The 71,865-nt window shown below is 47.9% G+C and overlaps 2 protein-coding genes across 2 annotated transcripts; one reads left to right on the top strand and one right to left on the bottom strand.

Annotated features, from left to right (window-relative positions):
- Nucleotides 1–13,782: 13,782 nt before the first annotated feature.
- On the top strand, nucleotides 13,783–20,385 carry LOC146789087 (cis-aconitate decarboxylase-like). Its single transcript, XM_085631026.1, has 6 exons — nucleotides 13,783–13,812; nucleotides 16,296–16,350; nucleotides 16,946–17,133; nucleotides 18,532–18,624; nucleotides 18,916–19,121; nucleotides 19,614–20,385. Exons 1-6 carry the CDS (start codon nucleotides 13,783–13,785, stop codon nucleotides 20,383–20,385), a joined length of 1,344 nt encoding a protein of 447 aa, XP_085487152.1.
- A 15,684-nt stretch (nucleotides 20,386–36,069) lies between these two features.
- On the bottom strand, nucleotides 36,070–45,156 carry LOC146789086 (uncharacterized). The gene is made up of 10 exons (XM_085629989.1): nucleotides 45,009–45,156; nucleotides 43,405–44,865; nucleotides 42,555–42,647; nucleotides 42,205–42,309; nucleotides 41,493–41,602; nucleotides 41,117–41,311; nucleotides 39,716–39,878; nucleotides 38,132–38,297; nucleotides 37,547–37,641; nucleotides 36,070–36,155 (listed from the first exon to the last, which is right to left on the bottom strand). Exons 1-10 carry the CDS (start codon nucleotides 45,154–45,156, stop codon nucleotides 36,070–36,072), a joined length of 2,622 nt encoding a protein of 873 aa, XP_085486115.1.
- Between the last annotated feature and the right edge of the window lie 26,709 nt (nucleotides 45,157–71,865).

The raw sequence follows: 71,865 nt of genomic DNA, 5'->3' as shown, positions 1-71,865 counted from the left end.
AACAGAACATGGAGTGTGCCCTGTACAACTTCGTGAAAGAATACCGACTGACACCTCACTCGACCACCATGGCCAGCCCTGGGTCTTTGTGTAACCAACGGGTGCTGAATGATGTGTTTCCTCAGGTGACACCATCCTCGCCTGCGTATCGTCAAGTATCCAAACGCCTCCGACAGAGGCGGGCCAAGAATGACCGAATGTCCCAGAGGCGCCATGCCCGAAGCAGCGCGTTGGTGGCCGGTGATTTGGTGCTGGTGAAGAATCGACATCCCCGAGGGAAGTTCTCCCTTCCTTTTGAACCCGAGCCTTGGGTGATCCAGACAGTAAAGGGCACGATGGTCACTGCCCAGAGGGGTCGCGAGACAGTTACCAGGAACGTCTCCCAGTTCAAAAAGTACCAGTGCCCGGCACAACCAAGTGAGGTGGGGCCAGAATCTGAGGATGGCGAAACAATGGGTGACGTCGTCAACGAGGAGAATGCCTCACCTGGGTCAGCCCCCCCAATGCCCGAGGCAGCGGTGGAACATTCGCCGGGGGCAGCTGGAGCTGAAGGCAGTAGAGCTGGGAGCGAAGGTCGAGGTGGTCACAGATATCATCTCCGAGCCAACCCGGCGGTGTCGTCTCGACTGAAAGGTTTTGTGATGGACTGAGGAAAAGAAATGCAGTGGGTTTTTTCTTTTCTCTTCCCTCGTTCTTCTTCTTTTTCTCTCTCTCTCTCTCTCTCTCTCTCTCTCTCTCTCTCTCTCTCTTTTTCCCTCTCTCTCTCTCTCCCTCCATCTCTCTTGTCTTCCATACTGGAAGGGTTTTCTCTATCCGGTGTTGGTGTTTGTTTTTGTTTGCCATGATAAAGGAGGAATGTTATGTTTAAGGGGAACACCCCCCTGCCCAGGGAGAGGGTGGTCTAGCCTGTGACCCGGAAGAGGTCAGGTAAATAAATGGGGGCTGAACCGGATGATCCGGGTCAGTGCACCGAAGCACAATCCCTGCGTAGGTGTGTGTTATTTTCGTCTCCCCGAGTCTGGAGATCTTGCTGCCTGCCTACCTTGGTTGCTGTACTCGCCGGGCCCCCTAGCACACAACAGGGAGCTCTGTTTTCCGTCACGGGCCGCGCCTCCGTTGTCTTTGAGGGACCCTTGGGTGAGGGTCGTCTAGCTTCCTGTATCCGAGGGACTCTCCTTGTGGATATGGTCTGGAAAGACGCCCTGTGACGACCGGTCCTATTTCTGAGGTGTACTCTGAGAGGGTAGGACTTGCCTCTTGGGGTGACCTATGAGGGCCGGTCCTGCCTCCGAGAAGGTGTCTTTGAGGGTTGATGGGTCTCTTCTGTTTTTGAGGGATGTTCTCGGAGGGCCGGTGTGCGTCTCCTGTATCTTAAGAGTCCTGTGAGGGCTGATCTTCTACTCTGTGAGGGACAGTCTTGTCCCTGAAGACTCGTTGTGAGGGTCGTTCTTGTTTGGGGGTGCTGTGAGGGTCGCTCTTGTTTGGGGGTGCTCTGTGAGGTCCTGACCCCTCAGACAGCAGCTGCTCCTTTTCTGCCTGTTCTCCGCTCACGCAGGTTTTATACAGTCTGAGGTGGGAGGGGCTGGTGGATGTGGGGGGGGGGGGGGGGGGTGAGCCCTGGAAGGTGTGTGGAATTTCCCCCTCGTCTCTCTCCATCCTCCCCGTCACCTCACCCTGTCCCTCCTCCGAGCTCCTCCCACTCCAGGAGGCTCGAGAACGACCCGAAACTTTTATTTATCTTGAGACAAAGTTTAAAATACAGAGATTTCTCTTCCTAGGACAAAGGTCCCCGAAGACAGAGTGGAATATAATAAAATAAAACTAGGGGTACATAAGGTAGAGCTCGAGAGATTAATTACTATTTAGTTTGAGAAATGTATATTTAGAAGTTATTTTTGTAATAAAGATGATGGTGGTTATTAATATTATTATATCCAAGGCAGGGCTGGGCGACGAGACGCAGTTCCCACAAGTACAAAGTCTGCGCGTGGATTCTCCCCCGCACGCGCTGCCGCGAGCAGGGGTTTCCTCGTGAATACTCGTGGCAGCGCCGTAAGGAAGTGAGTCTGATTGTGAGAGAGGGAGTGAAAGAGAAGCTGGCTCATCCTTTCACAAGAAGCTCCCAGTGGTGACTTCACGGCTCAAGCAGAGCACCCACGCCCAGAATCAGACTTGTGCAGTATCATGGTGGTGGCACCAGGGCTGGGTGTTGTGCTGAGACCCTCGCCCTGATCACTCATTCACAAGGGGGTAATTGTGGTGACTTAAGGGTGCAGGGAGTGAACCCTCCTCAGGAGGACACCTTGTGCAATCAGATCAGAGTGGCTGTACCAGGAGGGCAGGAAGTGGTACCGGGTCTGGTGCCTGGGTCACACATTCAGAAGGAGCTCACTGTGGTGGCTTAGGAGGTGGACCCCCCCTCCCCCCCCCCCCCCAGGAACAAACTTGTACAATGAGATCAGAGAGGTTACACCAGGAGGGCAGGGAGTGGTACAGGGACCAGTGCTTTTTTTTTTTACAGAGTTTTATTTAGCGCGAACTTGACGAGCACCAGTTGCGTTACATTTTTGTTAGGCGGGGAGATTAAGTGATTTGCCCAGAATCACAAGAGTTCATCGTCCCTGCCAAGACTCGATTAGAGGTCGACAGTCCTTGCTGTTGGGCCAACTCCTCTCCTGCTTGGGTCACACATTCACAGGAGCTTCACTGGTGCCCTCAGGTGTGTGGGAAGTGGTGCCCAGGTATGTCTTTCACGAGAAGCTCAGTGTGGTGACATCACGAGTGGGGGAAGTAGTGCCCAGGTATGTTGTTAACGAAATGCAATAGATTTTTACTGTAAAAAAATTCACCCCTTTCTTAGGGTTCATGTGAAGTGAGATCTCCGAAGCCGAGGGGCGCAGAAGGGAAGATGGGGCTCACTCCGGGAATTCCCCATAACTTTCAGCTCCCTTTGGGAAGTTTCATCTCTTCTGGGGGCGGAGGGGTGTTGAAGTAGCACGGGACTGACATCTCGGCTCCGCAGGGGACCTCTACACAAGGCCTTTGTTTCGGGACAGAAAAGACTCCGTCAATTAACATAAGACCTCTTCATTTAATTATTTGAAAAGAGGGGGCACGTCATTGCCGACGACAGTGCGCTTAAATATCTGGTAGCGTATAATAATTACAAGCAAGATAGACTGCCGAAAGATAAGAAAAGACAAAGCGATATTTGACAGTAGCTCCTTCCGAGAGTTATTGTTATAGCGGGGCAGCCCCTCTCTCCACCCCCCTTAGACACAGCTCATACCCTTCTGACCCCCTCTCCTCCTACCACCGGACTGCAGAATACAACAGGTTCAGAGGGGGCTTTCAGTCAAAACTGGCAGCACGTCTGTCAGAGACAGTCTTAAGGATAGAAGAGACTTTTTATTTATTTTTTGCTGTCTAATGTGGCGCGAGCTTGGCCCAAGGATATTATTCCGCTTTACATAAGCATCAGATTACATTATATACGGTCAGTTTCGTTTTATTCTTTTGTTTTTCTGGGAACGGGAAGATCAAGTGATTTGCCTAGAATCACAGGATGGTGAACAGACGCTGAGATCCAAACCTGGTTCCCCAGGCTCATAGTCGACGGCTGTGTTCGGCCACATCTTCTCGGAACTCCAGCAGCTGTAGGACACACGGCTAACTCTAGCATGGGTTACAGCGGGGAAGTGTTTCACATTTTACACAGACTGCCCTGCTGAGCCCGGTGTCATGTGTGCCCCGTATATATTGACATGTGTGTAGTTTGTCGTGCTCACAGTCAGAGCCAGGGCTGCGATGGTCACAATGAAAAATAGCTAATGTCTTAGATCTGCACTTTCTTCTGATAGTGACTTGGGCCCTGCCGCATGTTTGGAGAAAGAGGAAAACACCTGAGTCCTGTCCATCTTCGAACCCCTGACGTCACTCTCCGTGTCTGAAGCCTGTAGCGGAAGCAGGCCCGGCTCCAGGAATTTTTATTTGGGTGGGCCAAGGGTGCATTTGGGTGGGCCACTGTGGGCTCGATTTATCGCATATATGTCTAGGCAGACCTGCTTCAGGGCCTTCCTTTATCTCTTCTTAGTCTTACAAGGCCCAGTAAAACGCACTCTTTTCCAAATCTCTTTCTAAATATTATCACTCTCAAAAAGTGTTTTTTCCATGTAATGTCCCTTTGATGGGAAGAGGAGGTTTCTGAGGTGGGAGTATCAGGCAAGTGACACTTCTCGGGCTCCCTCTGTGCCAGCCTTCAGGGAGAATCCCTCTTCATTACAACCTCCACCTGACCCTGAAATCTGCAACGCACTCCCTTGCAGGCTCCCTCTGTGCAGGCCTTCAGGGAGAATCCCTCTTCATTACCACCTCCACCTGACCCCGGACTCTGCAACGCACTCCCTTACAGGCTCCCTCTGTGCGGGTCTTCATGGAGAATCCCTCTTCATTACTACCTCCACCTGACCCCGGACTCTGCAACGCACTCCCTTACAGGCTCCCTCTGTGCGAGCCTTCAGGGAGAATCCCTCTTCATTACTACCTCCACCTGACCCCGGACTCCCTTGGAATGTGTCAAATGCCACGGGTGTTACGTGGGAACACCCACCGTAATACCCATGGCACGCCTCCCCATCACAGTGTGAGGTAACGCAGCAACTTTTTATTTATTTTGTGAGTTTTATATAGCGCGACCTAGACCTGTAGGTATCAGGGTGCATTACATGAGCATCAATTGTGTTACAAACGAACACATTAATTTTTGTTAGGCACGGTGAGATTAAGTGATTTGCCCAGAATCACAGGAAGTTGAGTGTCCCTGCCGAGACTCACTACATTTACTTTTACATACCCACTGTCTCTGCAACATGTTTAATTCATAATGCAGATCACATACCTTTCCCCATTACACTGATTCCTAGTGAGACTGCATGTCATCAGACAGGTTCCAGGTGGTTTGACACTCTATGGGGCTGTGGTAGGTCTGTGCTTCCAACTACGCCCAGGGTGCTCGCTCACCTTCCTCAGTGAGCAGACTTGAAGTCATCGAGGGAATGACTGGTGAGCTGGTGGGAGGGCTCACCCTCCATAGGCTCTTACGATCCACCAAGATTTGGGAAAGGCTGAACTCCCTGTGTAAGGGCTAGGGCATGTTCCTACTTGTGAACAAGTTCTTGGATGTACTGTCTCTGTATAATGAAGGGGGGCGTACCTATAGCAAGGGTGTTTAAGACAAGAGTTACTCCACTTTTCACTTTTTTGCTTCTTCCACTTGGGACATCTGTGTATTATTTCAGCTTCTTGTCAACAGCGCTTTGTGTTACATCATCTGTAGCTGGCACATGTTTTGGCGCTCCTACATATTCCAATAGAAGCCCATGTTGACACCAGAACATGGGCTTCTATGGGAATTCTCAAGGGCATATTATCAAGCCCATTATCGCCGCTTTAGCGGATGTTTTCTGCCGCTAAAGCGGCGATAATTTTAACGCTGTGCTTGATAATATGCCCCCACATTCTTTTGACGAGTGGAGGGGTTTTGTCGTCCGACTTCATGAGTAAGACATGCTATCCTCTGATGCCCTGTCCTCATGGACTTTACACCGACCTACTCACCCCCTTAATTTCAAGAAATGATCATAGGAGCAAGCTGGAATCTGGACTATGATTTGTATTATTACTGCAATAAGGATTCAGCCTTATGATTCCAATTATGGGCACCTTGCACGCTGCTTTGTTCTGGTAATGTAGATATGCATATACATCGTGATGTCTGTCTTAAGGCTCACATCTATTTATTGATCATATCTGTTTATTAATTTGCTCTTTGGATTTGACACACAAAAGCTCACCTAGTGTTTTCCTTCTTTAATTTGTATGTTATGTTTACATTCCTTCTGTCTATATATTTCTCCTTTTTATGAGGAGTTCCTAATTTTGAAGCATTGTTGTTCATACTTTTCTCTTTGTAAAGGAACTCTGGAATTATACATTTGTTGAAACTGGTATTTTCTTCTTGTAGCTGAGACGTTTCATCCTTTCCACTCGTTATCTTTTAGCAACAAAGCTTGGAAAACACCGCGCATTTCAAGCCTTGCTTTCATTTGATTCTAGAAAGCGCATTCTAATCATGCGCTCGTACTTGCGATTGACAGTGACGGCAGTCATCGTTCAATAATCAATTAGGGTGTGAATGCGTGCCACTATATGCCCTGCACTATATCTACGATCCCCAGATTTCAGGGGCTTTCAGGTAACTGCTGGTATTGCTTCTCTTAATTACCACACCACGGAAGCAACTTTTTCTATCCTATACACATTCTTTCGGTATTTCTGGATGTCCCTTTATCTTCTTAGTCCTGATGAGACCCTAGTATCCTAATCAAAAGGTCGAAACGTTGCCAACACGGTTAGGTAGAAAATAAACATGGAACCTTTCTCATTGCAACACAGAGGGGCCAATTCCGATCCGGGTCGGAAGGGCACCGAACGCGATCCGGCCGGAAAAACTACGTGCCGTACACGTGTTTTCCGGCCGACTCGTACAGCTGTACGAGCGAGCAAGTACGATGCGAGCTACATGAAATTCACCGACCGACTCGTTTCCGGGTCCGATCCGCTCCGTACATCTCGGTCGGAAGCTAACCATGGCGTGCAATGGATGCGATTCCCGACCAAGCCAGTACGATGCACGCGTCGGACAGCCTGTGCAAGCCGGAATGTCTGGCTCGCAAATCGTCTGGGTGGTTGCCTTTGAGGGTCCGCGTCGGACCCCCTGTCACCCGTAGCCCTACAACTTGTACACAGGGGGAGACCCATGGGTCTCCCCATCACAGGCATGTACGGTGCGGATGGCACCGATGCGTACTCACTGTAGGGGGGGCACTTGTCCGCGACGTACCCATTCAGTCAATGGGAGCCCATGTACACGTCGTACAACCGGCTCCCATTGACTTCTATGGGAGTCCGACAAACCGAGTCCGGCAGCATACGACCATATCGTACTCACTAGGTTGGACTGCAGGACTCCGGCTCGGTCGGAAAACACTCCGGATCCGGCTCGGTCGGAGTGCTTTCCGACCCGGATCGGAATCGGCCCCAGAATGTTTTCAATCATTTTTGGTTATTTGTTACTTATACATTAGTCTTTGTTCACCTTTTGATTGATTGTTATATTTGTTTACGCTTTGGCTTTGGCACTGAGGGCACATTGCACTGTGTTCTAACTTGTTACTGTGTTGTTTTTTATATCCGGTTTAGATCTTATACATAAATTGCTTTTCTTTTTTAATCAAGGTGGCTTATTGTGGATTACATTCTGTATGCCCTTAATTGCATAAGGCTATTTAGTCTGTCCATTGAAAATACTTGCTGTATAAATAATACCAATCTGACCTAATATTGCTCTAAAAATCCATTTTTTTTCAGTCACAGTCTGTCCGTCCTCAGTGTCGTCTTTATCTACAGGGCTGGGGCACTTCTCGGGGTCTGCATTTTGAACAAAAACTATATTCCCATGGGACCCGCTTTTTTCAATGTATAGTTATGAGTATATGTACAGCTCACCTCCTATCTTTGTTGGGGGAGCTATGGTGTAGTTTGTAACCTACCATCACCCCCAGTGGATGGAAACTGATTAATACAGCTCACCGGGGACTTCTCAGTCCTAGGGTGGTCACATTATACTGACGTTAAGCAGAAGCACATGAGAATCCTCGAGAAGGTGTCAGACTGCTATAAAGTGTGATCTTTCAAGATCATAGGCAACAGTGCCTTCTTTCAAAGTGACTGAGTCACACACTGAAAAAGTATAATGTGGTACCAGCCTATCAGCTATTTAAGATTATTTGTATTATATCAGATGCTATTGTTTTTAAGAAAACTTAGTTCTACGATTCTGAGACAGACAATACCGGGGTATAATATTAATCTTGGAAGTAAATATGGCAACATTACAATTTTAAATGATTTCTTAAAGTGACATCCAAATATGAATTTAAACATTTAAAAAAAAAATTAATTTGCACATCTAAATACTTTATGAAACGTTTTTGTTTATGAAAGGAATGGCACAATTTTTTTTAAATCATCAGTCAATTAAATTATGTCCTGAAAGACGCGCAATGTCTCACCAAAAATCACAGATTTTGAATCGTACAACATGAATGAGAGACAACACATTCACAATTGAATTTGTAAAGTAAGAAACAGTATTTCCATTAAAATGAACAAATTAGTCCATAATTTCCAGATTTGCTTGAATCTTCTTTTTTTAATTGTTTTGTTGCTTTCCCTCTTTTTTTTCCTTTTCCACACTTGGAGGTGTTAATACATACAGATGCAACCAACGCGTTTGGTCCAAGACAAGGGCTTCCTCAGTGCATTATCACTTTTAAGCAAATGGTGATTGACGTAAAAGCTGGTTTGAAATGAAACACGGCGGGCCGGATGGCGTTGCTGAAATAAGTACTCTTCTTCTTAGTGGGAATACGAATTTCCATATACGTGGATTTCGGTAATGAAAGGATACATGACTTGGCAGGACAGATCGATATTCATTAATTTTCAAGTGAATGACTGCAGATATTAGAGGACTCTCTATAGAAGGCAACAAAGAATTTGGAATCCAGGCAAGACTCTAGTTACTTTTACGTCAATCACCATACTGTTTCTTACTGTACGAATTCAGATGTGAATGTGTTGCCTCTCAATCATGTTATGAGATTGTCTTTCATATATAAGCATGTGGTAGCTGGTCATTTGAGGTGGGCATCATTAATGGGAAAGGTTATAATTTGTTTGTGACACTTTTGGGTGGTGCTGTGATTATCCACCTAGCTGCCACTATTTCCACATTTTTTATTGTGTTTGAAAAAGGTAAGACAACATGCCACCAAACATTGACATAATTTTTTGCCTACTCCAAATTTGGAATTTTTCCTTGTTGAAGTTGTGGAAATTGTCATAATATTGTCATAGGAAGTGTGGTTTTCATCTTTTCACATAGGAAAATTATTTATACGAAGCATTTCACAACGTGTGAAACAGAGAATATAATCCAATTTTTATGATTGGTCACTGGTAGTAACTGACTCTGACTGTCCCTGGGCTCTGCCTATCCAGGGCCAGGGCCAGCGTTATACTGAGAATACAGTGTAAACACCTACATACAGTAGGGTACACTATGGGATAGGGTACCCCTATGATTGGCATGACCTCCCTGATAAGGACCTAGTATATTATAGGGCAGTGAAATTACAATGACCTTTAAGTCCCTATTATATAATAGGGCAGCACAGTTTAGAGGCCAGCAGCCTTTCTGCACTTGCATGTGTGCACTGCTGAAGCCTGAGGTCAGTTTAAAAGCAGCCCGGTGTTGCAGTACTGCTTTTAGAATGCAAATTGTGCCCGAACACAACTTTGGTGTTTTGGGGCACTTACAAATGAATAATCTACAATGTTTAGGTATATTAAGAACCCCTAGGGTCTCCCCTAGGTGTCCCAGGGGTGGAGGGCTAGGTACTTATAAGGATTACCCTTATAAAAAGATTTTTATGTGCCCTGGGGTTCGTGAAATTGCACATTTCACTCCCCATATAGTAGTAAAGTACTTCCCAAAATCGATGTTTGTGCTAGGAGCACTGTGAAGTGAGGATCTGCAATATTTCGACATATTCAGAACCCCTAAAGTCTTCCCTAGGTGTTCCAGGGGTCCTTATAAAATTGGTGTTGGAGAAATTGCCCAGTTCATTTTTTCCATGGCAGAGCTCTATAGGTTAACATGGCAAGAAGTTATTAGGTAATAACTGAAGACAGGGGTGCCATAAAATATCATTCAGGGACTCAGTAGAATGGTATTGATAAATCCAACAATATGCTATTGTTGAATTTATCCTAAAATGCACAGGCAAGAAGTTATAAGACGTTCTTGTCTGTATGCCAAAATTCAGCCTTCTAGTGCTCTGACCTGATTGGCCAGAGTTAAGTGGATTAGCCAGGCTGCTTTGATGAGGTGATAAGTAGCCCATGGGTGTCAGAGAGCCATACTGTGAGGAGAAGGGTTCTGCTACAGAGGAATGCTATGGCAAGGGGAGGGGTCGTAAAACATACTCTTCAAAGGGAGGAGGGGACAGATAATGTAAGTCAGGTCCAGTTACAGTCCTACCCTTTGAATCCAGCCAGATGGCATGCTTAAGAAAGGAACTTGCAGATGCAAAGGCGAGGGAGACTATGGCGATGAGCCATCCTGTGCACTGGTTTAGTTAGATCTTCTCACTCTGCTGGAAAATCAGCCATATTGAATTTTGGGGAAATGGTGCTCTCTGGGAGAATATAGTGCCACACTCTGGAGGATGTGATCATACCCTGGGATGTTGTTGCCCTGCACCACATTGGACAGGAGTGCTCTCCTGCTTGTCTCAAAGGATTTGGAATAAGTATCTGAGAGGGGCCGAGCCTCTTACCTCTGCTGCTTGAAACTGAGAGAAGAAGGATTGCCAAGCTGGAAACTTGATCAGGCCCTGCACTCTGAAAAGACTGCGCCTTATACATTATCTGGAACTACAGCACTTTGAGTGTACTTCGTTTCAAGAGGAATAAAGAGGGGACGCCAAAGTGAAAACTTGATTTGCACCATCAGGCCCTGCTTTCTGACAGACTGCGCCTGCTGCATTATCTGAAACTACAGCCCTTTGGATGTACCTTGTTTAAGGAGGAATAAAGAGTGGGCTCCCTGCAATCTACAGGTTAACAGAGCTCACCTGCATCAACTCCACCAAGAGTCCCTTGCCTGAAGTGCATCCAGTGGACGTTTAAGGGTGTTGTCCAGGTGCATTGTGGGAATTGTGGTCTCAACTTTTCAAGGACCCTCTTGGAGATTCCAGACTCTTGGATTGTGTTTTGGACAATTTGAACACTCAAGAGGAACTTCAGGAAGAAGTTCCAGAAGTATGGTGAACTTTTGTGAAAAAGCTCCAGAGGGTGCACGGACTCTCACAGAAAGGCAATCCCATGAACCTTAATTGAATCCGGCCTGCTGGAGGAGGCTGCACGAGGTTTGATGAGAAATCCTCACGAAAAGTTTTGAAGTGTGAATGAAAAATCTTGACCGGGTCCTCCTGCTTAGTGTATCCGACCAGGGCTCCATCGCCGTCGGCCTCAAGCTTATACTTTGTCCCTTTTAGAGGCAACCAAATGTCCAGAAGTGGCACTATTGGTTTCAAAGCACTGGGAAGTGTTCAATCTTTAAAAATTCATACCTCTGGTTTCCTATAGCGGATTTTTAGCGTTTTGGTGTAATTTTAAAGCTAAAAATTATTTCCATTTTTATAAATTGATGTTGGATTTTTAATGCGTGTTGTGTCTTAATTATTTACTGAATTGGTGTTTTTAAATGCTTTACATACCTATCTATGAAGCTACGTCTGCCTGCTTGCAGCCAAGCTACCAAGGGTTGAGCATGGTAATACTTTTCTGAGACCTATTCTGAGCCTTAGTTTGTGTTAGTTGCCTTGTGGGCAGAGGTAGATTTACCCCTACTAATAAGCCACTTTCAAACAAAGACAAACTAAAATGGATCCACATACACCTGCTATATGTAATAATAATGTTAAATTGTTAAATCCAAAGTGTCTGCTCTGTAGTTCTTTTTAGTAAACGCCTACAGATGGTGCCCCGCACATCACTCTGATGCCAATAAAGAGAACCCAGAGTGTTTGCAAATAAGAACTCAGGCCACCGGTCCGAATGAGAGTGAGTGGGCAGAACCAATCCAACGACAGCTGAGCTAAAGCGCCATGGTACGATTCAGTGAGCTACGTGTTTGACATGAATCCTCAGGGGTGGTTGTGATCTGTCATGTGATGAACCAGAATCAAATTGGGGTCAACCACTCCAGACTGCTCTAACTATAGTGCCTCGTAGATGAAGTGCTATGAAGAGCCGTAGGATCTTTTAAGGATGTAAAATGGCCTTATTTAGCTTGTGAACTGGATACAAGATTGAACTGATGGACTGATTTAAAAAAATGGTGAACGACATAGGTTCAAACCTGAGTTTATTCATATACAAAATACCAAAAATAAAAAAATACATTGATAAATACACATATTTTGAAAACCTGCTAATAACATGATGCACACATTGAAACAATCTCAACAATGTGATATGGAACATATTAAAGAGTTTTAGTACAGGTGTGCACTATCAAACACTAGTGATGCAGTGAACCCTCGCGAGGCAGGCGAGGTCCCGGCCATCTATGACTTTGCAGTGATCTATGACTTTGGAATTATCGCCGAAGATGGTAAAGGTTTTTTGCATTTTTATTAATGGCACCAGACTTTTCGGGTGCCACTACATTCCACGATGAGTGTTTATTTAACCTGTTGTAGGGTTGGCGTTCCTTTCTCCTTGCTTCGACTAGTGTCACTGGCACCCTTGCTGTGCCACTAGGAGGCAGTCTCACCACACAAGTCCATCACAACTTCTCATCCTCCATGCTGAATCCTCCATTGACGTACGACAGCTGGGAAGGGTCCTCGGAGCTAATGGAGAGCGTGTCATCTGTGATGGAATTGGACAAGTATGGAGGCTCCAAGGGGACCTCGGTGAAGGTGCTGGACACATAACCGAAGCTGTGCTTCATCTGGACCTGCTTGAACAGCTGCAGCACCTGCAAAGAAAGACACTGGCGCCATTACTGAAGGAGCAATGTCATGGCTTCTCATCAGGGGGTCTGGACAAAGTATGACTGACTGTATGCCTCCCCCTCAGAGAGAGCTAGAATGGAGTCTTCCACTCTCCCGACAGTGCATTCAGGCTGTAGTCAGAAGCTGTGCCAGAACGTGAGGGCTGCAGTAATTCAGTGTCTGTTCTTCTAAGCTAACTAATGCATATCTGCCAAGGTTTCAGATTGCTATGTGTGACATTTTCATAATTTCAGAGTAATTATGAGTGACATTTTAACAACTATGAGTAACACTTTCTTGAGAGCTCACCTCAGTCGTCTACTCACTAGTCCCTTCTCTGAACTCACTACCTTCCCTGATATGCTCAACTAGCCCTTACTTCAAACACCTACTCTTGGCATCACAGGAACACAGGATGCACTCCTGCTGACATGTTTATGCCCCACAGTTTCTTCTCCCTAGAGCTCCTGCATTTTACTTTATCGTCAGCATTGTATGTGGCTTCAAAGTAAAGTGAGAAATGTCCTTAAATGTGGCCCCTGAGAACTCCAATCTTCAGGTTTGCTTCCTACCTAGATAATCAAACCTCCTCCTTGTGATGGCACTCCTCCAACTCCACATGCAACCCCCTAGCCCTGGACATCCAACATCCTAGGCTCCACACTCTCCTCTCTCTCTCTTTCTCCTCCACATGTTCAGATGACATTGAGTGCTCTCCTACCCACTCTCGCCTTTCAATTTCCAAGATCACGTGATCAGTTGCCTTCCTTGTATTTGCCACTGGATGACACTACACACACACATGTAAACAAAGGGACAATCAAACAGACAACCACACACAGAGACACACAAATGCACCAGCACGCACACACACACTCTACTTACGTGGGATTTGGGCACCATTCCTATCCTGAAGAACCCGATGGTCCCACTGTCGATCTTGGTACAGTTGACGATGGTGGAGGCGATGTTCTCTGGAGAAGGCCCATTGCAGAGGACTCTGTCCACCTGAGGAGCAAAGCCACACGTGAGATCACCGCCCCCAGATTCCCATAACACAAGCAGCTGTGGGGCTTCCATGGACACTAAAACAATGGCATCATTATCTTCATTTCAGGGTCTGGTTGGACCTCCTTATCACCAAAGACATGGTGGCCACCTCAACAGGGAGCTCTCTGCGCTACTGAACAATTCTGTTGTATCATCATCCAGTCATTACTCTCCGGAGTGTTTAATAATAACTGAACCCTCTTATTAAATGTAAGGTTCCATCTCCCCTATCAATCAGGATTCCTCCAGTAGAGAAGCTTCACTTTCACTGCGGTATGACTGACCTCACATAACACCTTCACTTATATCCACCATCTTTATGTCCTACAAATACTAGTCACAACCGCCTGGAGGCTTTGCATGGACAACAATCCATTCTGATCCTCTCTGGAAACAGCCTACATTTTCACCATCCAACTCTAGGATCAGAACTGATGTTCCAGTACTTTAAATAAGCATTGGTCAATCTTGGAGCCCCCAGGATACAGCATGCTTATTCAGCATCCTGCTGTGGGGATCACTTACAGGTACAGTACACCCCTCAGCCATTTCCACTAGGGCTCCCCGCCGCACATACAAGATATCTTCACCATCCTAATCACAGGACTACCCTCAGATACTGTGTGCATCTCCTCACCCTGTTGTGGGTATCCCCCACACATACTGTGCACACCTTCAACATCCTACTCTGGGATCTTCCCTAGATATAGAAAAGGTGACCATCACACCATTTTGAAATGCTTTGCAGTCTGTAAACTAAGTTGTCAAAGGTCACCTAGTCCCATTTAGCAGTTTTATTCTTTTAAACCAAATCACATTTGTAAACTTTATCCAGACTTTATCCAGTGAATATTTGGCAAAACAACCTACTTAATATTAGCCACTGAATCAGAACTATCTAGAAAAACCTTCTTTCATCAGGATAATCGACAGTGCAAATGGGCTATCCCTGGTAAATGTTGTCTGTTCAATGCAGGCCACGCAGAAGACTCCTTGGTCTATTAGGACTCTAGGTTCTGAACACAGTGTTCTCAGATACACCTCTTGTGTTACCTTTTCTCCCAACTTGGCGTACACTTGGTTGTGGTGAGTGGTGTTGGCTTCTCCACTCGGATTTACTGAGGAGACCACAATGGGCTCAACCTGGTCAGAAACAGAGAAACAGAGTGGGTTATTCCTTATTTCACAGTCCTTACACACACACATGCCCACAGACACACACACGCACACATATACACACACGGTCACATATACACACATGCAACCAACATTACACATTTTGTCTGAATTATACTTTATTCAACTAGAAAATATAATTATCTGTTGAGAAATAAAATAATGTGATATCCTTGAATACAGGTGTATGATAGTAAATGTCAATTTTAGCGCACATACATCTAATGACCCTCAGCAATGGAGGCTTGTCAGACATGAGTTGCTATGGCACCGAGATCTGTTTAAAAGGAAGTGATGGATGGAGTGCCTGAGTTGATGAATTATTGTCAGACACCAGTGATTACTCTAGGTCTGTATTCCAATAGGAACCTCCAGTGCACAACCACAGCAGATCACTGTGCCCAGCTGTTTACTGCACAAAAAAAATAACTTGGCCCATCGTTAGGGTTGCCACCTTTTCCCCCAACCTGTACTTAACTGTAAATGCCAGGTAAACACTGGTGCTACACTTTACTATAAGGAACATTGTCCATTTCACGCCCATGACAGGAGCAAGATGAACAGTTTCATACTGTGCAAACTGATATCATGAGCACACTGTTCCCGTGCCAACCTCTCACCAGAGTGCCTGAACCAGAACGGAGACCACCGCTAGTGCGGACAAGATGTGCCAAGGTGCTGGCAACATCTCCCAGCGCGCTGGCGTCATAGGCCTGAAGACGAGCATCTTTTGTCAGAGTGCTGCGACCAGATGTATACCAACTTAAGGTCCTAGCATAACATCCCAGTATGGTACCTATAGTGCCGGGTACTTTCATTGTATACCAGTGTGCTGACTTCATTTGTCAAGGTGCTGGCATAATTTATCAGAGTGCTGACATCACATGTGTGTCCAGATGTTAGCATCATATTCCAGAGTGGTGCCTATAAATTCCTGGTGCTGTTCAAAGCGCTAGCGGCGCTGTTTACATAGACCAGGTTTGATCCTTGAGACAGAGTGGCTACGGTGCCAGTCTGTAGCTAATTTGCAAGTCAAGGGTTGTTTATAAACCAGGCGTTAACTACTGATATGCCAGGCAGTGATGTCTTATGTGCCATGCTGGGAGAGAGCAGGTGCCCTCCTAGGATTGCTTATATGCAAATCTGGGACTGCCCATGTGACAGGCTGAAGTTTCTCATCTGCCAGTCTTGGACTGCAGCTTGACAGACTGGAGCCTCTAACAGGAGCCACCCTCAAATCTCTCCTATGTTATTTCTCCTTCTCTGTCCTCTTTCCCTTCTCAGCCTCGTTGCCCTCTGCTCTTCTATCCCTTTACTCTCCTTTCCATGTTCTGATGCACTGCAACAACTCAGCTAATGTTACTCTCTTTCTTCTTCCAGAAGCCACAGGCCATCCTCAGGGTGTCTAGGCAGGTGCACACAGCGGCAGTGGAAGGTAAGTGTCTCTGCACTCACAACCCCTGGTATGAGGTCTCTCTGTATTTTGTGCCCAGTTACCGGTTCTGGTGTTAAGCCCCCACCCCCGGCCTGAGACCTCCCTCTATATCCTGGGTCCAGTTACTGGTTCTGGTGTCATTCTCCGGGCCTGAGACCTCTCTCTATGTCCTGGGTCCAGTTACTGGTTCTGGTGTCACCCCCCCGGTCTCAGACCTCACTTTATGTCCTGGGTCCAGTTACGAGTTCTGGTTTTACTCTCCCTGCTATGAGACCACTCTCTATGTCATGGGCCCAGTTCCTGGTTCTGGTGTCACTCTCCCTGGTCTGAGACCTCTCTCTATGTCCTGAGCCCAGTTACTGGTTCTGGTGTCACTCTTCCTGCTCTGATGCAGCTCTGTATCACTTGGGCCCAGTAACAGGTTCTGGTGTCACTCACACTGGCTTGAGTCTTCTATTGGTCTACACTCCAAGGGTCCTGAGTAATGATTGTCCCATATACACATGATCTGGTTCTAGTCCGGATACGCTGGACACTTGTCTCATGTCAGCCCAGAGTTCCAGTAGCTATGATCCTGTCTCTTCTTCTCATCCAGCGCTGGAGGGGAGCCCCCTGGAGAAGGCGGTCACCAGCAGCTTTGCTTCCTTCATACATGAAGTCCAGGCAGATCACCTGTCCCAAGCTGTGCGGCACCGAAGCAAGCGTATGATCCTGAACAGCATCGGGGCTGGACTGGTGGGAAGCACGACCCATGTGTTCAACATTGCCCTGGGATACTGCCAGGTAAGAAGAGACATGGAACACACCAAGTAACATACCATGCAACAAACGTGTGTTAAAACCCCCTCTAGAAAAGCAGTGTGAAAATCAGCCTGGGAAACTGCCAGGTAAGAGAGACATGGAACATACCAAGCAAGGCATTATGCAACACACATCCATAAAAACACTTAAAGGTCAACAGTGTGGCCATGGCCCTGGGATACTGCCAGGCAAGAGGTGACATGGTACACATCAGGCAACACATGTTGCAACACACATCAATAAAAATCCCTTCTAGGACACCAGTGTGCACTATCTCCCTGTAATCCTGCCCGGTAGGAGGAGACATGGAAGACACCATAGACCACACCATGCAAAACACAGCCATAAAAAAAACCTTTTTAGACCAAGAGTGTGACCATCTTCCTGTGATCCTGCCATGTAAGTGGCAACAAGTGCCGCACCATGAAATACACCATACAACTCCAAAGCAACAATCATCCATTAAACCTCTCTAGACCTATGCTGATCACCATCTCTCTCTGATCTAGCCTAAGACATGGGCCACAACAAGCACTCCCACTATTCACCACCCAGCCAATAAAAACCAACTATGCCATAATGTCCTCGGGAGTCCATGTTTTAAAGGGAGGCAGGGTCCAAACAAGAAAGCACACCATGAAGTATATGTCCACTAAAATCCCATATATCAGAAGAGGGGGCCATCTCCCAAGGGCCCTCTCAGTTAAAGTGAGACTGGAAGCAAAACAAACACTACACCTGTAACACACCACCATTAAAACATATTATCAGGACCCAGAAAGTTAGCATGACCTTGAGATACTCAAAAGGAAAAGGCAACTTCGACAAAAAACGCAACGTCTCATGAATCAAACCATCCCTTAATCAGAATCTCTTCAGACTTTAGTTGTTCAGTATCACCATCAGATTTTACCTGCTTATCAGAGTCTTGGATCTAACCAAGCATTACACCATGGACGCCCCACCATTAAATAACCCTCTAAACCAACAGTGTGACCCGCTACCTGAAATAATAAGTAAGAAGAGAGAAAGACCAAGTCATAAAATCCACCTTTAGTTTTCACAAATCACACCCTAGGATCCCTGCAGATGTTAAGCAGTTAATATCTCGAGAGAATACCAGGAGAGCGAGTATCATGTAGGGTAAGCAGATAAACATGGGGACCTCTGATCTCAGACACAGCTGTCCTTCAGGAACTCTACTCCTGCTCATGGAGATCACTGACCTGCTCCTGTCTTTCTCCTAATAGACCCCTCCAGGTATGAGATGTCCCATCCTGTTTTTAGAGTTGAGTTACCTATCCTCTAACAAGCTACCTTCTTCCTCCATTAGGTGTCCAGGAGCACTGTTCATTCATCACTTTATTCTCTCTCCAACAGGACATGTTCTCCTTGTCTGCGATCAGCTCTGTGTACGGGAGGAAAAGAATGAGACTCCCTCCCACGCTGGCTGCATATGTCAATGGAGTGGCGGTAAGGAATTTGGCAGCTGCTTATGAATGTATCCATCAATCGTAGACTAAAAGTGGTGAAATTCTGAGAATTGTTTTAATGCTGTCTACTCCAGTGTTCAATCTTGTCTGTTTCCACTTCTGTAAACAGACAGTATTGGGCAATTGTGCAGCCAATAAACAACATTTTAAAATATGGATCCTCCATGTCTGTAAATTGTTTCCATAGTTTGATGACACAATCTCTCAGTTTAACATCACTTCCTGGTCCTCTTCTTGAAAGACCTCCTATCCCTCTTCTCCTCTTCTACAGACTCACTCCATGACCTTCAATGACACTTGGCACCCTGCCACTCACCCCTCGGGCGCTGTGCTGCCGGCTCTCATGGCGGCTTCCCAGATGCTCCCCGTGGGCTCCCGACCCAGTGGCTCAGACTTCCTGTTGGCATTCAACGTAGGCATCGAGGTGCAAGGAAGACTAATGCGTTTCTCCAATGAAGCCAGCAATATCCCCAAGAGGTATGTGTGATGCCCACAAAGAACATTAATACCCCATGACCAACACAGAATGCCCTCATGGGGCTGCAGTATCTGAAGGCCATGGGTATGATGCTAAACAAAATAGGGTAGAAATGGCTCATGAGTTATGAGTGAGATCCCTAGAGGGGGTAATGTTATGATCTGTGCCTGATGTGCACAGAGGGCAGAAATATCCCCAAGAAGAGCCTGTAATGCAAACAGAATCATGTATGTGGATAGCACACAATGTAAACATGGTAAAGATAATTTTTCTCTTCACTGTAACTGGATTATATATTTATGTTGAGTGCCTGATTAGATTTTAGCATATTGTCAATGCCTCCTCACTGCATGATGGTGTTAATGGTACATGTCTGACATGCTCCTAGCATATTTCATTACTTCACACTTATTATTAGTACGATCCATACAAAACTATCTTGCTATTGTCCTTATTCCATGTCTGAAACTGTTCTTTGTATCTCCTATCAGATTCCACCCTCCATCTGTTGTTGGCACCATGGGCAGTGCTGCCGCCGCAGTGAAACTTCTTTCCTTGAATGCAGACCAATGTGCCCATGCTCTGGCGATCGCCGCCTCTCTCGCAGGGGCACCGATGGCCAATTCAGCGACTCTTGCCAAGCCTCTCCATATTGGCAACGCCACCCAACTTGGGATGGAAGCAGCACTTTTAGCTGCCCGTGGGATGGAAGCCAACCCACTCATCTTGGACGATGTGCCTGGCTGCTCAGGATTCAGTGCTTTCTATGGTGACTGCCAGCCCTCACCCCTGGCAGTGCCAGATCAAGATTACAGCTTTCTGTTGGAGGAACAAGACATCGCCTTCAAGAGGTTCCCAGCTCACTTGGGCATGCACTGGGCCGCAGACGCTGCCATCTCAGCCAGAAACCGAGTCATCAATATAATGGGCTCCTTCAACCCCGCTGCCATCTGCTCTAGTCTTCTGAGGGTCCCAGTCTCCAAGTACATCAACAGACCCTTCCCAGAGTCTGAGCACCAGGCCCGACACTCCTTCCAGTTCAACGCCTGCACAGCCCTCCTGGATGGGAATGTGGGCATCTCTTCCTTCAGTGAGGACAGCCTCAGGAGACCTGACCTCATCAACCTGCTGAAGAAGGTGGTGGTGGAACACCCTGAGGACAATGTGGCTAACTTCGACAGGATGTACGGAGAAGTAGCGCTGCTCCTCGACAGCGGAGAGATCGTAACAGGAAGATGTGACACCTTCTATGGACACTGGTGAAAACCCCTCAGCAAAGTTTCACTCCATGAGAAATTCCGCTCCAACGGTAGCTATGTGCTCCACCAAGACCAGGCGGAAGCCATTATTGAAGTGGTGGAGGAGATTGAGAGCCTGGAAGACAGTTCTCAAATAGCATCCTCTCTGTGGTAGAGGTGCAGACAGCTCACACCTGGTAGCCCCCCTGCACTAAAAGTGTTCAATCAAAATACATCCCTCACACAAACTTTGAATGACCTACCTGGTGCACTCATCTTTAACATAAGTTGTTATACACAAAATAGAAAATCGCCTCAAGGAGAGGAACAGTACCTAAACATTGCATAAAACAATGAGTGACAGCCATGTACTCTCCTCTCATGAAAAGTGCTGTCATGTCTCACCGTACAACAAGGTCCTATTTTGATCCTTACAAACACAGAAGCATCTGGCTGATCAAAAACAATAGGATTAATATTCCTAGAGCCTCATTAGTACTTTCTAAGGACTGTAAAATGTCATTTTTTTATTTATTGTAATTTAATGTTTGTTTATTGTTTAATAATAAGCCCTTATCTCACTGAAATATCATCTCTGCTTCACAATGAATGATCCCCCCGGGGGCCAAAGTAAGGGTCAGCTGGATGTTCAATTTTATTCCAGTATTGAATTCCCCGTGTCCCGCTCTCTCACGTGTACTTTTCTAAAGCCACAGGACAAATTAGGTCAATGCAAGGACTTTCTATTCGTCTCTCATGTTTTATTAGTGAAACATATTTTGTGGTTTCTGTTGTTATTTATTTAATTTTGAATAAACGCTCTGTATTTATTTTACAAAGATTTTAATTTTTGATATAAAAATAAGCTGACATTTTAGATGCAACTTACAAGGGAGCAACAGCTTGGTGCAGAGAGAATGGAGCCTCTCACACAAACTCTCATTTCCAGCTGTTCCTCAGCATGCTGCCCCCCTTGCTAGAGTTTCACAACCTGTACCAAAAAGCTTCCCTGTTGTAAGAAGCTTCCCTCACATGCACAACCACACAAATAACAGCTGAATATACACACCTGAACAAGTACTTAAGATTGATCAAGTCATGGCACAAACTTAAAATGTTAAGATTCTTCGGCTGATGTCATCCAGTTTGCACCACTGTGGTCATTCTCCGCTCTCACAATCTGCCACGTGCGCTGGAAAGCAGAGCATATTGTGAAGTAATCATACGTGTGGGAAATACCAAAAAGATCATAGATTTACTAGCCAATTCTGTGACCCACTCCACTTACTTAAATGCACTCACCATATTTAGAAACACCATATGGCAAACCTACTTAGTAGAGTCTTTCGATATTAATTTATTGATGAAGATCAGTAAAAGTGACCATCCCACATCTTTTAGGATGCCATATATTCCCAAATAAAGAGCTGATTGATTCCTGCAAGGGTTAGCAACTCCAGCTGGAATTTCAGGTTGAGCAAGACACTCTCCAAGTGCATGGTTTGTGGTCTGATGACACCAACCGCTCCCTGTATTTTGACCAAAGTCCACAGATATCTTTCCAAAGGCGAATGACATGATTTTGTGTCCTTCAAATAATCTGTGCACATATTTTAGGGCTTCAAGGAGCTTGATGCATTTTACAGATAAATCACCCCTGATATCGCTTTTCATTCACAGAGGTTTGAACAAACGCTTTAGTGGTTTTAGTGCTGTTTAATTAATATTAAAGGTCAGAGACCCCTCATTCAGAAATAGCCTGGTTCGGTGTCAGAGAACATAAGAAACTCTGATTCATTCAAATTGGAACATCTTCCAATTAGTCCCCTGTTCCATTCTCAATGTATGTAAAGACAGGTAATTTTTGGTCATAAAAAACATAAATTCAAAATCAAGAGCTTCATGGCATGTTCTAAATGTCCAAATATTACAATCCTTTTGGACTTTGAATTTTACATAAATATTGTGGCCTATATTTTGTCTATAAACATATTGCAGGACCATTCAGAAAGTAGGAGATTCTGCTCTCAGTTCCAGGGGGCACGAGAAGAATGGATAGTCTTTGTGTGTCTGGTACATGAGCCTCCATGGATCAATAAGGGAGTGATCTGCCTCAAGATCCCACAATAGGGCTTTATCTTTGTTGAAACACTGGTCCGGATGGCTGGATCCATCAAGGGTGGGGTCGAATGAGGGCTTACAGTCTCTGCCGATCACTAGCTGTGCATGGACTGTCTCTGTTATCACACTGTTGAATCTGGCAAAGAATTCCAGTTTCCCAGCGTTTGGGGCTTAGATGGATCCAACAGCACAGGTGTGGCCCTGACACACCAGTTTTACAAGGGCATATGAACCCTGTAGTTCGCACCATGGGAGATATTCCCAAGAACGTGTGATAATCATCGCCAAAATAAGTTAACACAATTTTTCATATCGCGGGAAAATAACTCTGTGTTAACGTCGGATTCACAACACGATGGTAACATGCAATAGTTTCCAGATAACGCATCGTATGTCCGAGATAAAATCACCTGGACTGTGATAAAAATCGAAACACAAACATGAAAAAACTTGCGATGGGCACAACTGCGATAAAAAATCCAGCAAGAAGCGGCGCCAGGCCTGCAAGTCCCACCAGTCAGGCGGCCAAAATCACTATAAAAGCGGCACCCAAAAACACAAACAACTTCGAAGCACCATGGAGGTAGCCGGAGCAAGTACAGAGGACAACCAGAACCCCACAAGCCCCACGGAGGACCAGCCTGGGACCATCATTGGGGAGACATTGGCAGGAGTTGGGGGACCGGACACTGCACAACATGACCTGAGCTAACAGCAACAGGGTAGGTAACGACCAGGGACTGGGGGGACAGAGGGAGATGGGCACAATGGCACACATGCACAATTAAGTACAGCACATCTGCGAGCAAACCATGCCCAAGATCCACAACTCCGACCAAGAGCCCAAGTTACCCAAGTCAGCAACATCTTAGCACTGCATAACCACAGAAGTGAAAGGCACACTGCCTGAAAGATATAAGGGCCAGCCAAATCAGAGCTGAAGGGGCAACTCACCCACAATGCAGCACACACACAAGAATCAGAGCACCTCTACATTGACAACAATGTGGTACAAACTGCAACACTTTCACAACAGAACAGAGGACACAGCTGCTGCCACTTGTGTGTAGAAAATGGCCATTCGCATTTAGCATAGCACGAAACTGCGAGATGACAATGTACAAGTTCAACCTCACATCCCTGACGGTGTAGAAATGTCAACTGTCCCGCTTCAAATAGGCATCTCCTCACAAACAGTCACAATGTAGATTGCCATACAGTCTGACAGTAAACTTCTACAATGCGTGAACATACATGTGAACAAAATGTCAATCTGCATCTCCCCTTCACATTGCAGAGGGAGAATCAACACCTCCTGCAGAGCAGACCCAACAACACAGCACTGATGATGAAGAGGACCTCCCCAACATCTACACCGACGCACTCCAGCAGCTCATGGACAGCTCCGGCACCCCACCTTCAGGAGCAGGGCAGCCCAGCTGCATGGATGAGACCCCACCCCCTGCGCAGACCACCCAGCAGGAAGCACCCACCACCATGGCTGTCTCCCAGGACCCCCACGACCAACACATGGCATTCCAATGCTGTGTGTAAGGGTGCCGGGAGGAAATGGCTGACCAGCTGCGGGTGGGATTCGACCTCATGGCAGCCAAACTAGATGCCATACTTGGATGTCTAAGTCCCATCAGGGACCACTTACAGTCCCTAACAGACACCCACTGTCCGCTCCATGCTCTCCAACAATCCATGGCTGACATCGCTGGATTCATGACTCTGAGCCAAGAAGAACTGTCTAGTCAGAGTGGCTCCAGCGATGTCAGCCGGGCGTTGGGACACATGAGAATGATGGAGAGCTTGGAGCGGATGCAGGCGGAAAGAATGTTTGCCACAGCTGCACACCAGCGAGATGTAGCTGTGATCTTCCATGCCCTGCAGATCATCGTCATGGCATTGCCACCACAAGGCCTGGCGTGGATGGATGCTGGTGCTACTACTACATCCACATCTCCTCCCCCTGAAGTGTCGGTGCCACACATTGCGGCAGAATTTCAAACTCCGTCCCCTGATGTGTCACTGCCACACAGTGATGCAGACAAAACACCACCACCCGCATGTGAGGCACCTGACACATCAGAGGACGAAGATGCTGATGAATCTGGCTTTGTGGCTGGAATGAAGTGGTAGCATTCATATCCGCCATATGGCCGGTTTCAGCTTGGTTCGGTCCTCTGCTTCATGCCCTGGAATAACACCTTCCACTGTCCCCCTATACACTCAGTGACACTCACCTTGGACCTCGACATGGACTGCCAAATTTTGTTTGGTTACCAATGACACAGCAATCACACTGCGGACTGTAGTCTTCCACTCCCTATGAACTTGTCAATCCCGAAAGGACTCTGGCTGGCCCTCGACGGGCCAACAATGTAAAGTGGGGTTTGCATGGCCCTGTACTGGTCCAGCTTCAACGCTCCATTGAATGTGAATAAAACATTCAAATTCATGCAGATGTGTCTTGGCCGTGATCAATCGAGTATGAAAGTATGGATGAATGTAGGGACAGTGATTCCACAAAAAAGTACTGCCTGGGTAATGCTATCAATGCGCATGTATGGCGCTGACCCAGATAGGCAGTGAGACACACATTGTCATTCAAATCAACACTCATCACAGTTGAATACAAGTGAAGGTGTGCAGACTTTATTAGCATATGCGTGTCAGTACGAGCAAGATAAGTGCCACAACATGCAGACCAATGCAGCAGTATGTCAGAATGAGGAACGTTGCCAAGCGCCGCTGTCCACTCTGGGGGAGTGCCTCACCTTTCACAGGTGTGTGTTAACCCGCGTTATTGTCCGCTCATGTATTCGTAGTTCAGGCGAATGCAGCCATGTCCACTGTTGTCGTGGGATATGTGACCAGATCTCCAAGATGTAACAAGGTGTTGGGACATGTGCAATGGGTTCCAATCTGTTGTGGCTGCAGGTACACAGTTACTTGTCCATGAAAGAGATTGCAGCTTCATAGGCTATTATTTCCAACATGAGGTCGTTGTCGACTTCACCAAACAGGAAGGCGAGGTGATCCATTAGCTGGTCCGGCCAGATGTGCTGCGTCCACCCCTTACACCAATTAGCACTACAGCCCAATAGGGGAGCAGTTCAATGTGGTCACTGCACACAAGGATTTGTGCAATCTCCCAGGTCCAGCTGCCAGCATATATGTCAAGTATCAAGGCATCCCTTAAACGGGTATCACAATGACTACTCCTCTTCGTGGGCCAACAGGGGGCGCACACACATGTCAAAATCCAGTTCAGCTACCATCCTGTTGGATAGGCAGACATCCATGGACCACTCGAATATGCACAATCGACAATGCAACACAGGCTGAACGCAGGTGACGTTGGCAAGGCGGAAGCTTAGCCGGTAACTGATCCACAGCACTGCCAATGGCAGTGCCCCCAGTAAATGCAGCATACGTGCACAGTACAGTTCCACGTGACAGGGGTTGTGCATGTTTCCAGGATGTTCTGTCATTGCGTTAGTGGCTCTGGTTGGAGTGGCACTATTCTGACCTGCGCCAGTTCTTTGGATGAAATGCTACAGCTCGGAAAAAAGAGTTGTTTTAGTGTACAAAGGTCGTACGCCTGGGATGGTGTGGGAATAAGTGTGAAGGCCATTCCATGCAAGATAACTTCGAGCAAGGACTCCTGTGTGTGGGGTGTGTATACGTTGGTCACTCATCGGGCTGTGCGTAGTGTGGGAGTCTGCATCAGCTGCTATAGTATCTGTCGGGGGTGCCGGGCACATGCAATTCCGAGGTTGGAGGTGCAGATGGGCTTCCGCCTGATAGTTCAGACAAAGGAGCTTTCATCCCTATTGTTGGTTTGTCATCTGCTTGCATTTAGGAACTGTGAGGTGGCTTGTTGGGATGGGATGTGTGCGACTTTGGGATTCATGTTTGAGATGTCTTGCATGTGGCAAATGTGCGGCATCACTGTGTTACGTTGCCTCACTGCTGCTCCTCCCTCCCCCAAGCCCATTTACTTGTGTGGGCAGCACAGTTGCATCACTTGCACACCTATGGCACACCATAGTCATGCCTGCCTGCACATGTCCGCAAGCCTGATAACGACACTGTGAAGTTGGGCGTTGAAGGTGGTCGGCCACATGAGTGTAGACCTACGGTAAGGATAGGGCGTGGCTGAACTCGCGCTGCGAGTAGGGCTGGGCATTTTGCTCATGCTGCGGCATGACAGATACACACAACACTTGGCATGTATGAGCCAAGACCCCGAGTGGTCTTGCATTCCTTCATTTCTAAGTTCGTGCGAGCCCGCCCTCAGGGTGCATGCTACATTGCAACATTGTCGATTGCCGGCAGGGTGGTGCCGACACTACAACAGAGACACACCCATTAGTTACTTCCTTGTTCAGGCAAGAACTGAACCACGCCCAGAGCCCCGGGCAAATTCTTGACACCCCTATGCTGGACTGGCGTATGCCGGCCCAGCCCACTCCTTTCACGCTTACAGAGGGGGACAACAAAGCTACATTTCCAAGGTCTTAGCCACTGCTTGAGGTGACATGGTTGCGTCCGATGTCCAGACCACAGTGTAATGTGGTAGGGCCCGGAGCCATCATGCATACATAAAGAACACATGGACACACTTAGATAGATAGTGGAACTGGCCATGGGCACGTGCGCCCGTCCCCTTTTTATTACCAGGGCCACATGTCCAATGATGCCTGTGCTGGATGGGTGTGGGGTGAGTGTAAGCCAGTCCTCAGGGAGTGGTTGGTGCTGGCAACAACTAGAACATGGATCTTCGGATCACACACACAGAAGATTCAATCATAAAGGGTCCATGACTTGCAGTGCACTGAGGTATGGGCAGCAGAACTGGAATCACACACAGAAGATTCAATAATATAAAGTGTCCATGACTTGCAGTGCACTGTGGTAGGAGCAGCAGAACTGGAATCACACACAGTAGATTCAAACATAAAGGGTCCATGACTTGCAGTGCACTGCGGTAGGAGCAGCACAACTGGAATCACACACAGTAGATTCAAACATAAAGGGTCCATGACTTGTGGTGCATTGAGTTAGGGGCACCAGAGATGTGCGTGCTCATGTGAAGTAATTGTTAATGTTTGTGTCCCTTCGGGAGATTCCTGCTGCAGCTGCAGTGAGGTGTGGTACACCTGCCTCATCTTCATCATCATCGTCCCAGGTCTTCCCCACTGCCTGAGGTGACATTGTTGCATCAGCTGTCCACACAACAAAACTCAATCATAAAGGGTCCGTGTCTTGTGGTGCACAGAGTTAGTGGCACCTGAAGAGCTCAGCGTGTGCGCAAACTAAGAAGATGCATCGTCCGGGCGGGCCGCACTAGAAGCACTGTCTGTTGCCTACTGGCCTGCGCCATAAATAAATCAAGACTGGATTCGAATTGTGAGCCCAGCTGACCGCAGTGTAGGCCAGAGGCAGCGGTCAGCTAGGGCCCACAACCACGCGGCATTGACTTGAGCTGCACACAGTTAGTGGCACCTGATGAGCTCAGCGTGTGCGCAGCCAGCGGTGATGGCGTGACCTTGCAAGTCAGGATTGGATTTGATTTGTGAGCCCTGCTGACCGCAGTGTAGGCCGTAGGCAGCGGTCAACAAGGGCCCACAGCCATGTGGCGTTGACTTGAGCTGCACAGAGTTAGTGGCACCCGATGAGCTCAGCCTGTGCGCAGCCAGCGGTGATGCGTCATCCGGGCGGGCCGCACTGGGAGCAATGTCTGTGGCCTACTGGACTCTGCCATAAATAAATCAAGACCCAACTTGAATTGAGGGACCTGCTGACCGCAGTGTAGGCCGAAGGCAGTAGTCGGCACACACATGACTCCGCCGTGCTGTGCCACTGGATGCTCTGGGGGCCTGTGCCGCAGAGGCCAGAGATCGGCTGAGGAGGCTGGCGGTCAAGGCGGAGGACTCGTGGCAGGGTGAGGTGCGCCACCCTGGCAGACAAGTTGGCCATACCGGAAGTGAACCACGCCCAGAGACCAAGCCAAATTATTCATGCTCCTACGCGGGACTGGCGTACGCCGGACCAGCCCACTCCGCTTAGGCTTACAGGGGGGGACGACAAAGCTACATGACTGAGGTCTTCCCCACTGCCTGAGGTAACATGGTTGCGTCCACTGTCCACAACACTACAAACACCAGCAGTATATGTCCACATGGACATGTCTGTGCTCTGCATGCGGAAGTCTGTCCAGCATATCACTGCCACACTTGGCATTGTGTACATTGTTGTTCATGGGTGACTTCCCTCCTTGACACATACTTGGTTCCCACCTCTCCCCAAATTCTGCAATTGTGCGGCTGAGGGACCATGCCATTTTATGGAGGTCAGCTGTCTTGTTCTGCGCTGCCTGGGTGAAGTACGGGGGGGGCCTGGGGTTGATGGAGGTGGGTGTTGTGGCCCTCTTGGGTCTCCGAGCTGCATGATCAGTAGCTCCATGACATGTGTTGGCATTCAGATGTAAAGAATCAATAGAGAGTGGACCACTTGTCCTGTGTCGCCAGGGTCTATTTGCTCTTGGTTCCGTCAAAAAAGAAGAACCCTCACAACTGTACACAGGCGCGAGGGCGGTATATACTGGGTCACCGCTAATGTGTACTAGTACAGCATCATCATAGGGTCTTTTTTAGTATGTATGCTGTCCTCCGCCAGGAGGAAGACCAACTGGTAAAACAGTAGCGTCCAGACATGAATATGAGGGAGGGAAGGTGTGAGAAGTGCTCTTGATAAAGTGAGGTAAAATTCTCTTAATCACTTTTTCTAATAGGGCTTTATTGAGAGAATGTTGAAAAAGAGAAAAATAAAAAAGGTGAAGTAAGGGTATAGACCGAGTTACTGGTCTGCCGTACTTTCAGGTGTCAAGGATCAGGGTCAACATGTTTCAGCCTTCTGTAAAAGTCTAAAGGCTTTCGTCAGGACCAATCAGAAGGAAGGCGCGTTGTGGCTCCTTAAGTAGTGAATATTATTCACTGATTACAAGTAAAAGGGTCAGATCCATGGTATCTGTACCTGATAGAAAAAAGGAAAAGCAACAGCATTGGGTATTGCTAGGGACACAAAATAGAAATCGTGTTGTATCACAATAGTTTTCTGGACAGCTACTGTCCTGTTTGGAAAAGTGAGGTTAGTGGCTTGGTGGACCATTGAGAGAATTCGGGCAAGTGGCGAGAAGGGCGGCTATTCTGAATAATAAAAAGGTTAAAATAACATCTTTTGGTTATAGTTGTGCGTAGTGTTAGTTGCTTGTAGAAGGTGCATCTATTAGAGTGCTTGATATTATGCTCGTGTGAACTTCAAGTATGTTTGTAAAACAAGCGAGTTAAGCTGTGCGTAACGCGGTGCAAAAAGAAAATGAATGTTAAAGTCCGCGAATACGTTTAGCAGGCGGTGCCCCTCGTGTCTATACGCGTGTAACTGTCAAGTACTGTTCAGAGTGTAACAGACAACATACACAAACAGCCTAACCCACATTATATCGATAATCTCAATATTACCTCATACGGGTGCAAATTGCACTTCTTGGTGGTACCCGAGAGGCATTCACGGAACTATCTTCTAAGATAATAAGAAAGAACGTTACCGCGAACAGAGGCAGAACAAGTCCTGGACTTCATGGAATCGGTAAGCACTGATGGCCGCCACGAATGCCTGAACGCGCTACAAAAAACGTAAGCCGCATCTAACCCTTTCCTTAACGTTCTTTCTTATTATCTTAGAAGATAGTTCCGTGAATGCCTCTCGGGTACCACCAAGAAGTGCAATTTGCACCCGTATGAGGTAATATTGAGATTATCGATATAATGTGGGTTAGGCTGTTTGTGTATGTTGTCTGTTACACTCTGAACAGTACTTGACAGTTACACGCGTATAGACACGAGGGGCACCGCCTGCTAAACGTATTCGCGGACTTTAACATTCATTTTCTTTTTGCACCGCGTTACGCACAGCTTAACTCGCTTGTTTTACAAACATACTTGAAGTTCACACGAGCATAATATCAAGCACTCTAATAGATGCACCTTCTACAAGCAACTAACACTACGCACAACTATAACCAAAAGATGTTATTTTAACCTTTTTATTATTCAGAATAGCCGCCCTTCTCGCCACTTGCCCGAATTCTCTCAATGGTCCACCAAGCCACTAACCTCACTTTTCCAAACAGGACAGTAGCTGTCCAGAAAACTATTGTGATACAACACGATTTCTATTTTGTGTCCCTAGCAATACCCAATGCTGTTGCTTTTCCTTTTTTCTATCAGGTACAGATACCATGGATCTGACCCTTTTACTTGTAATCAGTGAATAATATTCACTACTTAAGGAGCCACAACGCGCCTTCCTTCTGATTGGTCCTGACGAAAGCCTTTAGACTTTTACAGAAGGCTGAAACATGTTGACCCTGATCCTTGACACCTGAAAGTACGGCAGACCAGTAACTCGGTCTATACCCTTACTTCACCTTTTTTATTTTTCTCTTTTTCAACATTCTCTCAATAAAGCCCTATTAGAAAAAGTGATTAAGAGAATTTTACCTCACTTTATCAAGAGCACTTCTCACACCTTCCCTCCCTCATATTCATGTCTGGACGCTACTGTTTTACCAGTTGGTCTTCCTCCTGGCGGAGGACAGCATACATACTAAAAAAGACCCTATGATGATGCTGTACTAGTACACATTAGCGGTGACCCAGTATATACCGCCCTCGCGCCTGTGTACAGTTGTGAGGGTTCTTCTTTTTTGACGGAACCAAGAGCAAATAGAACCTGGCGACACAGGACAAGTGGTCCACTCTCTATTGATTCTTTGCATCTATGAATGGAAGCCGAATGGACCACAGCTTCTCCTTCCCTCCCCATTGATTATCTTGGCATTCAGATGTGACTCTGGGCTGGGCTCCATTTCATTCTGCAGGTTGTTGTCCTGCTTAACACTAGTAAAAGGCAGGTGTTAGATCCCTGCTGCTAATGCGCCTTATGGCCTGTTTTTAGTTTGCATCGCAGATCTGGCTGATTGTTGTGAATGTCGCGCAGTGGTGTTTTCCTGTGTTTTTGCACGGGAACGCCTACTCTGCATATCATTAGCTTTAGTTATCGCTCTCATCCGTGGCGATGTTTTTTGTGGCAGCTATTGCTGGAAAACTGGGGATATGGGCAGTTCGCACCAGCTTGGGAATAGTGCGACAAATCTATCGCCACCTTTGCGGCGCTAAAGTGCAGATACATCGGCGATAAGTCCTTGAGAATATGCCCCCATGTTTATTGCAGCTTTATGAGTAGTGCCTTTAGCAAGAGGTTACCCACACTGCCTTCCCTGTAAGGTGGGCGAACCGTGTTGGGGAAATCGGGGGGAGGAAGGCATCCAAGACTGATGCTGCCACCACCTGTACGACCCACCCTCCTGTAAGCTTAGCTACTTCTATGATAGCTAAATGAGATTCTTGCAGTAAGACAATGTCTGACTTCTGGGAACCTTGGTAAGAAACTACCATTTTCCATCATATGTCGGTTGTAAGATCATTGACGACGAAAGATCAGCCTCTCGTTGAGGGCATCTTTGGTGAATTTTAGGGGGTTCGTTTTCACACTGTCTGTCTACATTCTGAAATTCTTGTTTGCCACAAGTGATGTGGCCGGATATCTCCAGCTGCGTTGGGTGTAACCCATGGGCAATGGTATATAGTTGGGAGGTCTTGCTATGCATACAAAGAGAAAGGGAAACGTGTTCAGGCGATCTAGAACAAGTCTGCGGGGAACTGCCTCGGTGTTTATATGGGTGAACAACCAACTGATCACACTGTGGGTCGCTCCCACTCCTAATTAGTAAAGACTGAAGTGGGCAACTTGATTGTAGACTCTGGGCTTTGAGGGGGATCATGACTTATATCTCTTTCTTAAGAAGTGGCCTTCCTGTGATTTGCCTCTGAGGAGAGGATCCCTGGAGGACACAGAGGCAGGTGTACTAGATATTGCAGCGATAGAGTCTAACGTGTGGGACCATGATGATTCCTCACTTAGGAGAGGGGATGTTACCACTTCCATTTAAGTTTCCTCCTGTGTTTCCAATCGGTCTTCTGGTTCTTGTGGGTCATAGCATTCCCATGTTTTGACGAGTATCATAACTAGCATACTTACAGGATCAGGTATGCCATACTTGATTTTTATTTTTTATTTTAGGTGCGCATCGTAGGAGAAGTCACCAGCAAAGTAGAATGTTCTCTGTTTATAGATATTGGGGCTGTGTTGCTCGACTTGTCTGAAGAGTCGTTTTGGCATGGTGGTGGCATAATATGTACATCATTAATGGGCAAGATCGGTCAGTAGAGATTAGTCCCTTAATTCTCAATCAATTAGCTCTCTGGAGCTCTATGGCTAAGCCAAAGTCACTAGTCATAAGTTTAGGCAGGAAGGTGGTAGGTTGTCACCCTCACAGCCTCAGGCAAGCCATATAAGTGGTTGTTGTCCCTCCTACTTCTGTCCTCGGGGTTAGTGACCGTCTCTCATAATTTCCATATTTCAGACCTGAATAAGAAGCTTCTGAACCCGTTTTTTTAGTTCTGGTAGTCATGTTTAGGAGGTGTTTAATTGTAGCATGAAGCCAGAAATTTCAGATTGTATAACTTCCGATTCACATACAGTTTCAGCAGTGGCTTGGTACACTGAATGTATTGAGGTTTTAATTTCCTTAAGTTCATGCATTAGAGTGTCTAAAATAATGGAGAAAATTATGTGATTTGAAGGCGTAGCGTGCGCATATTTTTGTATTAAATATTAAAGTAAATTTATTTCATGTATTTACTTTAAATGTAGAGAAAAACAGAAAAAATGCTACATATCTATTAAATTAATTTTCAGTTAAAACTTAATCAATTGAAATATATTAAATTAAATTACAATTATTTTTCCATAATTCAAATTGAAAAATCAATTCCCACCTGAAGAAGAAAATGTTTTTAATGTGCATTAATAATTATTAAAATTGATGTATAGAATTAATTAAAATTAAAGTGTGTTAAGCTCCTCTTTGACTGCTCCAGTGTTGAAGCTATTGAATTATTGAGCCTGTTGCTTTGATGCTTTCAGATGTGCTCAGTCAATGGCATGGAGCAGATCAACACAGTGGCTGTGTTGTCAGTCCAAGTGTTGTGGATTGCAGCAAAGGAGGCTGGTCAAGGAGGAGTAAATGAATTCCAGGAAGTTACCATTATGAGGTGATGAGCCCCACAATAGGAAGTCTGGGGGGCTACAGTCTAAATGAGTTGTCCACTGTTTCGAAGGGATGTGGCCCGAGGCAGGGTAGGATATGGCATGGACGAGACATGGTCAGCAGAGGTGAAACACCTGTCAGAGGGCGGAGCTAAGACAGGAAGTTTCAAGGTGTCACTCGAGTTATATTGTTTCCCTGTTCAAGTGCATATGGAACGTTGGAGGATGACTTATAGCGAAATGCATCCACAGAAATGAAGACATGTATTGGTGGGATTGTTAATTAGGGTGAGAAGAGTTTTATAGGGATTAATGAGTAAAAGGTCGGTACTGCATCCGCTTAAATTATTCTCATATTCTTGTGTGACAAGGTCTGATTAGTAAATTCAACGTAAGTTTTATATGGAGAAATCAGAACAGAAGCGTTCAGCGGAATATCGTGTGCAGATCATGTTTGTTGTATTTTGCATTAGTCAGTAAAAGTCTAACATATTAGTAATTTTTTGTATTTATGTTGACCATCGTGGTGCTTTTCTGCTAAACCTAGATGCTGTACATAACATAACCAGCATTGCTATTGCAATATTTTCTTGTCACTCCTTAAACCACGTGTCCAAAGGCAGAGTGGTTTATAAATGTCGCCCATAACTCCGAGGTGGCAATACAGCAAATCTATATATGTCAGTAATGGAACATATTACAGGTCACCTGTTATGCATTCTTTAGTATTGATGTTTTCTATGGGGTAATTAGCTGGCAAAAACCTGTTCTCTTAATGGGCACTGACTGGAATTAGAATGTTTAGGGTTTGTTTCCCTTTCATTAATAATAACTTTTATAAAATAATGGGCAACGGTGAAGGGTTTTGGATTTATGTGATTCTGTGGCTGCAGCGTTTACTGCGTAATTTATCACATTTAACACATAATTTGCGGATTTCAACAGAACCTATTGTTTCTACCTCAAATGGATAAAAATAATATTTTCAGAGATTGTGCTACATAATTTGCCTTTCATTTCCTTAGTTTTGATAGCCATGACACATATTTTTGTTCTCCCTTGAGCCTAATTCTAATAGCCCAGACAATGGTAAAGGTCTGATGCAGAGTGCTTTTTGGGGCTGTGATTATGATGATAAAACTCATATTTCAATGAAAACTATTAAATATTTCCCAAACTTCATGGTAAATATGGGTTTTATACCACTGAATTTTGCACAATTATTGCACACACACGCTCACACATACATGACACCTTTCTTTCACAGCTGCATCACAGGAGGATTCATTGTAAAGTGTACCCCTGACAGCAAAGAGAAAAGACAGTTTCTTTTTAAGGGCAATTTTATTTCAATAAATACAAACTCCAATATATTAAATAAGTTAAATACTATGTTCAGGTCCCTAAAACTAGAAATCTTCTATCAGGGATCCTTGAAGCTCCTCTCGATTGGGTGGCCGGCACCATCTAGTGAAGCCAATAGTTCTGGTTGCAACAATATGGGATGTCTGGATCTGACAGTATTCTGTCACACGAACCTGGTGAGAGGTCTGACAGGACCAGACATCCTAAGAGTAACAAAATAAATAGAATTTTTCAACAACATCGGTATCAGCTATAAATTAAAATTCCTTTAGGGCAGAGGGTAAAAAAATACATTTATGGTATAATGCTAGTATTTACCAGTGGATGTATTGGTATGTAATATTTGGCAGCTTAAATAGCTAAAACATGACGGACATCAAAGTATGATTGTGCGTCTATTATTTAAATAGATATGGAAATGCACAGTTTTATAACTTCATTTACACGCAAAACACAAAATAAATTTGGATAAATACAGATAGAATGTCCCAAAAATAAATACAGATAAATACAGATGGAAATGGTCAAAAAATAAATACCATAAAACCGGGAGCCTTAAATATAATGTACAAGCAAAGAACACAAACAGAATGCAACAGTATATATACATTAGATCTGTGCCCCTGCATCCTGGGGGCGTGGAATCGAGGATCTGTCGCTGTACACATCACCAAGCGCTGACTTTCAGGTCCATGCCCTGTTGGAGTGTGAAGGGTAGAAAATATCTGCAAATCAATCAAACTGAAGCATCCTGACAAAAAAGTATTGTGAGCTGTCTGTAGGAATGCCCGGCTCCACTGCCGTCTGTAAGTCTGTTCTGGCAATGTCTTCCCTTCAGCTCAGGCTCGACGCGGATATCCGGCCTCAGATTGTGATACTTCTATTTCCGGTTAATAAAGTGCAAATGGCAGCTGGCTCAGGTCTTGTGCAGATGCTGCTGTGGTCAGTAGAACAAGACTTGTCGTAGCAAATGGTAGCCTCACACCTGCAAGTTCTTCACCCTCTCGAATGTCTGCATGATGTGGCTGGTGGGGACGCAGCCCTCCCTCACGATGCTCAGGATCCCTGGAAAGGAAGAAGCACAACAGCATGAGATTGAGAGGGTTTAGAGAGTTCTGAGGTCTGTGAGCAGCAGAGGGAAGGGAAGAGACAAGCATAATGAGCACAGTAGGGATTGGCTCCTCAGCATCCAATGGGTGATGGAGTCCAGGAGGGAACCGCCCTCTCACATGGCATATACTGACTGGAGAAAGCGTGGGGTCTGCGCCCTCAAGGAGACATTGAATGACTGGGGCAGGGTGGGATATCATGGAAACAACAAACTGCTAAAATACAGACTCGAAATCTTTCACTGCCAAAATATCTACCACAAACAACAATCCCCCTGCAAAAATGTCGACCCACAGTAAACTCACTATCAAGCACTTGGCCAATAAATACAGACAGGAGATGGAATAGTAAGTTAAATCTGTACTTCAAAAATTATGGAGTGAGTCTCACTGGAATTAGGAATTTTTAACAGGTCTAATGCTCTTTAAATAGACATTTGTGTATATTTGTGCATGGGCAATATTTTGTAAATCTGCATGTCAGAATCTGTGATTCTGAGGTCTCTACTTACAGATGGGACTAGAGTAAGGACCTTCAGTCATTGGGTAACTTGGGCGGGGTGGAATTGTCCCTGAGAAAAAACAATGGGTTTGGGGAAAAAATAAAAGATCCCGCCTTGGGGAATAGTGTCTTACTGAGGGAGGTTCTGGGTCCATGTGCTAAGTCTGAGTGAATTTGTAAGCACTATTACTAAATTTGATGAATTTGCAGTATGCAATTTGCATCATTTCTTCTTTACTGGAGATGGTTTTGAGCATAAAATGCCTCCGTAAGAGACATTTTTCGCTGATTAAGTCTTCTACCAGTATCTATCATGACTTTTTAATCTGCGGTATATACTACCATGAAAATTTCATGCAAGATAAAGGCGAACTGAATTTCACACCGTTCATGTAATTTTAGCAAAATTTTGTGAAACAAATTATGCAAGATGGTACACCAATAGCGCAGACTAATGATAAAGAGAAATGCTTGTAAAGTTTAAAGTAGGGGTCAGGATTTGGCAGAGGTAAGAAACCTCCGGTGGCATCCCTGCAAACTTAGAACACGCGCTTGGAGTTTTCCTCAGGGGCTCAATAAAGTGCATCTCTTTGTTACGCATTTATCTTAGCCCCTTTAATGCTTCAACTGTCCATTCATTCTGGGCTTTGTAAGTCTGTATGCCTTGGACACCAGGAATCCACTGGATCCGGACAGTTTTTTCCCAAATCTCATGGCAGGTGTTTGGCGGGTGGGAAGGGGTGGGGGTGCAGAGCTCCCTGTTCATATCCAAGGATGCAACTGATCTAGTTTGGGAATAGCAGGGGACAGAGATGAAACAGAAACAAGCATTGGTTAAGACCCACCTTCGTCTATTCTCAGACAGTTCACCACCGTGGAGCCCACCATCTCATAGGAGTCCCCATCACACAGCACCCCCTCCAGCTTGTGCCGTAGACGCCTGAAACACAGAGCAGAAATACAAAATCAGTCATTTAAAGAAATAATCGACAAAGGCTCAGGTGCTGGGGATTAAGGGAAAGCCAGAGGAAGGCAAACATCTACCTGACCTCAAGCTCAACTAGTCAAACACACCTGTGTTTAATGCACCCACATATAGGCTTATGCCAAGCATCTCAAATACCCTAAAACATATGCATGAGATATCATCAACACCCTTTTCCCTCCTTTCACCTTTCAGTAGCACCAGTCTAGTCATATGCTTAAAAAAGCCTAAACTCATTCAAAATAGCTCACCGCCCATCAATACTCCAAGACTCTTCCATTCACCTTTCAGAATCTTCAGCTCACGCCCTTCCGCAATCCTTGTCCCTGCCCTCAGCTCCTAGCAGCCATCTAGTAACTCTCAAACCCCAGGCACCATCTCTTACGCAGAAGGCCCACTCACAACCTTTTCCTGATTTCAGCCCCTGTTCTGAATGAGTACTCACGAGATGACCATGTCATGGTGGGTGCTGTCACACTCCCCACTGGGATTGGCAGAAGTGATGGCCAGAGGGCCGGTCATGTCGGTCAGGTGGGCAGAGATAGTGTGGTCCGGCACTCGGATCATGATGGAGTCTTTGGTGCCCACAATGTCATAAGCTGGTCCAACTCCTACAGAAAGAGAACATAAAAAATGAATCAGCAACAAGTCAGGTGTGAGTGATTGAGCATTTGAGTTTGACTTTATTTATTTTCTCAGCATCATGAACAGAGATGCTGTACAGTTGTGCCTTCATTTGGTTGTGCTTAATCTGAGCAGATGTTTGAATGGTCTAGCCTCAGAACATCAAGAGTTGATGAAGGTCCTTGAAGACGTGATTGCTCTAGTTGTGCAGTGGGCACACATTGTCCATTTATTATGAAAGAAGCTCTTCTAAAGCATTTCAAACAGCCACGGTCCATGCAGGATACAGTGGTGGGGCCGCGTTGGGGGGGGGTTCGAGGGGCAATGCAGCCCAACGCGGCCCCACCGCCCCACAGCTGTTACCTGCATGCACTGCGGCTGATTAAAAAACTGTGAAAGGCATGCACACATTTGTTTGTTATATCTTGAGAGGCCAGATGTCTGCAATACATAATGTTAAACATTCTTTAAAAAAGTATTTCTGTCTTACATAATTTTATGGCTGTTTGATGTATCATTTTGTCTGCGTGAGGGACTATTTTACAACTGAAAAGTACACTGACTCAACACACAAAACATTTTTTCTCATACAGCCATAGTATACCGAACGCAACCTTTCTTTGTTTTGTCATTGCTGCAGGGTTTAATTAATGTTTTAGTCAGGAATTGTGCGAGTCACATATATTTCTTCATCTGGTTTACACACATGTACACACACACACACATATATACATAATATATATAATATGCACATGCAATGGGTACATGAGATGGGGGGTTTGTGTGCTTTAGGGGTGAATGTGCATGTAATACCTGCATGAGATTGAGGTCGCTACACATTAAAGGGGGGACTGCACCCTGATATGTATATGCAATAGCTCCATCTGATAGGGACCTCGAGAATGGGGGTCACTGGACCCTGATATGCACATGTAATAGCTATATGAGATGGGGATCTGTAAACATCAGGAGGGTGAATGTACATGCAATGCCTGCATGAGATGGGGGTCTGTAGACATCAGGGGGTCCATGTGCATGTGATACCTCCATGAGATGGGGGTCTGTAGATATCAAGGGGTGAACGTGCAGGTAATATCTGCATGAACTGGGGTATGCATATATTAGGAGGGGCTGAATGAACTCTGATATGTACATACAATAGGACCTGAGATGGGGTTCTGTAGACCTTAAGGGGTGAAGTAATTCCTGCAAGAGATGGGGGTCGGTACACATGGGGGGGGGGTGAGTAAAGCATGATCTAGACAAGCAGCATATACTTGAAGTGAGCACACCCCTGAATTGCCACAGGCACAATTTCTGGCATTTGTAGCCCTCACCCCTCTAGCCTCCCCAGCCCACCTTTCTTTGACAAAGAAACAGCCCATGCAGAAGAGGTCACACGTACCCATCCTCTTCAGCCACTCCCCCTTCTGGACGATGCAGCTGATACCCCCAGGGTAGACGCTCCCCATGAAGTCCCACAACAGGGGGCTGAACGGGGGTCTCACGGCCCGCAGCTGGTCCAGGTGGGAGATGCAGATACAGATGGGCTTCTCCAGGGGTCGGTCCTGCAGAGGATGGAAGAGAGGGAAGTAATGAATGGTTTAGAGAGAGAAGGGGGAGAGCAGGACCGTCAGAGATTATGTGCAGGATCCTTAGACCCAGTCACACCACCTCTGTAAATAAACAAAATGTCTCTAGTGCTAGCCAACAGATTGTACAAGTTAAAAGCCTTTATTGCCTTCTAATGACACTTACACCGTGACTCCTAGTGTATGATGATTTATGTTGAACACGAGTTGTCTTTTGGCATTGTGAATGTTCTAAATATGTATCGTTAATCTCAGATATTGATGCAAATTGCTGCGGTCTGGAAATCTGTTGATTTCCATACCCGTCACATTAACCATTGAACTGTCAATGTTATTGTTCCTTTTTACTGCATGTTTAAATAAATACAATCCTTTCCATTTGGAAGTACCACACAGGTCTAATTGTAGTTCTGTGCTTATACACTTATGTTGTTTGGTAGGGACCTATGTCTCTTGCAATACACTATTGCCCTCGGTCCCTCTTGGCACACAGGGTTCCCTTGTTCTCTGTTACTCTCTTTCTAATGTCCTATAGCAGACAGACACTGGCCACAGAGTTCAATGCAATGGAATCTGCACAGTCTGAGAATGCAGAGTCACTGTGTAATCTGGGGCATTAGTATCTTTCTTGTGCACGTGATAGCATCTCGCTGGGATCTCCTGCCCCTAAAGCAGGGTTCTCTCCTGAGACTATGTGTGGACTGGAGCCCACACTTCCCTTATCACCCCCATCTCAAACTCTCCCCCAAAGTATGACAAGCTACCCTTTAACCTGGCTGCTTTCTTTTTTTTTTTTACATTTTGGAGTTGGAACTTTCTAGGCAGATATTACCATGAAAACCCTCACTTGCAGAATGGTTTTACCCTGTCATTTCCATGTCAATATATCCAACTATACATACTCCAGGCTGGTATCACCATGGTAATCACACCCCTGCAGAATTGTTTTTCCCTGTATTTTCCATGTCAATATATCCAACTGTACATACTCCAGGCTGGTATCACCATGGTAATCACACCCCTGCAGAATGGTTTTACCCTGTAAATTCCATGTCAATATATCCAACTGTACATACTCTAGGCTGGTATCACCATGGTAATCACACCTCTGCAGAATGGTTTTACCCTGACGTTTCCATGACAAGGTCTCCGCCCGCAGGGTGAATTCTAAGTATTCGGGTAAATTCTGCGGAAGTCCGCTCCTCGGTGCTCACCTTGATGGTGTATATCTTCTGGATGGCCTCAGGGTGTTTGCAGGAGGCCGCCAGAGCGTAGACCGTGTCTGTGGGGACTCCGCACACCCCACCCTGGTCCAGCAGGGCAGCGATGGTCCTTAGACTGCTGGTGCGATAGGAATCGGGGCACACGCAGGAGTCCGACGCCTCAACTTTCTCCTCTGACTTTGTTTCCTAAAAGTGCAAAGAGCAGACAAGGGGTGAGACAGCGCCACCTACAGCTGTCCTTGAGCAGCACATGCACATCCCAGAGTTAGAGGACTCAAGACTGGTTATTTGAGAGACACATTTATCGGAACTGAGTGTTAACTTAAGAATAGTAATCGTAACATATTGCATGTACTTATCACTGTACCTTGAAGAGAGGTGGTCCCATGGGAATTAGGTCCTTGGTGAAAATGCAGTTTCCAAGAGATGCCGCTGCCCCGTAGATACAGACGAGACTGAAGACAGATAATACTGTGACTAATAAAACACACAAAGACGGGAAAATTAGACTTTAAGTTTAATACTATCAACAAAAAAAGAGGCGCGTGCTGATCACGTTGATGTTAAATCAAGACAGGGGTTCCTTCAGGAGGGATTTAAAAAAGGTAAATGCCATTCAGATAAAATATAAAAATAAGACAGAGATTAATTTTTCACTCTACTTCGGTCTGTATGAAATTAAGTGTGGTAAAGCATTTAAACTGGTGCATGAACCCCTTTGTTGGTTTATACTTAATTGCCCTGGTTCCCTGGGTTATGGGGCTCACCCCAACTCTTCGTATTATAACACGGTGATGTTAAGGCAGCAGTGGAGAGACAGATACAAAAACTAAGAAATGTGGAGGTCTGGCAGAGAACCAGACAAATGTCAGGGTTGTAACTGACTCCATTCGAGCCAGGCTTGTCAGACACACTCCAGTCCTTTCTACAGACCACTTCCCTTTAGCCCCCAACACATTACAGGTGGACTCGGGATGGCACTTGATAGAAGTTGCCTGTTTATCATGAATTAACCCTTTGGAGATCACTGGCATGCATTAACACAGAAGAGGAACCCACAGTGGAAGGTGTCCACTTACTCTCGAGTGCGAGGGGCAGGCATTCCAAGGTGAAGAGCAGGAAACAGACCATCACCACCTCCATCAGCAGGGCGAGCAGCACCAGCACCACGTTGGCATAGGCGACTGTGGAACAAGCAGAACAGGATGGCGTCAGATGTCGGATATGACATATTTCAGATGTCAGTGGGGGTCACAGTTGCTCAAGTCTTTAGATGAGGACACTACGATGCCCCAGAACAAAGGACCATCGAGTGACAGACACCGGCCCGTACCCACTACAGCCGGAAGCAGCTGCTGTCTGTTAGGGCACCTGGGCCTCAAGTATTCAACAGAGGGATGACTGGACATCAGTATCCGGAGAGACTTACCCAAGGACATCAGGAAGACATTGATGACCAGGAAGGTGACAGCACCAACAGTGAATGCACCATAACTGGCGACGTGGATATTCAGCGGGAGACCTGGAGTGGGAAGAGGAGGAGGGGCAGAGGGTTAGTCATGGATGAAACAGAACATAGGAAGGAGCTCTTCCTTCAAAGGCAGCAGATGGCTAGGACCAGAGACAAGGGATGAAGGAGGACCATATACTGCCCAACACCTCACTCATCTAACAGCCAATCATGGTGCTGGATATTGTCTTCTGATGATGTGTAAAACTGTATCTTCCACCTCATCCTGAACAGGTGCGCCCTGATTTGGTGAAACACACTTCTCGAAACACCTAATCCCAGTTTAAGTTGTTTTCTCGCATGTGTCAGAAGACAAGGGATAATTTAATTCTGGTAAATATGCCCCCGGGTACAAGAAATTAGCAGTTATTTGAACAAAGGTGATAATAACTATTGGTTCTTCCCACAAATGGATTATCAACAATAGTTTATCCAGATCTATTAATGGTTCCATAAGTCATTAGTCCCCTCCTAGTGGCCACCAGCTGCACTCCTCTTCCACCCTTTGCCCTCCACCTGGCAGCCATCACATATGATCCCTAGCCGGTACTTCTACAGGTCACTGCTTACAAGGGCCCCCAGTCAGAAAAAGAACTGCATGGCTACTACAAATGAAACTAATAACCACAAATATACATCACCCCCACTGCCCCTACTGGTATGCCTTATAATCTAAACCACACAGAAGCTTCATGACACTGGATCCCTAGGACTTTTCGGCAAACATTTTGCACATTGTAAAGAATAAGATTAAGAGATCACAAGTTACCTGCAAGTCGTAGCCACGCCCATGTGGCCCATACAGCAGCATAACAGAATGGTAGGACCGACCCAAATCTTCGACCTCTCTGGACCACGATCCTGCAGACATACAACTGGAAGAGAGCGCCAGGGATCAGCACCCAAGGGATGGAGAGGTGGGCTCTGGTAGGGTCATCGAGAGACCCCTGGATGGCAGAGAGTGAGGCCAAGCCATTGCAGATGAAGAAGAGGGCATCAGGGAGCTGGCATCTGGTAGTGCTGACCTCCTGGCCCTCCTTAGACCTGCTGGTGACGCGCTTCAGGCACAGCAGCAACTCCTGGAGCATAGCTGATGACATCACTTGGGGTCCAGTAGAGATCAACGACTTGTCAGCGATGGAGTTAATGAGGCTGGCAAAAGTGGCGTAGAGGGAGGTGGCTGTGTAAATGCTGCAGACCACTCCGAAGAAGATATGGGATCCCTGGAGTGGAATCTGTTGGATGGTGGAGACAGTGAGGAGGAGGAAGCATGAATTCTGCAGCACCTCCAGGAGGTCTCTGTTGAGGGACATCAGGCAGAGGATGCAAGCGGCGACCAGAAAGAACCAGCCCCCCACCATGCCCGCTCGGCTCTTATCCACATTGTCCCCCGAGAGGAGCACCGTGAGGATGAACTCTTCCCAGGACATCAGCAACCAGAACAGGCTGTGGAGTCCAAGCTTGGTGGTGTGGTAGACGTCTTCTCTCAAGTAACTGTAGTAGCTGGCGCAGAGCTGGGACAGCGCATTGATGCTTACCCAGATGGCACCAATGTAGAAGGTCTTCATGTACCCAAAGGAATAAAAGGCAAAGATGAGCGAGGCCACAGTGTCAGCGATGTGTCCCAAGGCCATGGGCTCCGCGTACTTGGAGTTCTTCTTGGTCTCCTCCCCGATGCCACTGGAAGAGGTGCTGTTGGCCGAGCCCAGAAGCAAGACGCTGAACATGTGGTTCCCGAAGCCTGGAAGGACATTCCTCTGGGTCAGGCCCTTCAGGAGCAGGGCAGTGGCACCATAAAACCCAAACAACACAATGAGCAGCTCCAGGGTCCCGGAGACCACCAGCGCCCACTGTCCGAAGAGCCCCACTGCCTCGAAGACCAGTGTGAGGGCGATGGCGCCAAACACGAAAGGCATGACGTAGTTAACGGTGGCCGAGCAGAAGGAGAGGATGAAGGCGACGGCGGTGTATGCCACCAGCCCTGCTACTGCGCTCTCGCTGACCGGAAGAGGGGAGGCAGCCATGATTGTCTGGCTGTTAGAAATGTTCAGGGTTTGTGTGGTGTTGTGGATGGTGGGATACGCTCCCAGGACGACACGTGTAGCCCCGTAGCTGCTCCAGAGGGCGGCGAATGCCACAAAGGCGGTGCTCCCCAGGTGATCGTACTTCCGGAAGCACAGGAAGCCTGCAATGAGTTGTGTCAGTCCTCCAATCAGAATGAGATGGACCCATGCAAGAAATAACACATGAATTGTCAGCACTGGTGTGTGTGTCTGTGTGCGCGAGTGTGTACCCCCTCCCTCCAAGTGTTTTATGCATGTTATCCCAGCGCCACCTGTAACCCTTTTTGCGATCTGTGGCTGCCACACTCACCTGCCAGGATGTTCTCCACCCCTTCAGCGTTCACACTGGTGTGGAAGGAAAAGAAGTTCTCTAGGGCCACCAGGAAGGCGCTGATGACGTTGGCGAGGAAGCCCATGACGGATGGTTCACTGTAGTACACAGAGGCGAAGCCTTCCATGGTGAGCGGCAGACCTGGGGGAGGGGAGAATGGTCAATAGACAAGAAATTAGCCGCAGGTGAGAGCAGGATAGGAGGTGAGAGTGGGACAGGAGGTGAGAGGGGCAGGAGGTAAGAATGAGATGGAAGACGGGTAGCTGGGTGGGTAAGACCCAGATTAGATTGGTGCCCGGGGTTAGATGGGGAACAGGAGGTGGGACAGGAGCCAGAGGCCTAATATCAGACAGAGGTGCGATGGCAACAGGATGTGAGAGTGGGACAGTGGGTGAGATGGAAGACTCATGTGGAGTGGGACAGTGGGTGAGATGGAAGTCGTGAGAGTAGGACAGTGGGTGAGATGAAAGACACGTGAGTTGGAATGTAGGTGAGATGGAGGAGACATTTGAGAGTCGGACAGAGAGTGAGATGGAAGAGACATGCCAGAGTGGGACAGTGAGTGAGATGGAAGAGACGTGAGAGTGGGACAGTGGGCGAGATAGAAGACACATTCGAGAGTGGGCCAGTGGGTGAGATAGAAGACTCATGTGGAGTGGGACAGTGGGTGCGATTGAAGTCGTGAGATTAGGACAGTGGGTGAGTTGAAAGACACGTGAGTGGGAAAGTAGGTGAGATGGAGGAGACATTTGAGAGTCGGACAGAGAGTGAGATTGAAGAGACATGCCAGAGTGGGACAGTGAGTGAGATGGAAGAGACATGAGAGTGGGACAGTGGGTGAGATAGAAGACACATGCGAGAGTGGGACAGTGGGTGAGATAGAAGACGTGTGAGTAGGACAGTAGTTGAGATGGAAGACATGTGAGAGTGGGGCAGTGAGTGGGATGAAAGACATGTCAGAGTGGGGCAGTGGGTGAGATGGAAGACGTGAAATTAGGACAGTGGGTGAGACGGAAGACATGCGAGAGTGGGACAGTGAGTGAGATGGAAGGCGTGAGAGTGGGACAGTAGGTGAGATGGAAGGCACATGAGAGTGGGACAGTGGGTGCGATGGAAGGCACATGAGAGTGGGACAGTGAGTGAGATGGAAGGCAGGTGAGAAAGGGGCATTCGGTGCAGGGGATGAGATGGGGCTGGGCAGTGAAACTAAGACTAGGGCAGGAGATAAAATGGAGCTTAGAGGTGAGAACAGGGGCTGAAATTTGGTGAAAGTTTACGAGGTGAGACGAGTTAAGAAGTGAAATGTGAACCAGAGGTGAGATGCACAGAGAGACGGGCAGGTGGAGATCGGACAGGTGTCAAGTGAGAGCCAGGCAGCCTGTCGATCAGTGTAAGGCAGTGTACAGGCCCACGCTGTGCAGTGTGTAGAGACAAGGACAGGTTGCTCACACTAAACGGTGTAGGCGTGGACAGGTTGTACACAAGAGGAAAATATCACTGAGGGACGAAAGTTACATACCGAGGGACGGGAGCTCTGTTTTCCGTCACGGGCCGCGCCTCCGTTTTCTTTGAGGGACCCTTGGGTGAGGGTCGTCTAGCTTCCTGTATCCGAGGGCCTCTCCTTGAGGATATGGTCTGGAAAGACGCCCTGTGACGACCGGTCCTATTTCTGAGGTGTACTCTGTGAGGGTAGGACTTGCCTCTTGGGGTGACCTATGAGGGCCGGTCCTGCCTCCGAGAAGGTTTCTTTGAGGGTTGATGGGTCTCTTCTGTTTTTGAGGGAAGATCTCTGAGGGCCGGTGTGCCTCTTCTGTCTCTTAAGAGTCCTGTGTGGGAAGGTCTCGTCTCTGAGGAGTCCGCTGTGAGAGTCGTTCTTGTTTGGGGGTGCTGTGAGGGTCGTTCTTCTTTGGGGGTGCTCTGTGAGGTCCTGACCCCTCAGACAGCAGCTGCTCCTCGTCTGCCTGTTCTCCGCTCGCGCAGGTTTTATACAGTCTGAGGTGGGAGGGGATGGTGGTGGTGGTGGGGGGAGCCCTGGAAGGTGTGTGGAATTTCCCCCTCGTCTCTCTCCATCCTCCACCCCTCACCTCAACCTGTCCCTCCTCCGAGCTCCTCCCACTCCAGGGGGCCGAGAATGACCCGCAACTTTTATTTATCTTGAAACAAAGTTTAAAATACAGAGATTTCTCTTCCTAGGTCAAAGGTCCCCGAAGACAGAGTGGAATATAATAAAATAAAACTAGGGGCACATAAGGTAGAGCTCGAGAGATTAATTACTATTTAGTTTGAGAAATGTATATTTAGAAGTTATTTTTGTAATAAAGATGACGATGGTTATTAATATTATTATATCCAAGGCAGGTCTGGGCGACGAGACGCAGTTCCCACAAGGACAAAGTCTGCGGTGGATTGTCCCCCGCACTCGCTGCCGCGAGCAGGGGTTTCCTCGTGAATACTCGTGGCAGCGCCGTAAGGAAGTGAGTCTGATTGTGAGAGAGGGAGTGAAAGAGAAGCTGGTTCATCCTTTCACAAGAAGCTCCCAGTGGTGACTTCACGGCTCAAGCAGAGGACCCACGCCCAGAATCAGACTTGTGCAGTATCATGGTGGTGGCACCAGGGCTGGGTGTTGTGCTGAGACCTTCGCCCTGATCACTCATTCACAAAGGGGTAATTGTGGTGACTTAAGGGTGCAGGGAGTGAACCCTCCTCAGGAGGACACCTTGTGCAATCAGATCAGAGTGGCTGTACCAGGAGGGCAGGGAGTGGTACAGGGTCTGGTGCCTGGGTCACACATTCAGAAGGAGCTCACTGTGGTGACTTAGGGGGTGGACCCACCCCCAGGAACAAACTTGTACAATGAGATCAGAGAGGTTACACCAGGAGGGCAGGGAGTGGTACAGGGACCAGTGCTTTTTTTTTTACAGAGTTTTATATAGCGCGAACTTGACGAGCACCAGTTGCGTTACATTTTTGTTAGGCGGGGAGATTAAGTGATTTGCCCAGAATCACAAGAGTTGATCGTCCCCGCCAAGACTCGATTAGAGGTCGACAGCCCTTGCTGTTAGGACAACTCCTCTCCTGCTTGGGTCACACATTCACAAGGAGCTTCACTGGTGCCCTCAGGTGTGTGGGAAGTGGTGCCCAGGTATGTCCATGATAAGGAGCTCCATGTGGTGAGACCAAGGGTGCGGGGAGTGGTGCAGGGCGACGAATGCCTTTCACAATAGTGAGACCCAGAGTGCAGGGAGTGGTGCAGGCCCAGGTATGTCCACGATAACGAGCTCCATGTTGTGAGACCAAGGGTGCAGGGAGTGGTGCAGGCCCAGGTATGTCCACGATAAGGAGCTCAATGTGGTGAGACCAAGGGTGCGGGGAGTGGTGCAGGGCCACGAATGCCTTTCACAATAGTTAGACCAAGAGTGCAGGGAGTGGTGCAGGGCCTTGGTACGCCTGTCTAAGGAGCTCATATGGTTCCACCGAGGATGAGGAGGTGATACAGGTCCTGGGCATGTCTTTACAAAGAGGTCTGTGTGGTGACAGCAAGGGACACAGGGAGTGGTGCAGGGCGCATGAATGTCTTTCACAAGCAGCTCCATGTGGTGAAACAAGGGGTTCGGGGAGTGGTGCAGGCCTGTGTATGTCCTTGCTAAAGACCTCCATGTGCTGTGAAAAAAAGGGAAGCCGGAGTGGTGCTGGAGTAGGTTACGTCTTTCACAAGGAACTCCATGTGGTGAACAAAGGGGTGCAAGACCTTGTCATGCCTTTCACAAAGAGCTGCATGAGGTAACATCAGGAGTCAAAGCACTGGTGAAGTCCCACATGTGTGTTTCACAAGGAGCTCCATGTGGTGACATTCAAGTTGAGGGAAGTACTGGCGGTACAAAGAACTCTGTATGATGAAACTAAGGGGCGCGGGAGTTGTGCACTGCCCAGCAATGTCTTTCACAAGGAGCTCCATGTGTCACACCAGAGCTAGATACAGTGACATCAGGAGTGCAGGGACTGGGCCACGTCCAGGTATGTGTTTCACAAAGAGCTCCATGTGTCACACCAGAGCTAGAAACAGTGACATCAGGAGTGCAGGGACTGGGCCACGGGCACGTGTGTCTTTCACAAGGAGCTCCATGTGTCACACCCGAGCTAGATATAGTGACACCAGGAGTGCAGGGAGTGGGCCACGTCCAGGTATGTGTTTCACAAAGAGCTTCATGTGTCACACCAGAGCTAGATATTGTGCCACCAGGAGTGCAGGGACTGGGCCACGGCCAGGTGTGTTTCACACATAGAGCTCCATATTGTGACCTCTGGAGTGTAGGGGGGCATGGTCTCGTACAGCACCCCTGCACAAGATCACTCTGGGTGTCCCTCCTTTCCATTTTGAATCTCCTGATTTTATCACAAATATGCAATAGATTTTTACCGTAAAAAAATTCACCCCTTTCTTAGGGTTCATGTGAGGTGAGATCTCCGAAGCAGAGGGGCGCAGACGGGAAGATGGGGCTCACTCCGGGAATTCCCCATAACTTTCAGCTCCCTTTGGGAAGTTCCATCTCTTCTGGGGGCGGAGGGGTGTTGAAGTAGCACGGGACTGACATATCGGCTCCGCAGCGGACCTCTACTCAAGGCCTTTGTTTCGGGACAGAAAGACCCCGTCAATTAACATAAGACCTCTTCATTTAATTATTTGAAAAGAGGGGGCACGTCATTGCCGATGTCAGTGCGCTTAAATATCTGGTAGCGTATAATAATTAGAAGCAAGATAGACTGCCGAAGTATAAGAAAAGACAAAGCGATATTTGTAAGTAGCTCCTTACGAGAGTTATCGTTATAGCGGGGCAGCCCCTCCTTCCCCCACCTGTCGTGTCTTCGTTGTGCCAAATGACGACAGACACGATAGGTTTCTTTAGGCTCTTTATTTCTGACCTTACATCAGCGTGGCCCTACTCTCACTGCCCTCACTCTGCCCCGCTCCGCCTCTTCCTGCCGGGCAGTCCTCCTCCTACTCCTCCCACTATGCTCCACCCTCGTAACCACTAGACCACCTCATCTCTACATCTCCCCCTTTGTTAGCAAATGAAGCGAGTCACTAAAGAGTTACATCTCTTCAATTAGCCGCTTGGGCTGGCGGATTGTTTGTCGTGGTCTAAGTGTACGTCCTTCAAGCGCTACAGTGGCGCCGGCACCGGGTTCCTGTCCCGGGTGGCTGTCGTCTTCGCTCCGTGCTTCTGACTGTCGAACTCTTGATGGTGTCATTCGCGACTCGAGCGTCTCTTGCAGAGCCGGACTGCACTTCTGAAAGTGAGACACGTTTCGGGTTACGCGCCTGTGGTCTGACTCCGCTGTCAGCATGGTGCCTTTCTGTCGAATGACTGTCAGAGGTTCCGCTCTGAATTTGCTATCCGTCTTCTTGCATTGCTCCTGCTTGACGACCACGCAATCTCCTTCGTGGAACGAGAGGGAGCGAGCTCGTCTTCTGCCATCCGCATACGTCTTCATGCTTTCTTTGCGAGCTTTGTCAGTGGCTTCCACTTCCCGATGGACGCGGCTGGGGGAAATTGGTCGTAGTGCTCCCTCCCAGGTGGGTATCCGTGTCCTGACCGGGCGCCCCAGCATGAGTGTTGCTGGACATTTGCCTGTGGTGGCGTGCGGCGTCGTCCGGTACGCTCGGAGTACATCGTTGAGTGCCGCCTGTGGGTCTTTCTTGTCAAGAGCGGCTTGCTGGAATGTCTTTTTGAGGGTGGCCATGAACCTTTCAGCTGTGCCGTTGGCCTGCGGCCATAGTGGTGTTATCCGTCGGTGCCGCACATTCATTAGTGTCATGAAGTCACTGAATTCCCGGCCGTTGAAAGGGGACCATTGTCCGTTTTCACTTCTGTGGGTATTCCCCAGGCTGCAAAGACTTCATCCAGGATGGTGAGTGTGGCGGCCGCGTTGGTGGATGTCACAAACCGGGCGATGGGGAATCTCGAGTATTCATCTATTATTACCAACACATACTTGCCCGACGGCATGGGGCCATAGAAATCCATTGCTAGTTCTTGCCATACTCCTGGCGGTAGGGGCGTCATCTGAAGTGGGGCTGGCGGGTGTTGGACTTGGCCCTTCTGGCAGGTTCCCCCCGAAACTTTTTGCTTGTAATTGGTAACTTGGTGTAGTGATTTTGGGTTTCTGCGCACTTTACCGCTGTGTCCCAGGGTAAAGTGCGTGCGTGTTGTGAGGTTGGCCTGCCCTCCCATAGGAATGCATGGGGGAATGTAGATGTCCCGGTAGTTCCTGATGCGTGGGGTGTGCAGGCCCGTGTTTGGTATGTGCGGACTCGTGTGAGTGAATGCTGCGCGTTGATGTGTGCGGCGTGCATGTACCTGGTGTGGAAGTGCCACTTCTAGAAGTGGGCACTTCAGTGTGCAGTCTGAAATGTGTGGCTTGTCTGATGATTGGCTGGTGAGGTCAGGTGACGGACTAGGGACTTCCCCAGAGTCAGGAGGAGTCACCCAGTGGTGAATGGGGAGGTAGCATGTTGATGGCTGGGGAGGAGTGTACCTGGGTCCTGAATAGGACAGGGCTTCCCCCACACAATGCTGGCGCCGGCCCCTGTGGTGCGTCTAATGACCCTAGCCCTGCCAGTGAATAGAGTGAGGGGCTGAGCACATCAAGGGTGCTCTCCAACCAGCTGCGACTGGTTTTCCCCCTCACCCTGAACCCAGAACAAAGGGATTTCGTGTATAAAAAGGGGCTGTGTCCCCTTACAAAATGTTCTTGTTCTTGTTCCAAACTCGAATCTACCAGGGGCATGCTGCTGCTGGGGCCCAGGGGAAGGCTTGCCTCCCTGGGCCCTGCCCAGCCCCTGGATACCTGGAGGACTTCTGGGAGCGCTTTCTGGACTTTATAGCGCTGGGCGCGCTGTCGTCCTGACCTTAGCCACCTTTATAGCGCTGGGAGCGCTGGTTTACTTTGTAGCGCTAGGCGCGCTGCGATCCTGATAGCGGGAGCCCACCCCGCTTATTTGCGTGTATTGCGAGGGAGCCTACCCCTCTTATCGCCGGGAAAATCACCGCTGCAGCCCGGGCTGAAACCGGAAGTCAGGCGGGTTGAGGGCGGGCCTCCGGGACACCCAGAACAGGAAGCAGGAGGGCGGGAGCCTACCCCGCCTCCTGCCAGGCACCGCGGTCGCAGCCCGGTCGAAGAAGTTAGGATCCAGGCGGGAGCCTACCCCGCGCTGGACTGAAAGGAGAAGTGCGGCCGGAGCTGATGCGGAGGGGGCGCGAGGCACATTGTCGGTGCCTGCCCCTCCGCGTTGCAAAGAAGCCTCGGAGCCTTCCCCGGAGAGCGGAGACGACGCGGGAGTCCCCCGAGCAGCCGGTGAGTGCCTAGAGGGCTGGGGGACTCCGCGCATCTGCTGGGGGGTGCAGGGGGGCTGTGCTCACGAGCCCCGTGAGGCTCCAACGACGGGGGCTGAGAGTAGTAGAGCCTGTGAGGCTCCCAGAAGGCATTGTTCGTGCAGAGCCGGTTGCGGCTCCAACGAGGGGCGCTAGATTTCCTCAGAGTCCAGGGTGACTCCAACGAAGGGGGGACACCCGTGGGCATACTAGGGCGGCCCCGGAAGGCAGTGGGTCGCCCCAACGTGTTCGCGAGCCCAGCGAGGCTCCAACGTCACAGTACAGTACCAGTGCAGAGCCGGTTGAGGCTCTAGAGGGCAGTTCGTGTTTTAGAGCCCAGGGAGGCTCCACGGGAGCGACAAGAGTTGTTTTCCAGGCACAGTGGTGCCCACGTTTACTTTCTCCAGCTGCCCAGCACTTAGTGGGCAGCTGCATCGTTTAGGTTGGGGCCCTCGGAGTTTTGGACTGTGCCTCCTGCGCCGCCTTGACCCTGACTTGTTGAACGCAGGGCGTCCTAGCCCCTACCAGGCCAGTTGGCCAGGGACTGCCACAGGTGGTGGCTCCTAGGAGTTCTTGCGCAATTGTTGCTTTTACACCTCTGAATGTTTTGTGCATCATGTGTTTCCTTTGCTCTGCACCTCTGAATGTTTTGTGCATCATGTGTAACGTTCTCTTACCCCTACAGGTATTGTGATACGTAGGTGGTTGTTGCTTTCTCCTAGTACAGGTGGTGCTAGTGAGGTTCTAGTTCCCTGCGTGACAGTCTCCTAAGATAGTTAGGGTTACGCAGGTGGTACTTCCCCGATACCAGTAAGTACTGGTTGTGTGCTATACATATTATTTTCGTGCTACAGTGATTTCATATATTTTTGTGCTAAGAAGTGCCAATTCCTGACAGTGGTCCAGGTGGCCCTGTCTTGTACATAATCCCTTGTAAATTCTGCCCGTGCCTGTTGGCACATTGTAAAGTGTGTGTTTTTATCTAATGTGTTGTGTATAATACAAAGGCTATTTTTATAAAATACCTTGTGTGGAGTTTCTTTTGTGGTGGGCCTTGGGTGTTGTTGCTGGGTGCGCGCGCAAACGCTTTACACATCGCCTCAGGGATAAGCCTGTCTGCTCGTGCCAAGCTACCAAGGGGGTGAGCAGGGGTTATCTTTGGCGTGTAACTTCCTTGCCCTGACTAGAGTGGTGGTTTCTGCCTGACTTTGGCGCAAGCCTTAGCCAACCAGAAATCGCCATTTCTAACATTGGTGATCAGCGGTGGGATTTGGACTTGCGTTTGCGCTGTACCGCAGCAGCAACTGGCCGCACTACAAAACTCTGCATTTAGATAAATCACATGGTATAGGGATTATTGTTTTAAAATTTGCTTTTAATGTGTTCTTGTGCACTGTGAGTTAGGTGTCCCTAGCTCGGGAGGGTAGATCATCCCCCTTAGTGCATTGTGTTTTCTGGATTCACCAGAGGGTGGGATCCAGTGGTGGCAGCAGATGTGTGTCCAGTGTTTGTATTCCCATTTCCAGTTCCAGGGGTAGTGGTACCTGTGTCACGTGGTGGTCAGGTTGAGAAATCAGGGGCGGTAGAAACTGTCTTACCAGTCTTGGGAGGGGTTTGGGGATGAATGTGTAATGCGCTGGATGAATGTGAATGTCCCATTCCCAGTTCCCAGAGTAATAGTACCTGTGTCACGTGGTGGTCAGGTTGAGAAATCAGGGGCGGTAGAAACTGTCTTACTAGTCTGGGGGGTGTGTGTATGTGGATGAAGGGTGTGAGTTCTCTGAAATAAGGAGCTTGCTGGTTGATTGGGTGTGAGTTCTCTGGGATAGGGAACTTGCATTGGGGAGTGATTCCAAAAGTAGTGGCTGAGGTGTCTTCCAGCCCAGCGTGGTGGAAGAGGTTCAGAGTAGCCCAGCTAGGTCTCGGTGTAGGGGCTCACGGCCTGTCTCTGCGGAGAAGGAGTGGGTGGGACTGCGTGTCTCCAGGTGCCCGAAACCCAGTGTCAGGGCCTGGATGGTTTCTTTAGGGAACATCAGGTCGGGGGCCTAGGCTGTACCAATAGGTCATTTGAGGAGGATCTCCCAGTGTCTAGAGGACGTGGAGCGTCTGTAATCAGACCTCCAGTAGTCCTGGTGTCTGGCGGTACCGCTCCAGTTGGGAGGGTGCGGAAGTCCAGAGGGAGGGGTGAGAGGGGGAGGGATTCCCCAGTGGGAACCAGTAGGTCAGGGACCAGCCGGGAGGGCTGTGTCGCCACTGAGTGACCATGGTGTCGCCACTTCTGTCCTGGGGGGTCTGCACGCACTGTCAGATGGACAGGAGGTTGTGAGATCAGCGCCAGGCAGACTGTCACACGACCCATTAGTTATGGGTCACCCTCGTTAAGTCCTGGTTCGCCAGGCATCTGACCAAAGGGTACGTCCCTCGGTTGGGGAGCCAGTAGTCGGTGTTTCCGGATCTGGACGTAAGGGCAGCTGTAGTCCTGAGGGCAGGTGGGGCTCATCTTAAGTGAAGAGACCCTGCTCTACAGTGGAAGGGGGTGCAGAGGGAGGGAGTCCTCGCCTCTGACCCCTTGGATCCCAGGTGGTAGACCAGTTGGTGGAGAGAGGTCCTGAACTGGTGGGAGAGTTGTGTTCTGGTGGGTGCTTCCCTGGGAGGGTGCGGAACCCCAGAAGTAGAGGTAGGGTGGGGCATTCTTGCCCGTGACCTCTGGTCAGCCTGAGGGTGCGGACCCTAGGTTGAAGGATCAGTGGTAGTTGGGAACTACACTGAGAGGGAGAGTGGAGAAGGGCTTGTATGCCAGGGGTTACTACCCCCCACTCTGGGTTTGGCAAGGACCAGTGGTATCTGGGTGGCCTAGGGCCTGGTCCTGGCCGTGGACAACTAGGTAGTACCAGTGGGGTAGCCTAGTTGGGCCTGAGTTCTTTTCGGTTGTTTTTTTTCAGATGGAACCATGTTGATGGAGAAGGGCGTAGAACCGGAGAGTGTCCCAGCAGTGCGGGCCTGCGTCCGTGTTCTATCGCCCCAAGCAGGGAAGACCATCACGGTGGTGATTGGTCTGCCCTGCGTTTTGGCTGGAAGGGGGTTGTGTTGGACTTGGCCCTTCTGGCAGGTTCCCCCCGAAACTTTTTGCTTGTAATTGGTAACTTGGTGTAGTGATTTTGGGTTTCTGCGCACTTTACCGCTGTGTCCCAGGGTAAAGTGCGTGCGTGTTGTGAGGTTGGCCTGCCCTCCCATAGGAATGCATGGGGGAATGTAGATGTCCCGGTAGTTCCTGATGCGTGGGGTGTGCAGGCCCGTGTTTGGTATGTGCGGACTCGTGTGAGTGAATGCTGCGCGTTGATGTGTGCGGCGTGCATGTACCTGGTGTGGAAGTGCCACTTCTAGAAGTGGGCACTTCAGTGTGCAGTCTGAAATGTGTGGCTTGTCTGATGATTGGCTGGTGAGGTCAGGTGACGGACTAGGGACTTCCCCAGAGTCAGGAGGAGTCACCCAGTGGTGAATGGGGAGGTAGCATGTTGATGGCTGGGGAGGAGTGTACCTGGGTCCTGAATAGGACAGGGCTTCCCCCACACAATGCTGGCGCCGGCCCCTGTGGTGCGTCTAATGACCCTAGCCCTGCCAGTGAATAGAGTGAGGGGCTGAGCACATCAAGGGTGCTCTCCAACCAGCTGCGACTGGTTTTCCCCCTCACCCTGAACCCAGAACAAAGGGATTTCGTGTATAAAAAGGGGCTGTGTCCCCTTACAAAATGTTCTTGTTCTTGTTCCAAACTCGAATCTACCAGGGGCATGCTGCTGCTGGGGCCCAGGGGAAGGCTTGCCTCCCTGGGCCCTGCCCAGCCCCTGGATACCTGGAGGACTTCTGGGAGCGCTTTCTGGACTTTATAGCGCTGGGCGCGCTGTCGTCCTGACCTTAGCCACCTTTATAGCGCTGGGAGCGCTGGTTTACTTTGTAGCGCTAGGCGCGCTGCGATCCTGATAGCGGGAGCCCACCCCGCTTATTTGCGTGTATTGCGAGGGAGCCTACCCCTCTTATCGCCGGGAAAATCACCGCTGCAGCCCGGGCTGAAACCGGAAGTCAGGCGGGTTGAGGGCGGGCCTCCGGGACACCCAGAACAGGAAGCAGGAGGGCGGGAGCCTACCCCGCCTCCTGCCAGGCACCGCGGTCGCAGCCCGGTCGAAGAAGTTAGGATCCAGGCGGGAGCCTACCCCGCGCTGGACTGAAAGGAGAAGTGCGGCCGGAGCTGATGCGGAGGGGGCGCGAGGCACATTGTCGGTGCCTGCCCCTCCGCGTTGCAGAGAAGCCTCGGAGCCTTCCCCGGAGAGCGGAGACGACGCGGGAGTCCCCCGAGCAGCCGGTGAGTGCCTAGAGGGCTGGGGGACTCCGCGCATCTGCTGGGGGGTGCAGGGGGGCTGTGCTCACGAGCCCCGTGAGGCTCCAACGACGGGGGCTGAGAGTAGTAGAGCCTGTGAGGCTCCCAGAAGGCATTGTTCGTGCAGAGCCGGTTGCGGCTCCAACGAGGGGCGCTAGATTTCCTCAGAGTCCAGGGTGACTCCAACGAAGGGGGGACACCCGTGGGCATACTAGGGCGGCCCCGGAAGGCAGTGGGTCGCCCCAACGTGTTCGCGAGCCCAGCGAGGCTCCAACGTCGCAGTACAGTACCAGTGCAGAGCCGGTTGAGGCTCTAGAGGGCAGTTCGTGTTTTAGAGCCCAGGGAGGCTCCACGGGAGCGACAAGAGTTGTTTTCCAGGCACAGTGGTGCCCACGTTTACTTTCTCCAGCTGCCCAGCACTTAGTGGGCAGCTGCATCGTTTAGGTTGGGGCCCTCGGAGTTTTGGACTGTGCCTCCTGCGCCGCCTTGACCCTGACTTGTTGAACGCAGGGCGTCCTAGCCCCTACCAGGCCAGTTGGCCAGGGACTGCCACAGGTGGTGGCTCCTAGGAGTTCTTGCGCAATTGTTGCTTTTACACCTCTGAATGTTTTGTGCATCATGTGTTTCCTTTGCTCTGCACCTCTGAATGTTTTGTGCATCATGTGTAACGTTCTCTTACCCCTACAGGTATTGTGATACGTAGGTGGTTGTTGCTTTCTCCTAGTACAGGTGGTGCTAGTGAGGTTCTAGTTCCCTGCGTGACAGTCTCCTAAGATAGTTAGGGTTACGCAGGTGGTACTTCCCCGATACCAGTAAGTACTGGTTGTGTGCTATACATATTATTTTCGTGCTACAGTGATTTCATATATTTTTGTGCTAAGAAGTGCCAATTCCTGACAGTGGTCCAGGTGGCCCTGTCTTGTACATAATCCCTTGTAAATTCTGCCCGTGCCTGTTGGCACATTGTAAAGTGTGTGTTTTTATCTAATGTGTTGTGTATAATACAAAGGCTATTTTTATAAAATACCTTGTGTGGAGTTTCTTTTGTGGTGGGCCTTGGGTGTTGTTGCTGGGTGCGCGCGCAAACGCTTTACACATCGCCTCAGGGATAAGCCTGTCTGCTCGTGCCAAGCTACCAAGGGGGTGAGCAGGGGTTATCTTTGGCGTGTAACTTCCTTGCCCTGACTAGAGTGGTGGTTTCTGCCTGACTTTGGCGCAAGCCTTAGCCAACCAGAAATCGCCATTTCTAACAGCGGGTCTCCTTGCCTTACCACTTGGCATTGCAGACAGTCTTTCAGAGTGTGCTCTACCATTTTGTCCAGGAAAGGGACCCAGACGCGTTCACGAAGGGCCCTTTTCGTCGTGACCACTCCTCGATGGCTTTCGTGCGCCAAGTTGACGACTCCTTGCCTCAGTTGCTGGGGGATGACAATTCGGTGATCCCTTAACAGCAGGCCGTCCGTTGTGACTGATAGTTCCTCACACACGTTCCGGAATGCTTGCCACTCCTGACGCCTTGTTGGGTCACCGCTCTCGTCCTCCGAGTCTTCGTGCCGCCACCGGTTTGTTCGAACTCTTCGAATCACCTGTTGCAGCATTGTATCTTGCCGGGTGGCGTCCTGGATAGCCTCTAGGGGAACCGCTGGTGGCCGCGCCTGATCCACTACAAAGTGGATGTATTCGTCTGCAATGGAAGGTGTGGGACACTGTGAGTCCTCAGGGTGACGCGACATATAGTCGGCTGGGTTGGCCGCCTTCCCAGGTTTGTGCACAATGGTGAACGTGTATTCCTGCAGACGGAGTCCCCACCGTTCAATGCGGGGTGGCATTTTGGACCGTGGATTGCCATAGATGGTGATGAGTGCTTGGTGGTCCGTCACCATGGTGAAATGTTTGCCGTAGATAAACACGTGGAAGTGTTCGCACGCCCACACCACCGCAAGGCTTTCCTTTTCAGGTTGGGAGTAGGCCTTCTCTGTGTCTGAAAGGCTCCGGCTGGCGTGGGCCACTATGTGACGTTGGTCCGTGTCTTTGTCGTCTTGGGCCAGGATGGCACCTAGTCCGACGGGGCTTGCGTCCACGGTTATTTCGGTTTTGCGGTCTGGGCTGAAGTATGCCAGGCTCTCCACCGTGCCCACGGCCCGTTTTATGTCCTGAAATGCTCGCTCGCATTCTGACGTCCACTCAAACACTTGTCCCTGTTTGGTCAGTGTGCGAAGGGGGTGGCTGAGTGTGGCGTAGTCCTTAATGTATCTTGAGCAGTAGCTCGCCATGCCCAGGAAGGACCGTACATCACTGACGTCAAGTGGACTCCTGGTGTTGTTCAGAGTGCTCACCTTGTCAGGGTCTGGCTTCATCCCGGCTCCAGAAAAGATGTGGCCAAAGAATTTCAGTTGCGACTGGTGAAACTCACACTTCTCTCTGTTGAGCGTGAGGTTTGCTTCTAGGAGGGCATGGCAAACTCTGTCCAGGGCCGTGTCGTGGTCTTGGACGTTCGCCCCGTAGACTAAAATGTCATCGCTGTAGTTCAGCGTGTTCGGGATGTGATGGATTGTTTGTCTAATAGCCTCTTGAAATATCTCGGCGGCTGATGAGATGCCAAAATTCAGCCTCTTATATCTGAACAGCCCTAGGTGCGTTGCAAACGTTGTGATAAATCGGGAGCTTTCGTGGAGCTCCAACTGGTGGTAGCCTTTGTTGAGGTCCAGTTTAGAAAACACCCTCGCCCCATTTAGGGCAGCTATCATGTCACTTAAATGGGTCCTGGATGACGCTCTCTCTCGATGGCGGTGTTGGGCATCCGCATGTCCACACAGAGTCGGACCTTCCCTGGTGTTCCTTTCTTCGGTACGACCACTACCGGAGATACCCACGGCGTGGCGCCTTCTGTCCGTTCGATGATGTCGGCTTCCAGCAGATCTTGTAGCTCATCTTCCACCGCTTGCTGGAGGTGGAAAGGTACTTTCCGTGGATGCTGGGCAACTGGGCGGACCTGGTCATTTATGTGGAGGCGAATCTGGCCTCTGTTCATTTTGCCGAGCCCGGAGAACAGCTTCGGGAATTTGTGGATGGTGTCGTTGTCACTGTTGACACGGTAGAGTATCTCTACCAGTTTTAACCGTTCAGCTGTTGGCAGGCTGAGGAGACAGTCTGCTTCCGGCCCCTCGATGACATGTATCACGGCTGGAATAGATGTTGTTTGATGCCTCAGTGTCGTTGAGAACTTCCCAAGACATGGGAGCGGCTTCCTGGACATCCAGGTGTAGACGCGGACATGTGCTGGATTGAGCCGAGGCCGAGGGTTCATCTTCTTATACTCTGTCACGGGGATGTAGTTGAGGGATGCCCCACTGTCCATCACAAACTTCGTGGGATGCGTGCCTATGCTGATGTCCAGTCGGGGGTATTTTTTTAGTTGGTCTGGATCGGCAATCATGTTTGCATATTCCACGGAATATTCCTGTTCACTTGATGGTGACTCAGAGTCTCTAGACGGTGATCTTCTGGACCACCTTGAGGACCGTGACTCCCTGCTAGACTGGGAGGATTTGGATGATGACTTCCGACGGTCATGTACCGCTCGTGCATGATGGCGGCGCGTCTCGCCTCTTGGCAACCTTGTTGAATCTTTGTCTTTTTCACGGCGGTACTCCCCGCACATGGTCTCAAAGTGATTGTTCCGGCCACACTTGTGGCACTGCTGCCCCAGGGCGGGGCATGCTCCGATGTGTGGGAAGTCGTACCCGCATCTGTAGCACCTTCGCACTGGCGTCTTTTTCCCATGATCCTGACGCCTGCTCCTCCTCCCCGAGTCTGGCCGTCGATGTCCAGGGCGGCGGTGTCTCGACGGCGGCCGCCGTGTCGCTCCCGCTCTCTTGATCCCCGGCGGGGGCGTTCGGTGCGTACTTGACAGGCTAGCTCCTTGCGTTCCATGCGTCCTGCCTCCATTGTCTTGGCCTGTTCCTCTGTCTGATCGTGTAGCCTCGTGAGTTCTTCTATTTCATCTAAGGTGTGGCTCTTCTTCAGTAATTTCCTGCGAAGTGACTCTGACTGACAGCCGTCAATCACACGCAGCCGTATGGCAACATCCGTCGAGAAAGCTTCGAAGTTGCAGTGGCGCGCCAATCGCCGTAGCCGCGTTATGTACGAGCCCATGACCTCATCTTTCTCCTGTCGCGCTCTCTGAAACACGTACCGTTCGTAGTCCACATTCTTCTTATGCAAAAACTTCTTATCCAGGGCTTCTCGCACTCTAGCATACGTTCCCGCGTCTGCGGCGGGGAGTTCTTTTATCATCTTGCTGATGTCCTTTCCCACGAGATTTCGAAGTGCGATCAGTTGATCTTCATCCCCTATCACTTTTGAGCCTTTGATATAGTCCTCAAAATCTTCTATCTATTCTTCCCAGCGAGGGCCCATGCTACTCCCGACCACGAGCGCCAGGGGCTCCGGAGGGCGCAGATGCGACAGTCCCACGACGATCGGCTTCGCTTCTGGGCGGGCTGGGGATCCTGGTTGCGACATCTTGTGTCACGTGAAGTGAACTCTGCTTCAGCACGGTAGATGCTCTGTTATGTCTTTATTGAATTGTTATTTTCTGAGGTGTCTGTCCCTTGTATGCTTGTGTGCTTTGTTCTCTTTTATTTTTTATTTTTTCGTTTGCTCGTGCTTGTTTAAATTTTGGTGATGCCTGACTTCAAAATGGCCGCCCGGGTCTATTTGCATGGGACGTCTTGTACCCCGCCTGACTTCAAGATGGCCGCCGGCCGGATAACGTGCATGGGCTTCACACGTGCTGCCGTGCTTTCAGTTCATTCATTCCCGGTCTGCGCACTGCTCAGGCGGCCTCCTCCCATCATCCGTCTCACTCAGGGCTTCACAACAGGCAGGTGAGTGAGAGAGTCTTCACGCTGCTCTAACCTGGAGACGCGCGTGTCAGCGTCGTCGCTTTCTTTCCTGCCCTTCGAACGCCGGCCCTCTTCCGATGCAGGGCGCGTTCCGCGATCTCGCTCCTCACGCTGCTGGGCTCTTCACACGCTCAGGGTGCGTCCCGTGGGTGACGATGCTTCTGCTGGTTTCCTCGCGTCCAGTCCTTCGCCAGTCTCGTCAGCGTGCCAGTGTTCTGGGAGAGCATTTAGCTCCATCCCACCCTCGTCGCCAGCTGTCGTGTCTTCGTTGTGCCAAATGACGACAGACACGATAGGTTTCTTTAGGCTCTTTATTTCTGACCTTACATCAGCGTGGCCCTACTCTCACTGCCCTCACTCTGCCCCGCTCCGCCTCTTCCTGCCGGGCAGTCCTCCTCCTACTCCTCCCACTACGCTCCACCCTCGTAACCACTAGACCACCTCATCTCTAGACCACCCTCTTAGACACAGCTCATACCCTTCTGACCCCCTCTCCTACCTTACATTATATACGGTCAGTTTCGTTTTATTCTTTTGTTTTTCTGGGAACGGGAAGATCAAGTGATTTGCCTAGAATCACAGGAAGTTGAGTGTCCCTGCCGAGACTCACTACATTTACTTTTACATACCCACTGTCTCTGGAACATGTATAATTCATAATGCAGATCACATACCTTTCCCCATTACACTGATTCCTAGTGAGACTGCATGTCATCAGACAGGTTCCAGGTGGTTTGACACTCTATGGGGCTTTGGTACGTCTGTGCTTCCAACTACGCCGAGGGAGCTCGCTCACCTTTCTCAGTGAGTAGACTTGAAGTCATCGAGGGAATGACTGGTGAGCTGGTGGGGGGGCTCACCCTCCATAGGCTCTTACGATCCACCAAGATTTGGGAAAGGCTCCCTGTGTAAGGGCTAGGGCATGTTCCTACTTGTGAACACGTTCTCGGATGTACTGTCTCTGTATAATGAAGGGGGGCGTACCTATAGCAAGGGTGTTTAAAGAGTTACTCCACTTTTCACTTTTTTGCAGTCATCCACCGAGCAAGGAAATTTATAAAATATGTGGATTCCTCACAGATCAAATCTGATTTTTTTGCAGAACAGTTTTGAGCCAAAGATAAATAAAAACAAACATTGCCAAAACCTATAGCTCTGGTGCTGGGCACCAGCCTTTTGGCTTTGTCAATGCTTGTTTTTTTATGGATCTTGCACATCTTCATAGTTGGAGAATCTGGTGGCCATCACCCATGTGCTCAGAAACAGTCAGTACTACCATATTAGTTCCTGGCACTTAAGGGAACTGCTTGGTGTGTAGATGAGCTCTTCGTTGACGATTGAATACTCTCCCTCATAGTGAAGTTAGCCAGTGCAAAAATTGGCCTGAACCATCGCCCATGCTCTATGTTGTAGTGGGCAGAAGAAAAACAGGATTGACACAACAGACCATTGAATGAAGAGGGATAGCTGAGAGCTCATATAAGTAATTAGAACATTGGCTTGTTCAGCCCTCTTGTATTGTACATACTGTATAGTAATGCAATCAATTATGGTAATGTAATCACTTATTGTAATGATGTTTACCATTGTTCCTGTGTTTCCTCTGCACTAGCGGTCAGATTGGTTCCTCGTAGAACGTTATGTTCTGAAGGATTTCAAGCTGAGCGCCTTTTCATTGTGAGTGATGCTGACCAGCGAGAGGAAGTAAATAAAGTGTCCTCTCAACAGACGTTTGCTGTTTATTTAATTGCCTGCATTACAACAACTTTTTGGCGACAAGTGAAGGGATCCTGAACCTCCGCTTTCAACATCCGTCAGGCTACTGTCATTGTTGCTGGTTGGGTATGCAGTCGCCGGGAACTGTTTGCAGAATCTGGTTGCAGCGAGGCGAGTATGATCACAGTGATGCAAATTGTCTGTTTAGGCGATGCTGCAACTGCTGACTTTGGCCTTCCCCTGCTTGAAGGAGGAGCCAGGGACCATGAAGTGAGAGGCAGGCTTGTCAGAAAGGATTTTGAAAAGGCCGCCTCCTACGCCCTCATTTTCCAGATGCTCCATGTTCAGTACGGCGGTTCAAACCTCGTTTTCTCATGGAGGCCGCCAATTTAATTTGCATTGCTTGGCCATTGATCCATGCATTCCAGCCACAATGCAGCCATTTTGAATTATATAATTTACCTCGACAATGCCGGTTTGGGTAGAGACTGTTGCTAATGGACCTGCCTCATTTCAGGAAGCAGTGGAGATAGTTACATTGGGAGAAAACATTGACATTTCTAAAATATGCTGGATCAAACAAGAATGGTTGCCACTTTATACCATGAGTTACCATACCTGCTTCAGATTTTCAGCAGAGGAGATATGTTTTGATATTACTGGTGCAAAACTGGTGCAAAACTGAACACTTTATTGAGCAAAGTACATTTACCTGTCAACTTTTGCATGCTGCAGCTTTCTGCTGCATCTCTAGTTACATTCATTATCACAGGTGAAGAGCAAACCTTGAATTCTTGCTCTTTATTTGTTAACAAAGCCAGTCAACACGAATACAGTTACTATTGTCAAACTCTTTACTTATTGCATGAGCATGACAACAACATCATGCAATTTGATCTACTTTTGATCAAATTATTACTGACGAAGGGAGATCCACCAGTTGAGTGTAAAAGGTGGAAGGAAGAGTTTACTACCTCTCTTACAGCCATAGATGCCTACAAGATGCCTGCTGAAAGGAAAAAGTGCATCTTACTCTACCTACTAGGCTCAGAAGGTCAAGAATTCTTTAGATCGGGGCCGTGGCTAGCGCTCGAGGGAAATGGCGGCGATTCCCTGACTCTCCTCGGCAGCGATGATGACGGCGAACCTGACGCGGCACTCACCATCACCAGGAGCTTCGGGATGACGGCCTGACTTCGCCCGACGAGCAGGCACACGGAGGGATACTTCTTGACAGCGCTGACAGGCATGTAGGTGCTATTTTGCTCTCGCTTCCCTCTGAGCGGTTCCGTGAACGAAGCGGCCGCCATCTTAGATACGCGACCGACGGCAAATTCTCCTTCAGTGCGATACCAGCTGTTTTTTCATCCTTCAAATTCAGCTATGGCTAATTTTTAACTTCGGAACTGTTTTTGCCTACTTGCTTTATGTGCAACAAAAACTGCATGGATGCCTGCGTTGTCTCTATGGAGCGCTTCGGATATTCCTCATCAGAGAGGGTTTTACTGGACATCTTGAGGTAGTCTGTCATAATGAGGGTACAACCTCCACTCTACTAAGTAAGTGATTAATATCACTAGTTTTCTGTTTAAAATAGTTACTGGAGCACAGGCTTTGAAGATTTGAGAATATAAATAACTCTTACTTGGTGCTTTCTTCACATGAAAGGTTGATAGCTCTGTGGCTGGACTGTTTTGTGACACTATTTCCCGGACGAGACCTCGGGTTTCCTCCTCATTTTCTCAAATTCAGCTATTTTTGAGATGTTGGTATAGGAGTTGCTCTGCTGCCAATTAAACAAGCATTGGCAAGGTCGATGATGGTGAAGCTTCTCGTGTTGCGTCACAATGTTTATAATTGATAAGGAGATTTTGTTCTGGCAGCCATTTTGGGTGTTACCTCCCATGACACTTGCACAATGGTCTTCTTCAGCATTTGAGTAACCAGCCTCTCAACTTATCTCTAAATTTTTCATCTATGCTGCAACCTCAATTGCTATCTATTTTCGATTTCTCCACTCATTGCCTCTGATGTTGGCTCCTCTGAAACAGCTCCAAGAGTAAGGGTTGAGTAGCTCTGACGGAGTGTAGTACATATACAGCAGTACTTGCAGGGCTTCTTCCGTTCAGGATAATATCTGCTTGATATTCTCACAGGATACGTCATCCTACCTGGCTGCTCATTCTTTACTCACGTACTACATACGTCGGACTCTTCATGGGTAAAATACAGAATTTAAACCTGGCTACTTCAACTCAATTACCTGTGAACTCAGATTCGGACTCTCCTCCTCAGGACATGGAGGACGTCAGAGCTTCAAAATCAGACTCAATACGAGGAGCCATCCCAAAAGCTCGCAATAAAGGGAAGTTGGCGTCCTCTCTAGTTTCCTCTAAGTGTCTGAAAAAGGATCCACCGTCCCCAGAGAGTAACTCCTCATCCTCTCCCATGGATCTCATTTTGGAAGAACTTCGGGCGTTCAAACCCTTTATGGAGGCTACCACAAAGAACATGCAGGCTATGCAGGAAAAATGGTCGTCTCTGGAGTCTCGTGTTCAATCTTTGGAAGCGGCTACGGAGTCACTGCAATTCTCTTGCTCCCATGTTCCGTCAATGGAGTCGGAAATACTTCTACTTAAACGCCAGACGGAGGATTTGGAAAACAGGAATCGTAGGAACTTACAGAGGGGTCAAATCCTACCGTCTTCTTCCAATCCTTCCTTGCCAAGATCTTAGATGCCCCAGCCATATCCTCCGTCAACATCCAAAGGGCTCATCGCCTTGGACCGAGGGTCGCTAGTAAGCCTAGAGGAGTCATCATGTTATTCCTGCAATTTACTGACCTCCTGCAGGTCCTTTCAGCTGCCAAGCTCAAGAAGCAAATCATGTGGGCAGGTCATCGCCTCTATCTTTCACAAGATGTCTCCAAGGCCACTGCAGATCGAAGGAAGAAGTTCTTGGACATGCGACCTCAACTACGGGCCCTGAAAGCTAGATATGGACTACTACATCCTTGTCTCTTCAAGGTCACATATAAAGATAAAACAACCACATATGAAGACCCTGCTGCCTTGCAGGCGTTTCTCCGACGGCACAGCCCAGATGTTATGGGTGTATCCAGACCTGCTTGACGGATCTTGCTACTTCTTTTGGAAATTGCTGTTTCGTGATTCTGTTGTCTCTCCTCTATTGCTGATGTCGAAAATCCCCTACTGACCGTTTCACGCTCATGTGTTCCCTATGTAGTTTCAATTGTTTTCTGTTTCCCTATGACATGTCTATCTCCTACAATTGTATCTCTCCCTTGTTTTTTACAGACATCTCCTTCCTCCCTCCTATCTTGATGTGCCATGCTATTTTCGATATGCTGCGTTTTTGGTCCTATGTTCGTTGTGGTTTAATTCTGCTCTGGATGTTGTCGTCGTCGTTGTCTCCCGGCGCCACCACCCCATCCTCGTTCTTGTGCTTTTCGTTCAGTAAGTATGTTTTTCAGTCGTTCGTCTCGAACATGTACTGTCTTTTTGTTGGTTTTTGTCCTTTTTTCTACATTTGACCTCTTATCTTTTGCTCTTTCTTCTCTCTTTTTTCCTTCTCTCTCCTCACTTTTCCCCTTTTTACTTCTTCCTTTCCTTGGTTTCAATATTTTATTCATGGTGGTTCCTCATTTCTTTTCCTTTTCCTTTCGTCTTCCTTACTCTCTTTCCTCCTACCCTCTCTCTCTCTTTAATTGGTTATGGTTCTCTCAGTTTTCTCAAGTTATTTTTTCTGCATTATTATGCATGTTGCTATTAGCTATTTTTCTTTGTTGTTCCATTCCGTGTTACATCGTGGAACGGTAAAGGTTTAAATAGTCCCATTGAAAGGTAAAGGGTTTTATCACATTTAGCGAGACTTAAATCTGATGTTGCCCTCCTTCAGGAGACTCATCTCTCTGAAACGGAGGCTCTGAAACTCAAGCGCTGCTGGGTGGGTCATGTTTTTTGTTCCCCCACAGTTTCCAAGAAAAATGGTGTTGTGATTTTATTACATAAAAGGTTAAATGTTTCTTCAATTTCCCATGAATGTGATGTTGATGGTCGTTGGGTTATTGTTACACTGCTTATAGATAATATTCCTATCACTCTGTTTAATGTGAATGCTCCAACTGGGATCGACAGATCATTTTGGCCCTCTATTTCAACTAAGCTGTCCTCCATTTCTGGAGATTACATACTTTTCGGGGGAGATTGTAATCAAGTTGTTGATCCCTTCCTCGATCGTCATTCCAATGTTAAATTTGTTCCTTCTAGGATGCACTCTCAATTTGTTAACACCTTTCAAAATAAGGCCTTGGTAGATATCTGGAGATTGTGTAATCCTGATATTACAGAATACAGTCTTTACTCCCCTCCCCATCAGTCACAATCCCGCATTGATTCTATCTTCCTTAGTAAATCCCTATCCCAACACGCTATACGTTCTAACATTGGCTCCATCCTAATCTCGGACCATGCTCCGATTCATGTGGACCTTGACCTACTTCTTGTTTCCCCTCACTCTGGTAGATGGCGTTTCAACAATGCTTTGCTTTTGGAACCTACTTTTTGTTCAGAATTTACTGCCTTTGCCACAGAATTTTTCCTTTTCAATCACACCCCTGATTCCTCTTTTGTAATTGTTTGGGATTCGTTTAAAGCAGCTTCTAGGGGTTTTATTATTAATTTTGTAGCCCGCCAGAAGAAACTTCGTGAAGCCAAATCCAAATGCATTTTAGCTGATATTAAGGCTTTAGAACTTGATTATCATGCTTCTAAATCTGAGGCTTCTCTTAAAAATCTTATAGATGCGAAAATTTCCTTCAACAAGTTCACAACTGATGCCGCCTCTAACCTTTTGCTAAAATGTAATTCCAGGTATTATGGGGGTAAAACAAAATGGGGAAACTTTTGGCCAATTACTTAAAGATAAGAAAGGAGCGTACGAAGATTAAGTCCATTAAGACTTCCACCGGGAACTCTTACTTTAAAGATAAAGACATTCTTTCTTAGTTTGTTAAATTTTATGATAATCTTTATACCCCCGAGCACATCCCGGAGACTACGGATCTTCTTTCATATTTTCATTCGCTTCCTTCCCCCCCGGCCTCTTCCGTTGATTTTGCTGCCCTAGAACAGGACATTTCGCTCTCTGAAATTTCCCATGCTGTTTCTAAATTGCGACACGGTAAGTCTCCAGGCCCTGATGGTTTCACTATTGAATTTTACAGTCACTTCGCCTCCCTTCTTCTCCCTAAACTATTACTATTATTCCAATCTTTCCTTACAGCTGGTTCCTCCAGTGGTTCCTTCCAACAGGCTTTAATCTGTTTGATTCCCAAAGAGGATAAGGACCACTCGTTTTGCAAAAATTATAGACCAATTTCTCTGGTCAATACGTATTATAAAATTTTGGCTAAAATTTTGGCTTTGCGCATGGACCCCCTTTTACCTGATCTCATCGGCCCTGAACAGTCCGGTTTTGTCAAGGGCCGTCTCTCTTCTGACAATTCCCGCGTTTTTCTTAATATACTTAGTAAAGCCTCCTCTTTGCCACTCCCTTTTGCGGCTATTTCCTTGGATGCAGAGAAGGCCTTTGATAGGATTGGATGGGATTTTATGTTTCAGGCCTTGCGTTGGATTGGCTTTTCTCCCAAATTCATCTCTATTATTTCCTTACTCTATTCTAACCCCCAAGCTTCCATTTTTGTCAACGGGATGACCTTGGATTATTTCTCGTTACATGGGGGGTGCGACAAGGCTGTCCTCTTTCCCCTTTACTTTTTGTTTTAGCCTTGGAACCCTTTCTTACCAAAATTCGTCTGGACAACAGTATTGCTGGTTTTGAATTTGGTTCACGTCAGGTTAAACTTTCGGTCTATGCTGATGATATTCTTTTTTATTGCTCTGATCCTGTTTCCTCTATTCCCTCCTTTCTCCAACAAGTATCCTCCTTCTCCGCGGTCTCTGGCTATCGTCTAAATGCTGATAAATGAGAGATTCTACCTTTAAACCCTATTTGTCAAAAGCATCTTTTCTCTCAAATGGGCTTCTCCTGGCAACCATCTAAGATCAAATATTTGGGTATTTGGTTCGCTCCTCTCTTGCCGGACACGCTCAAATTTAATTTTGATTATGTCTTCAAGAAAATGGATACAGCTATTCAACGTTGGAATCCGCTCTTTTTGTCCTGGTGGGGTCGGCTCAATTCTATAAAAATAATGTTAGCCCCTCTTCTTCTTTATACCATCTCTATGCTTCCGATACATATTCCAGTTTCCTTCTTTAAACGGATTGATTCTTTGTTGTTGAAATTCTTATAAAATGGCAAGCGGTCTCGGATAGCTTTGGCTTCATTGCGCAAAGATAAAACCCAGTCTGGTGTGCGCTTTCCGGATTTTAGGGAATATCATAGAGCTTTCTCTTTGAAGCAATCGACCCGTTGGTTCTCCTCTGATCTTTCGCACCACCCGCCCGTTTGGCTAAGTATGGAATCTTCCTTTCTATCCCCCTTTACCTTTCGCGAGTTCCTATCCTTTACGTCTTCTTTAGTTAGTTTTCGCATGCCTGTTATTTCCCATTCCCGTATTCTTCTTCTCCCTTACTTAATATCATCTTATCCCTTCCTTCTTTCCATTCACGAACAACCGATTTGGCACAACTCTCTTTCAAAATTTGTAATCGCACCATATTTTGGAAGACTTGGCATTCTCGAGGACTGTGTTGGATCTCTCAACTAATTTCCCAAGATACTCCTCTTACATTCCAAGAACTCCAATCCTCCTTCTCCTTACCCTCTTCTGCTCGTTCGCAATACAATGTCCTTCTCCCAGTCTTGATCTTATATCTTCGCTCTTTTGCACCATCTACTGATATTCCTTTAGAACGCAAAGCTACGTCTTTATTATTGGAGACATCTCCCTCAGCCTCCGCTATTTATAACTCTTTTCGTTTCTCCACTGATAGACTAAAATCTAAAATTGAGAACGCTTGGGAATTGGATCTTTGGCCAATACCTTTTTGGGACAAAATATGGGCTAAGCTTCATAAGGCTTTTAGAGCTGCTAATACTACCCAAACCTTATATTTAATTTATAACAGAACTTTATGTACTCCACATGCTTTATCCCATTTTTCACCTGATACATCCCCTATTTGTTGGTCATGTTCCTGTCCCGTTGCAGATCTCAAACACATGTTGTTTGAATGTCCTCCTATCTCCAAATTCTGGCACCTAGTTTGGACGCAAATACAAAAGATATTCCGACTTCAAACTCCCTTTTCCCCTTCATAAGTTTTTCTAGGTTCCCTATCACCAAGACTCCCACAATCTCCTTCCCATTATCTACTACTTGACCTTCTAGTCGCTGTGGCTTTCCATACCATTACTTCTAATTGGAAACAGGCTGCAAATGTCTCCTACCAATCTTGGTGGAACGTAGTTTGCTTCCATCATCGCTTAGATACTAATTACTTATCCCCCGTTTCCCTAGCAATTAAACGCGACCTGATTTGGCTCCCTTTGGTATCCTACCTCTCCTCCTTTGCTCCTGCGCACGCCTCTCCAGACCCTAACACAGTGGAGGTGCGTAAGCCACCATGATTTTCTTGTGTCCATAATGCCTTTTTTGTTATGAGATTACGTTCTACTGTATTATATGGTAATTTTTTATTACTATACGTAGGCTTTGTTCATGTCAGCTTCATGCTTGTTATATTTGCTTTTCATGAGAGTTTCTATTGAATTGCTTATACTTTGTATATGTTTATCATGATGACTACCCCCTTTTCCCTCCCTTCTTTCCCTTCCCTTCTTTATTTTCTTCAATAAACTCAAACTTAAAAAAAAGAAATCTTTAGATCGCAACCCAAAGTACAATCGCTGAATGAGGATTCAGATGCATTCGAGAAGGCTATGCTGAGACTAGAAATAAGGTCCAATCCTACTAGAAGTACCACTTCTCCACCAGGAGGTAAAGGGAAAATGAGTGTTTCAATGAATTCTTGACAGTTTTGAGCAGCCTTTCCACCACCTGCAAATTTGGTACGAAGACCGCTGAAATGATCAGGGTCCAACTGATAGTGAATACCAATATAAGGAAGATTCAAGAACATTCGTGGGTTATGGGTGAACCGTCGCCAGAAGAAGTGGTTAAATTACCAAAAGCCACTCAGCAATCTATGTCCTGGGTTAAGGAAGTTAATGAAGTCAAAGAACAGAAGAAGGATGTAGAAGCATGTTTTATTAAGGAGAAGAAATTTGGCATCCAAAGCCACCTACACAAAGAGAATAGGGCAGGATCCAAAATGGAATGTTACAGATGTGGAAGCCTATCTCATGTCGCTAACTTCAAAGGATGCCCTGCCATGAACAAGGAGTGAAGGGCCTGTCATCGACGGGGCCACTTTGCAAAGGTATGCAGAGAAGCAAAACAGGGCAATACTAAGGTTGCC

This window comes from Triturus cristatus, chromosome 10 (genome assembly GCF_964204655.1).
Source record: "Triturus cristatus chromosome 10, aTriCri1.1, whole genome shotgun sequence".
NCBI classification, from domain to species: Eukaryota; Metazoa; Chordata; class Amphibia; order Caudata; family Salamandridae; genus Triturus; species Triturus cristatus.
This window is presented reverse-complemented; position numbering and strand designations above follow the sequence as displayed.

Coding starts and splice junctions, on each gene's coding strand:
- LOC146789087 (XM_085631026.1), top strand. CDS start 13,783: ATGGCATCATTATCTTCATTTCAGGGTCTG. Junction 13,813..16,295: donor TATCTTCATTTCAGGGTCTG/GTTGGACCTCCT, acceptor TTCTTCTTCCAG/AAGCCACAGGCCATCCTCAG. Junction 19,122..19,613: donor GCCAGCAATATCCCCAAGAG/GTATGTGTGATG, acceptor ATCTCCTATCAG/ATTCCACCCTCCATCTGTTG.
- LOC146789086 (XM_085629989.1), bottom strand. CDS start 45,156: ATGGAAGGCTTCGCCTCTGTGTACTACAGTGAACCATCCGTCATGGGC. Junction 41,312..41,492: donor TGGGACCACCTCTCTTCAAG/GTACAGTGATAA, acceptor TTGCACTTTTAG/GAAACAAAGTCAGAGGAGAA. Junction 37,642..38,131: donor CACCATGACATGGTCATCTC/GTGAGTACTCAT, acceptor TCTGTGTTTCAG/GCGTCTACGGCACAAGCTGG.